The sequence below is a fragment of the Dendroctonus ponderosae genome, unplaced genomic scaffold (assembly GCF_020466585.1).
Source record: "Dendroctonus ponderosae isolate FM_Combo_2020 unplaced genomic scaffold, Dpon_F_20191213v2 Dpon_F_20191213_27, whole genome shotgun sequence".
NCBI classification, from domain to species: Eukaryota; Metazoa; Arthropoda; class Insecta; order Coleoptera; family Curculionidae; genus Dendroctonus; species Dendroctonus ponderosae.
Window position 1 is genome coordinate 7684 of NW_026018478.1, and position 69644 is coordinate 77327.

At 33.8% G+C, this 69644-nt stretch overlaps 9 protein-coding genes and 1 long non-coding RNA gene across 17 annotated transcripts; 3 read left to right on the forward strand and 7 right to left on the reverse strand.

Moving 5' to 3' along the window:
- Positions 1-4097: 4097 nt before the first annotated feature.
- Positions 4098-10214, reverse strand: LOC109544575 (1-acyl-sn-glycerol-3-phosphate acyltransferase alpha). Its single transcript, XM_019914857.2, has 5 exons — positions 9901-10214; positions 9004-9137; positions 8728-8915; positions 7227-7392; positions 4098-6167 (listed from the first exon to the last, which is right to left on the reverse strand). Exons 1-5 carry the CDS (start codon positions 10080-10082, stop codon positions 5983-5985), a joined length of 855 nt encoding a protein of 284 aa, XP_019770416.1. The 5' UTR covers positions 10083-10214; the 3' UTR covers positions 4098-5982.
- Positions 10215-10508: 294 nt separating this feature from the next.
- LOC109544577 lies at positions 10509-11483 on the forward strand. Its single transcript, XM_019914858.2, has 3 exons — positions 10509-10687; positions 10744-11182; positions 11274-11483. Exons 1-3 carry the CDS (start codon positions 10653-10655, stop codon positions 11427-11429), a joined length of 630 nt encoding a protein of 209 aa, XP_019770417.1. The 5' UTR covers positions 10509-10652; the 3' UTR covers positions 11430-11483.
- LOC109544574 (U3 small nucleolar RNA-associated protein 15 homolog) lies at positions 11456-14328 on the reverse strand. The gene is made up of 10 exons (XM_019914856.2): positions 13987-14328; positions 13369-13625; positions 13153-13308; positions 12913-13099; positions 12703-12855; positions 12408-12450; positions 12185-12353; positions 11897-12124; positions 11737-11837; positions 11456-11651 (listed from the first exon to the last, which is right to left on the reverse strand). The coding sequence occupies exons 1-10, from the start codon at positions 14074-14076 to the stop codon at positions 11470-11472; spliced, it is 1566 nt and encodes a 521-aa protein (XP_019770415.2). The 5' UTR covers positions 14077-14328; the 3' UTR covers positions 11456-11469.
- Positions 14329-14748: 420 nt separating this feature from the next.
- LOC109544669 (1-acyl-sn-glycerol-3-phosphate acyltransferase alpha) lies at positions 14749-17276 on the reverse strand. The gene is made up of 5 exons (XM_019914982.2): positions 16921-17276; positions 16660-16793; positions 16410-16597; positions 15114-15279; positions 14749-15052 (listed from the first exon to the last, which is right to left on the reverse strand). Exons 1-5 carry the CDS (start codon positions 17100-17102, stop codon positions 14889-14891), a joined length of 834 nt encoding a protein of 277 aa, XP_019770541.2. The 5' UTR covers positions 17103-17276; the 3' UTR covers positions 14749-14888.
- Positions 17277-17988: 712 nt separating this feature from the next.
- Positions 17989-20287, reverse strand: LOC109544668 (ATP-sensitive inward rectifier potassium channel 11). 3 transcript variants are annotated; one of them, XM_048664460.1, is made up of 9 exons: positions 20052-20216; positions 19892-19979; positions 19659-19831; positions 19501-19611; positions 19273-19449; positions 19004-19219; positions 18629-18802; positions 18393-18578; positions 17989-18335 (listed from the first exon to the last, which is right to left on the reverse strand). In XM_048664460.1, exons 2-9 carry the CDS (start codon positions 19942-19944, stop codon positions 18061-18063), a joined length of 1365 nt encoding a protein of 454 aa, XP_048520417.1. In that variant the 5' UTR covers positions 19945-19979; positions 20052-20216; the 3' UTR covers positions 17989-18060. The 3 variants fall into 3 exon arrangements, with proteins under 3 accessions (XP_048520417.1, XP_019770540.2, XP_048520416.1); XM_019914981.2 differs by having other exon boundaries at positions 17989-18578; positions 20052-20287; XM_048664459.1 differs by having other exon boundaries at positions 17989-18578; positions 19892-19990; positions 20052-20287.
- Positions 20288-21088: 801 nt separating this feature from the next.
- LOC109544542 (RNA-binding protein 33) lies at positions 21089-22153 on the reverse strand. Its single transcript, XM_019914802.2, has 3 exons — positions 22011-22153; positions 21659-21725; positions 21089-21605 (listed from the first exon to the last, which is right to left on the reverse strand). The coding sequence occupies exons 1-3, from the start codon at positions 22062-22064 to the stop codon at positions 21226-21228; spliced, it is 501 nt and encodes a 166-aa protein (XP_019770361.2). The 5' UTR covers positions 22065-22153; the 3' UTR covers positions 21089-21225.
- A 233-nt stretch (positions 22154-22386) lies between these two features.
- On the forward strand, positions 22387-34186 carry LOC109544541 (G protein-activated inward rectifier potassium channel 3). Of its 6 annotated transcripts, none has more exons than XM_019914795.2 (8): positions 22387-22658; positions 26244-26563; positions 31661-31845; positions 31906-32174; positions 32280-32477; positions 32529-32703; positions 32817-33035; positions 33863-34186. In XM_019914795.2, exons 2-8 carry the CDS (start codon positions 26289-26291, stop codon positions 34000-34002), a joined length of 1461 nt encoding a protein of 486 aa, XP_019770354.2. In that variant the 5' UTR covers positions 22387-22658; positions 26244-26288; the 3' UTR covers positions 34003-34186. The 6 variants fall into 6 exon arrangements, with proteins under 6 accessions (XP_019770354.2, XP_019770352.2, XP_019770358.2 ...); XM_019914793.2 differs by lacking the exon at positions 22387-22658 and adding an exon at positions 22996-23672; XM_019914799.2 differs by lacking the exon at positions 22387-22658 and adding an exon at positions 25219-25354.
- LOC125503723 lies at positions 24328-25122 on the reverse strand. Its single transcript, XR_007281029.1, has 2 exons — positions 25037-25122; positions 24328-24982 (listed from the first exon to the last, which is right to left on the reverse strand). It is a non-coding gene; the product is annotated as an uncharacterized LOC125503723 (long non-coding RNA).
- A 2187-nt stretch (positions 34187-36373) lies between the features above and the next one.
- On the reverse strand, positions 36374-45712 carry LOC109544501 (integrin alpha-PS1; the record flags this gene model as incomplete). Its single annotated transcript, XM_048664458.1, has 15 exons — positions 36374-37664; positions 37950-38168; positions 38264-38511; positions 38570-38802; positions 38857-39092; positions 39277-39437; positions 39498-39907; positions 39962-40197; positions 40283-40574; positions 40645-40858; positions 40913-41121; positions 41174-41348; positions 41407-41499; positions 44570-44590; positions 45487-45712. Coding segments are annotated over 15 exons (3195 nt in total), but the record flags the coding sequence as incomplete, so codon positions are not given.
- A 1713-nt stretch (positions 45713-47425) lies between these two features.
- LOC109544502 (protamine) lies at positions 47426-48625 on the forward strand. Its single transcript, XM_019914738.2, has 3 exons — positions 47426-47696; positions 48138-48314; positions 48372-48625. The coding sequence occupies exons 1-3, from the start codon at positions 47566-47568 to the stop codon at positions 48535-48537; spliced, it is 474 nt and encodes a 157-aa protein (XP_019770297.1). The 5' UTR covers positions 47426-47565; the 3' UTR covers positions 48538-48625.
- The last annotated feature ends 21019 nt before the right edge of the window (positions 48626-69644 follow it).

Sequence of the window (69644 nt, forward strand, 5' to 3'; positions counted from 1 at the left end):
GCTCACCTTAAATGTAATTCGTTTACTAACAACTTTTCTTAGTGGTGTTTTTTAGAAAAATGGGTTTTTCCATTAGCTTTCACTCATTGATTTTTTTGCGTTCGGGTTGAATCTGATTGATATTTTTCATGTTTTATTAGATTTGGATAATTCCAATTTTCAGTGTGTTCTTAAATATCGTGTTCAAACGAAAACCAAATTTTACAGCTTAAATAAAAATACCTACGTTTATAATTTGTGGAGCAATCAAATTTCAAAATACATTTGTTGCCGTTTGTCGGACATTTGGCTTACATTTAAAAAAAGGTGATGCAAATGATGAAAATTATCAATGAAAAATATTTTTTTAGTTAATGTTCGCTTCTCGATCACAGTCGCACACTGAAAATAACGCCAAGAGATGAAAAAGTTTGCAAAGAAACCGTAAAATTGACTTTGCATTTCAGAATCTACCGAGGCACGCTGTGTACAGTTCAGAGATTAACTTTAATGGAAATATATGGAAAACATATCAATGGACCTTCCTTCATATTACTTTTCCGTTGAGACATAAAAAATGCAATTAATTAATAATTAACATTCATCAGTTTTTTATCAGTTGCGGTATATTTTTAATATTTTCAAAATTGTTATTCTCATTTGCAAAATTTGTTGCATTACCTTCTTCTCCATAAGTGTGATTAACTTCGAATTATAAGCCTTCAGCTACGAATAAACTTATCCAAGAAATAATTACTTCGAAATTTGCAAACCTACGTAAAGGTGAAAACATCTTTGTAAATTAGTAGTTCACGCCATTAATCTGATATCCAACTAATAATTTCCGATTTTTGGCCACACATTTTAAGTACAGTAATATGACCTCTACTAGTAAATAAATCATGATAAAATATCATCAATTACATACTGAAACTGATTAATTTTACGTACCACTGGAAATATATCCAAAGTGTATCTATGTAAGTCTTACAAATTTCGAATGAGCAAAATGCCGATACACTCTAGATACTCATTCCATCTATCTTTCTAACTACTTTCTTATGATAAAGACAACAAAACGAGTTACTCAGCGCTTTTGCACTTTTAGGGAATAAGATTCAGTTGCTACAGGGGCTCGTCGAAAAGCATTAACGCAGTAATCCGCGAGTGATCAGTTTTACACATATCTTAGACTAGTTTCCAGACAAAAAGAGTAGCTGTGATCATATAATATGCTGCTTTTACTTCGGCTATTATTATATAATAGTCTGCTTTTTGACCGCGCCCCTATTGAGATATTGCTGATTTATGGTCAATGGAGAGGAGAAACCAGGCTCCAGTGATACAATGGAAAAAATTATTTTAGAGTCAAAAATGAAATTTGTAAAAAACCAAGTTGAAACTTGAGCCAGTTTTCCCGATTTATCGAATACTATATGTTTTAAATTGAGGACTGAGACACTTCTTAATTGTAACTGAATTGCTGAAGAATAAGGTGAAAGGAAAAGAGCGACTTCAGATGAAATCTTTGATCGCTCTTGTCTTTTTTGCGCTCGTTCTTCCATTTTACTGAAAAATTTGTAGAACAATCATTTACGGCGAATTTATATTTGCGATTCACAGCTTATTTACGAAAAACTAGAGAATTATATTAGAAATGTTTATATTTATTTAGGCAATTGTTATCCGGCAATTTAGGAAAACTACTCAAATTTAGATGGCTATAAAAATGTTAAATCGCACTGGAGTAACAGATAATTTATAACAAGTGGATTTAGTAGAAAACAAAGGAATCTTATTAGCATGTAATTATTCTTAGAGTGCATATTTAGGTAACATAGTAAAATAAGACAAGATATGAACTACAAATTGTAGCTGCAAAAAAATAAATTAATTGAACAAACAATAAAGTCAAAAATTGGTCAATTGCAAAGCAAAGAATATGCGAAACAGTTTAACTAAAAGTTACTAATACAGCTTTTTAAAAAATTACATAATCAGGTAAAAAAAGTACAGAACCTTCTTATCTGTTTCAATAAAATCAATCCTTTAAATTGCGCCATTAATAAAATCCTGCTTCCACTCGGTGATGAAGATTCGCTTGTGTTTCTGGCTCATAAAAGCGCAATGATAATACGGTAATCAAGAGATAAGATAACAAAGGTCCCCCACAAATTAATTGAATCCCTAAAGGGTCATAACTGTAAAGCGGCGGCCTTTTGAAACGGCCTGAACGCTTTTATTTCAACTGTTGTTGTTTGTTTAAGTAAATCCCTGTTTTGTAATCCACCAAACTGTACTCGGCTTAATTTGTGGTGAATTAAACAAATCGGCCAGAATATTTTTTTGAGTTTCAGTAAATAGAAAATTTGAGGTAAATTAAATATTTTATATATGTATACAGTATAGAACTAGACATATCGATATTGTGTAAAGCACCTAAAAGAACATGCTCACAAGTTTTGCTTTATGCAATTCATTGTAGGTACTGTTTAAGAATCGTTCGTGTAAAACGTAACGATTTTTCCTGTTATTTAACAGGGTTGCTGCAAAAACTGCAATAAATTAAAAATGTAGAACCAAACATATCCCAACAAGCAATAAAAATACTTTTGAAACTTATTGAAAAATTTACAGATATTTTTAATGAAAATTGTTACTCACACTAATGTTATACTAGCAAAGAAAGTAATATTTTGACCACAAAATAAATGTAAATAACTATGTAAACAAAATCAATCATCGAGAATCAATCGCTTTTTATAAATCGTGAATAAGCTGTGAATTGCCCTAGAACATCTTATTTTGAACCTGTATGTACGAAAAAAGTATATAAAGTAGATAAAAAAACTAAGTGAAAATATTATTCTATATTCGTATTTGTTACCATACTAGATTATTTGATAATATACATGTATATGTAAACTATTGTAAACTTTGTAATGGGAACCACCAAATCTACTCATAAGCGCAAACACAAAAATAAGTTGTCCACAAATTCATCAGATCAATTAGTTAATTTTTTTAGTACTAAACCACATTTTGTGGTTTCTATTATGATTGTTTATATATAGTTAAGTCTGCAGGCGAGATCGCCAAATATGTCTTCCTAAAGCTACTGTCTATTGTAATTTTTAAGGGAGCAAAATTGTCACTTCGAGCTTGGACTAAATAAAATTAAAACAGCAAAAGTTGTACGACACAACTGAAAAAAATTTGCTTGAGGAAACAACGATAAAACCCAGTAAACGCTGATAGCGTTGTGCAATTTTTGATGTTGGTTAATCATTATACACGGTAATTCAGAACAATCCCCAAAATAGAATTATTATTGTGAGCACCAAAATAGAAATAGCATCAAAATGAGTCAGTTTTCAATTATTTTGTATCAATTTAATAAGCTGCTTAAAAATCCGAATAAAACAAAAACTAAATGATGAAAGTTTACCAATGAAAAAAGCTCGTCGAAATGACAAAGATTTGCTTGAAAAATATTAATTCAGTAGATAATTATTCTAAAGAGTTTGCAGCTGCAATTTCAAGCGTTTAACCGCCAGTTTTTCGGTTGCCGTAATTGCAGCTTAAGATTCTACATTTTATGAGTCGGTTTTAAATTAATTTCGATGAATTCAGTTTAAAGCCAACTGGTATACACCATTTTATGTAAAGATATATCATATGTAAAGTTAACAACTTTATCCTCTATGTTTTGTAAAATGATGAAATACTAAATTAATAAAATAATTGTGTATTATTTTGTTTTTCTTTTAATTTACACCATTTTTATGCACTGTGTGCCCAAAAAAACTCAATAAGCTCACAAGACAAAAAGGGGAAAGTCTATTTTTCGGAATCTTCGGTTCTCTTAGTGGGTATGATTCTATTCGTGAAAGTTTTCAGTTCTCCTTTGTCAGTCGATTCTTTATGAAAAGTTTGCTGTTTTTCTTAAAGCAAACTCTAAAATCTGCTACTAGTCGTTGCTGATTACTAGCACAGTTTAGTTCCGGAAACGATTTAACGTTTTTTCCAGAGGATGAACTAATTAACTACAAATAATTAACTGACGGTACTTCGGAAATTTATATCTACGCTTAGCTTAAACAAAAATGAAAAGCTAGTTCGAACTTTGTATTTTTTATTGAGCAAATAATACAAAACTGATGACATTCAATAAAAAATCTTGCTGATACTTCCATGAATACTGCTTGCTTTGAGAGTTAAAACTGAAGAGATTTTAACAAATCATGTTTTCCTTAACAGTACTAATACAGCTCATACTGCTAAAATAAATATTCCATCTTGTGCTGCTGTATATTTGAGTAAATTGCTATAAAATATGTGCTATCGGCAAAACATACAAACATTCCCATTTTTTTGATAAAAATTAGGACAATCAATTTTGGCCAGATTGTTCGTCGATTTTTAACAATTTTTCCAAAAGCACAGGAAGTGAGTGAACGTTTGCACACAGACTTTTCAAAAATTGGTCACGGCAATATTGTAAGATTTTTAGTAAATTTTAAAGAGAATATTTGATCAGTAGGTAGTAAAAATTTCACTTTGATTGCAATTTTCTTGATTTCTTCGATAAAAATTAATATTGCAAAATGCTCCCAAAAATATACCTCGAGAAGCATAACATTTCGTTCACTCGAAAAACTTTTCCCAATTTCTCAAGGAGAAACCAAAACGTTTGTTGTCCCAATTTAACTTCAAAAAGGATATTCTGCACTCTCTGTAGTGAAATTTTGACTGTAACAGCAATTTTCTTCAGTTTCTATACAGAATACTCGACTTAAAATTCAATAGTAATCTGACCACGTTTCATTCTTCTTTAATATAAAACTGAACCGGTAAACATTGTTTCAATAACATAAATTCCGTAGAGTACAGGCGAAAACCCACTAGGTATGTTCTATAAAACTAAAACACTTACAACCTAAATAATAATTTTTGGCAAAAGATTTGATCACAACCAATACAGGAATGGCAATAAACGAGATTACTTAGTGTAGACTAAGACTAGAAATTCGATATTAAATAACAGAAAAATCAATTTGTGCCTGAAACGAATGCTCAAAGCGAAAGTACAAAAACTATAACCGTCTGTATGCAACAAGCGATACTGATAAACAATTAATTTAAACAGCTTGTAGGCATCGTAAAATGGATTATCGGTTATTTGCTTAGGACATCAAAATCACTACACATAAATACAACGTTAAACTAATAATACGTTTGAAGTTGAAAACTGTTATCAGGTAAAGAACGCAAGAAATATCAGTTTTAATAAGCACTTATACATGGCACGATTTTAAAAGCGTTTAACTAGAACAAACCAAAAATGTGCGAACAATGGCTTCCTATATGATGGAACATAAACTTAATGCGCTCTTATGAAAGCATAATCAAGGCAATGCCTTTTTGGTTTTGATCTATTAGTGAAAAAATCTACCTTATGTAAGAATGTCATTATCTTCCCAGAAACTATGGAGACTTATGTATCATTCTTAACTATTATGCCCCAAAACTGAAATGTTCATAATATAATTCAAAAAAACTTAGGCCTACTATAGAACAGTCTAAACATAAAACGAATATAAAATGTCTTTTCTTATGCCTAGAGAAACGTTTAGGAATGCTGTCAGCTAGTTTAAAATAACTTTGGTTTATCGTAGTTTAAAATTAAATGAAATAGAAACTCTATGTATGAGTCGCTCTAGCGATAGAGAAATACAGACATTATCAAAAAGATTGAAAGTCTAGCATCTAGGCCCTTCTTGTTCAGTCTTAACTTTCAACCAAACCTTTGATAATTTTGCCGTTCCGTTTCACTATTTTAACTTGAGACCATTCGTTGTCGCAAAAAATAATATGGCATACAGTCAAGAGAGGTAAAAACATAAACACAAAAACAAATACATACACAATAATTTCTCAGGTTAACGATATTCAGATTTAAACGACTGAAGCTTGAGTTTTTGTTTAACCAGCGCTGTAAAATCACTTCAGTAGAGTGAAATTGGAAGCGCTATGTTTGCTGGACTCTCGATGAATTAGAGCTTCTTTGTTGATCTGGTGAAAAGCTTGTGACATTTTTTCATACACCAGATCCGTGAACTTTTCCACATCATCTAGTGTGAGGCCTTTTGTACTTAAAGGTTCGAGGACTTTCACTATTACCACACCTAGACAAATGAGTTCAAGCTCTAAATTGATGCGCATGATGAAAAGAATAAAATCGTTTAAGATGTAGCGTGTAATTTTTTGAGCAAACGGTTTTGGAGATGTTATGAAACCAAAAGGTGTACTTTTTTGCCGCAAGTTATGCTGATGCAAAGCATAACTTGCCGCTCACGTAGTTGCTCGTTTCACTGGAAACACCCAGAAATCCTTTTGTAATTATCAGCACAAAATAAGAAATTGGAATAATCAGGGTCAATCTGAACAAGGCCAGATAAGTTTACTGGATACATAATTTGTTAGAACACGACTTTGACTCAAAATTCCAAGTATATGAGCAAATAATAGATATTAACATAGATGAAGAATCACCAATAATACTTATATAAACTTAAGTATCTTTTCGATCCGAATTTTTCAATTCATCGAACTTAATACTTAGACATAAAATGTCGGGATTCCGAAAATTTTTCAAAATTGAACAGGTAAGGATAGGCTAGCTTACCAACGGATTAATCGCTTACTTACCGGCCAATACTTTTAGAATACAGAATACTTACCAGAAAGCAAAACGCTAGCATTTGATTTAGCCTATATTTTCAATTTTGAACTGATTTCCGTTCTTTATTTGAAATTATTATAGCAAATACTTCAAGTTTTAGCAAAAACAATCGCAGTTACTTACCTAGGAGTTCTTTATAAATGAAAATAATATTTGCCATTATTCACATAACTTTGAGGATTTTAAATAAATCAAAGCCGAATACACACACAAACCATCAGGCAGAAAAAAATGTGCACTAAATAGTAGATTAAATATGTGAAACATATTTACGCCCTGCAAGAAGATGTGAAAACCCCCAATTCCTGTACATGACTGATTGAGACAATAGTTTTGTTGGTAAAATTGGCCAGAACGATTAATGAGAAATTTTCTTTTAATCTCCTTATAACTCCAGCTACCACATTCATATTGAAAGATGCATTCAATGTGTGGTCTCCATTCCGCAGGTCTCAAAGTTTGATATATTTACGACATTAGAGCATTCAGTTTAGATGTTTACCTTGATCGAATTTCTTGTTCGGTCTATCCAAAAAATAGTAGTTGCTAAAAACGACGGGAATCACTGGTAATTGAGCTGAGATTGCCGAATGAAACGCGCCCTTCTTGAATGGATGAATTTCGCCTGTGTTTCTCCTAGTTCCTTCGGGAAATATCCATAATTTTGTCTGTAATCAAAATAACAAAATTATCATCTGAGTACTAAGTATTGTGCATCTACGTAAGAACCTCTTTGTTCAGTTATTCTCGCTTGATGATCAAGCGAGACGATGTTTGATTAATAATGCTAAAAGGAAGGAAGTAATAAGGAAATTAAAGTAGTTTCCAATAGTTCTAGGAACATACCGAAGATACTCCAAGTAAATTACTCGTTTTAAATATAGATTTAAGGAAATTATACCTTTGAACCAAGGGGGAATTGTTACTTATGCAAAAGTCTATACTTAAGTTAATGCATAGATAGCAAAGTTGAGTATTTGAGTAAAAAAAGTTGATAAGACATATTTAACGTCCGTTATGATATGCCTAACGCACTTTTCCAATTTAGCTATTCAGTCAATCAAAACTGTCCTTGCTAGTTACAAGGTCTGACAAAGGTGGTCTCGATAATTATACATATCAATTTCGAATACCATAATCATTGAGTCACTTTAGCAGGTATGCGAATTTAATCGCCTGACCAAAACAATGAAAATCGATACTTATTTGTTACTAATATGGAACTAAAACCATTGGAACGAGTTTAAACAGCTTGCGACAATAACAAACAAACCTTTTTGTAACATTAATTTTAATATGATTGATATGCGGTAGGAAATCGATATTTTTATTAAATAATGTAGCTACTGGTGTTGACAAGAAAAAGCCTCGATTGTTCAAATAAAATAATCAATACAACTTTATAATTAATGAAAAGGAATTTTTGTTAAGTACAAGTGATTTATCAGTGCTTAAATGTTTAATCAAGCATTGACCCAATTCAATTGTTGGACACTAGTTATATGTTTTGTCGGATACTAAATCTTCTAAAAAAATGCCGTTAATGTTAGAAAGTTGCCCCATTATAAGATTCGAATGTTCAATTCGGGCATATAATGCCCTGTCTTGTTCATCAAATATAAATTGCTACATTTCCTGTTCTAGTTCCTCTTTAGCTTCACTCGAATTAAATAAACATCGCATTTTATTTCAAAGTTTTATTTCAGTTAAATATTGAATTAGAGAATGTAACTGAATATACACTGCGCGCCTAAGTTTCTTTGCTGCTTCGATTTCCTGTGGAGAACAATTACGTGTGGTCGCACCTAATTTCAATCGAATTATATTGATTATTTTTCCAGTACACCCCCTGATGCCTTCTGCAATTTTTTTAACTAGCTTTAATTTTGGGAGATTTAATTATCATCAACATTTGCCAAATACTACAAAGCGTCCACCTTGACTGGTCTTAAAGTTTTTCGGTAAAAATATTGAATATTTTCTAAAGAAGAAATGTAACTTGCCTTTTCTTGAGCCACTTTTTCCACAGCCTCATTAATGACGGCCTTAGCTTGTTCGGCTTTGGTTTTCACTCTGGGAATGAACACCAGACCCGCCAACCATGCAGCCATTCCAAACGGCCAAGCCCAAAAAAGCTCTTTTTTGGCTATCACTGTACATCTGCCCATTGTGGACCATATTTGAAACATCCCTGTAAAAAAAATAATTATTAAGTAATACAATAAGCCAGAGAACAAACAATTGAAAAAATATTCATGTTAAAGTCGAGCAAAACCTACCCAGGATATCTAAGGAACTTTGATGATTGGAGACAATTATACACGGTTCTTGGGGTTCCAGGATTTCACCGTTTCTAAGCTCCCATTTAACGCCTATCAGATGAGTGATCCAACGGCAAAAATATGAAGCAATCCTAAACCAATCGAAGTTAAATAAAAAATTGTTCACACATTTAAAAATGATGTCTCAATCTTGCTTTAAACATACATATACCAACTGTTGCTGAAATCTGTGGTGAAATTTTCGTAGCAAGTAAAAAAACCAAATTAGGACTCAAATGTGTATAAGTACAACTATTAAGCATAAAAACAGTAAATATGAATATGATTGCAATAAGAGCGTAAGAACAAACAAAAAATGATCATGGCAAAATCCGGAAGATTTTGATTTTCTCAAATAAACAGTCAACTAGTAGAAGTCAACAAAATAGAAGCTCAGAAATATTTGAGAAATTCGGCAAAGATCTCAAACCCTCACTGGTTTCGCCTCAGCTCTTTTAAAGGGGGCGATAAAATAGTCCTGCCGGAAATTGTCGAAACATTTTAAATTCTGCCACCAAAAGCACCTCTAAACAAGGAAATTAAAATGAAATCCTACTGGGTACATAACAGCTAAAAACTTTCAAGAAATAAACATTTTCTCGGCCAAAACTGGAGCTTACTTTCCACTTTTTAAACAATCCCTGTCACCTCAATTTGGAGTATATTGTAAAGTGGAAAGAAACATAGCCAACAGTCCTTTATTGAGCCCCTATAGGGGCTCAATAAATTCAGCGCAACATTCCAGAATGAACAATTGGCCGGCTCATACTGGGCAAAATAAAAACAGCCCTCAAACTCTAATTATTTGAGGCATTTGAACCTGACCTAACCTACATAAACAATAGCAGTACTTACACCAAGTTGAAGACACTCCAGGGCCTCAGAAGAAACACTGGTATCAATATAACTGAATTTAACATTACAACGGCGTAATACACTAAAAACTTTAGGCAATAGCAAAAGGCCGGTCTGGTTTCATATAAAAAAGGCAACCCCAGCAGAGCCCCAAACACTAGGACCTCAATGTAGAGCGTCATTTTTTTGCTACAGCTGCGGTGGTGCTCTTAAAAGGGGCCGCAGAACATCTCACTTAAAACCGACTACGGACTGCCCGCCCAAAGATAGGGATAGGGAATTTATAGCTGGCAAATGTATGCGGGTCTAATGATGGGAAAAGAAAATTGATTATTTTCTGTTTATTTTTTATTTACGTTCAAATGCTGACACATATGATGCGCAACCAACCATACACTATGGCACGCCCTATCAACATTAGTTTCGAAACGATTCAAAGTATTTTAGCTTAAAATTAAATTTTTGTGAAAAATGCTAAAAGAAGTTCAACGCTTTTAAAAAATTTCCGATTGTTTCATGGGCGTTTAATCTTATGAAAAAGTTCATTTTCATGATTTATCAGGCGCCTTTCTGGGCATTGCCAAGTCATCAATAACTTTTTTACATTGACTTCTTTGTCACTGTTTGGTATTTCACTAGCTGTCAATCTATCACAACAACAACAAACTTTAGAATTTTTACCCTCATATTCATCCCACAATTTGCAGATTCTTGAAAATATGATCATAATCACTAGGAAATAATTATAAAAAATGAGCGACTTACAATGGATCACTATAAACAACAGGTCTAAAGCACCTCCATCAGTCCAACTAGGAGACTCTATTATCAACATCATTTCAGGTTACAACAAGGAGCTTCTTTGATAAACAATTTGAACACGAAGAGATACGAACTCCTTCTATCCCATATAATCAATTCCAGTAGCGATGACTACTTTACTGAAACTGAGTTGCAGAAACTGCAGGACAATTTGAAGCTGGATGAAAACCAACTACAGCTTCTTGTGCAAAGCATCGCTTACATCTATAAGCAAAGTAGAAGAGTTATTCTAAAGCCCACCGAATTGGAAAGTCAGTTGGTAGAGAAAATTGGCCTCGATCAAGGAAAAGCGGAGATTTTCACCAAGCAGTGGCTAGCTGAAACTAAAAAAGAGTTGGGAGCCTTTGAAGACAGACATACACTGAATAGTCTAAAATGGGAACTCAACATGCAAGTCGCTTCAGATATGGGCAATAAGCAGGTGATTCCCAATGCGAAAATACAGCTAGACCTTACTAAGGTATAATCCTCATTTCGTTCATGATTTACGACAATAAACGAACTTTATGGAAGTTTTGCAATCGAAATCTTTAAATCAAATGCTTTTGTAGGTCACTGATGAGACGAAAAAGGAAGCGGCAATATTGGAAATGGGCGAAGAAGACCTGCAACAACTATACAGCACGTTGGAAGCAATCCAGTTAAGGTTAGACAATATATCAAAAAATAAAGCATCGCAACCCAATTCCGCTCATAAAAAGGAATAAAAAAAGGACTGACATCAAATAAAAAGTATGGTAATAAAATCTATTTAGCTGAAATTGCGTTATTTTCACCTGTTTTAACCAGTTTATAATTGATTTCATTGTCGGTTTCCGCTGTTACTTGAGCATATAGTAAGGTTTGCATCATCCCTTCAACCATAGCTAGCTCCATGGCGAGGTTGTTCTCTCGGTTTAAAACTTCGTACAATTGCACCAAGAGTAAACCTAAAGAACACACCACTGTTACCTACTTCCGAATTAAACTATCTCTTCTTAAACTTCTTCATTTATCGACATATTTTTTACTCACCAATGTCTGAAGGCAAAGCGTCTACCCGGTCTGCTATGATATCGATAAATTCGTCTGCTATGGACACTAGGAATCTAGTAAACCTCTGATCGGTAATGTGGCTAAAAGTTACAGACAAGTTTAATAAATTAGCTGAGTTGACAGCTTTAGACCGCTTTACCTAATAAAAAATCTAACCAATTGCTTAATCGTTGTTAACCAATTAGGGAGATTTGAGTCTTTATATTTTAACACCTTCGGAAGTCCTTTCCTTTTCTGCAGCTCCCGAAGAACGGCCACAGTCCTTTCCGGGTGTTTATTTACGACGTAGGGCATTAAGGCGGCTTTTAAAGCCTTGGCATATTCAAATTTTCTGAAGTAGTAATCATATTTGGCTTCTTTTTCATTTCTGCAAGCAAAAAACAATCAGTTGAAATATCTATAAATTATTCTAACTACAAATACTTACTGTAAATCGGGTACAATTTCATCTACATTGGAAAGAATGTCATGGAATTTGTAATTAAAGGCCACTTTTTTCGGTCGTTTTTCCGATGTGGTTTCTTCACTTCGCCTCTGCACAGCGATCACTCCATCACTTAAGCCTGCTACCACCGTGGAATCATCCGGTGCAATTCCTGAAAATTATCAACGTAAATGTTTTGCCTTTAAAAAATGTGAGTAAAACATACCCAAGCTTAGAATAGCGTTAGGAAAGTCCAGCGTGTGCACAACCTAAAAAGCAAAATACTATTATGTGCTGTATAAAAAAGTAATGTTTCTATGGAAATTGTTAAGTCTTGGTTATTGTATCACGAAAAAATTATATAAATATGGAACTTGTTAACAAACATTTGCAGATTTTCAGATATCTAAATTTTAATTTGAGTAAATGCGTTTGTTCTATTTTTTTTTTCGATAACGGTTGCATTCGAAAAAAATCGAATTAAGCTTACAAAGACAGCAAAAAAACCTGAATGTTCAAACCTTAAACGTGGAAACATCATATATCTTCACATGTCTATCTAAACTGCCAGAGAGCAATCGTTTGCCACCTGAACCCAACTTTAAGCAAGTTACAGTTTTATGGTGTTGAGCTAAAGCGCCTCTTAGTTTACCTCCGGCTAAAACATCCCAAATCTAAAATGTAACACATGATCAGTACACAGAAGGAAAAAGAACTCGAGATTCACTTACCTTGATGTCTGTGCCACCGGAGCTCAAAAACATCCCCCCATTGGGCATGAACAGTAGGGATTCTACAGGGCTTTTATGGTCCATTGTCATGACTTCTTTAGCCGTCCGCGTATCCCACATTTTGATAATACTATCATAGCTGCCGGACAGTACAATATTTGGAACATCTGGACTAACTTGGCCTGCCCTTAAAATAAAAAAACAACATCTCCTTGATTTAGAGAGGGTTTTGAAACTAACCGAATATAATCATTATGTCCCTCAAAAGTATGCAGAGTGTTTTCAGTGGGAATATCCCAGACCTTAACAGATTTATCATCGGAAAATGAGACTATCTGTGGTTCTCTATTTACAAAAGCTACTCTGTGCACTGGGGCGGAGTGACCCTTAAACAACCTACAAACAGAACATAAAAAGGAGCAAAACTTCGGCTTTTTAACACTGTAAACAGCAAACCTTAACATACTCTTTGTGGACACATCAAAGATTTTAATATTTTTTTCTTCGCCGCCGGCCACAATGAGGGTGCCATCGCTTCTGAATACAGCCCCATACGCATTTTCCCTAAACCGCGACAGATTTTTGGTCACAAGTTTAGTGATGGGGTTGTAAATTTGCACCCTAACTGAACATGTTACTGCGAAATGATGGGGCTCCTTTGGCGAAAAATCTATATGGTCGATTGGGCCGAATTCTTTGACCAAAACCGGTTGCTGTAATTGAAGAACGAGGTTAAATTACACTGTTTTTATGGTCTAAATATCCAGTTTGAAATTTGTTTAATTATTAATTTTCAGTCAACGTTATTATTCAAGAAAAGTAGTGAATTGTCTACAACCTAGAATACAACATAAAATAACAGTTCTTATTACATACATGATTTATCAGTTCTGCTCAAATTCATACAGAGAGAATACAGAGGAATAATGCAGTCGTAAAACTAAAGAAAAGGAGATAACAGAAATGAAAAAATACGTAAATCTAATACTGACTAAACCGGGTGAAGCTAAATCGAGATATATAGCGATAAGAGGAAAAACAGGCCTAAAGTTCCCAACATGTTAGTTAACTCACCGTCAGCTGCTTCCAGTAAATAAAATCTGGGGTCACATCAGGGCCTTTCGCCTCGTAGATTTTAGTGTTCAAACGCTTAAAATGAGCCATTCGGCTGGTATTGTGCTCTTTTACGCTCTAATTTAGYGGCTGCTTATAYCCCAAATTCCTGTTCAAAATATACAGGTTATGTTGGTTGTTGATGAGGACATTTGAGGTTGAGTTGACATTCCACGTGGAAAATCCAAAAAAAAAATGGTGATTGTTTGGTTGAATGAACCCGAGATGACAGTAGCGTCAACAGTTAGGTTTGGTCTCTGCGATTTGGCAACAGTCTGGCGTCCTTCCCGATTTAAATCGGTTTTATGGCGCGGTTATATTCAATCAAGTGTCGTACGACAGAAACAGAAAAAACGAGAGTTTTTTATTCAGAATTGAACCATAAATTAGAATGTATTTTTTAATCTTCAAAATACCAGTGGCGTTCACTACCCAAAAAGTTTCATTAAAGGTAATCGCAGTTTTCCAAAAATGTATAATTTTGCATCTTTTGAGTTTGAGCCCTGTATTGCAAAATCGAAGCTTTTGTGTACCCATTAATATTTGGATTTTTTTCATGGTTTTGCAAGTTCTATTTACCACTGAATTTACGGTACTTATTTCTGAGACACCCTATATGTGTAGTAATATGTTAGTTGTGTAAATTGGTGCGTTCGGAAACTGTTCATTACATGATTTAGGGATATATTGATTAAATGTGTCTCTCCAAAATCAAAATATAGATTGCAGGAAACTGCAGAGAAAAAAAAAACACTGAAAAATAAAAACACAGTTACCCGCAGTTAAGCAGGAATGAACTATGATTTTACCAATGTCTTTTAGCTGCAGCATTTATTGTTTTTTCAGTTGAAAATAGCACACTTTCACCTATCATGAGTATAATTTGAGTTTTTTAATAGATCGAAGTTGATGTCTTTGAAAGCTCTGTTCATTTCTGTGTGTACTAACGCTCTAGTCGCAACGAGATCTTYATCAACGGTTAATCCTATAGTACTTATTGGTTTCAAAGCATGAATGATAACGACACCTGAAAGCAAAAGTTATTKTTCTTCATTCAAATCTAATAAACATCTGAAGASSTCTCCTACCTGGGTCRAAACGTTTATTAACTGAATCTATAAAATAGTATCTGGTGAAAATMACAGGCTGTATTGGCARTTGCGCTAAAATAGCAGCGTGAAATGCCCCATTTTTAAATTCATGAATTATGCCGGTGTCCTTTCGGGTACCTTCAGGGAATACCCACAATTTGGYCTGTAAATTATATTTYACTAATATAAAATATKGACAGGAAAAATTTGGGTAATTTTAAAAATTTCCAGAAYAYTCTTTATACTAAATGATCTTTTTCAATATGTAAATGTTGTTTTTAATCTAAAAAATGTGYCTTTATGTGACTTTTTAAACGTATGGTTTTCTGATGATTCAATTTTCCAGTAACAGACTATGTGGAAATAATGATTTAACCTCGCAAATAGACTAGAATTTGATGGTGATTTTATAAATCCAGTATAATTCGTAGGTCGACTGTACAGGGTGTCCCAAGTATAGAATAAAGTAAGTTCACGTAACCGGTATTATTTGTATCAAAATGTTCATCGTCGTATTGGAAAGGTTGGATAAGGATAACATATTTTAAAATAATTCACAATTAACTACTTTTTTCTAATGGAACACCCAAATATATTTAATGTTATTTTGGAATTCTTATGTAAATTTCACTTACTTTCTGATATAAAAAATATGAATCGTTCATATTTTATATAAGAAAAAGTCCAGTAAGATTTTAAAAATAAAATAAAAAGTCGGGTGTTTCAATAGAAAAAAATATTTAAATGATGCCCGTTTAAGTAGTACCTTTACAATGTGACGATGATAATTTTTAAACAAATATTACGGGTTTTGCGTACTTTAGTCCATCGTTAGGGCGCCATGTACAATATTCACTGAATAAGTTTAGCAGCCAGTTCAAGTTAACTAGCAGAGCATTAACATACGCTTTCGATAAAAATATTGTATAAATTCGTTCAAAACATTTCAAACCGTTTCTGCTTTTAGTTTTATCAATTCATTCAATTTGCGTGCGTTTATAGCAATAGTATATATAAACTTTGTTTATCAAAAAGTATTTAATATCAGGTTTAAATGAAGGATATTGAGCCAAAAAGTGCTTAATCCTGAGTTCAGATGTTGCAAACCATGACAGGAATGATTACTATAAATATGATTGAACGCCGCAATCAATAAATGCCTGATATGACTATAAGCATGAAGTAGGGGCTAATGCCTTCTATTAAACTGATAAATTCCATTAAAGGTTCCACAATTTTATAGGAATTGGATTGCGCGATTAACTAAAAATATCGTTTTTTTAGCACGAATACCTGGGTGAGAGTTAATTGGTCCGCCACGTCGTTAATAATAGTTTTGGCTCGATCAGCTTTAGACTTCGCTCTTGGGATAAAAATCAAACCTGCCAACCATGCCGCAAATCCCATTGGCCATACCCAGAAAACTGCATTTCGGGCAATTACAGTGCATTTACCCATTTTAGGCCATATTTGAAATAATCCTGGTATTACAAAACATGTTTTTTCAATTTTAATACATCTACTTAGAGAGAGACTTGCATACCTAAAACATCTAAAGAACTTTGATGATTCGAAACAATAATGCATGGTTCATCTGATTCCAAGTAATCAGGATTTTGAATTATCCACTTTACTCCTATTAAATGGGTGATCCAACGGAAACAGTGTGATCCTATACTAGAAACAATAATACAACAATTGTTCAATAATTTTATATTTTATAAAAAAACGGCTTTTTTATAAACTCGCTTAGAAAATAATGAACTTTTTCTGAAATTAAGTGAATGCATGAATAAATACTTACACAAAGTTATGAACACTAAACGGATGGAAAATGAACACTGGTATTAAAAACAATGAGCCCACCATCACTATCCCGTAATAAGCAGAAAACTTTAGATAATATCTAACGACCGGACTGGCCTTAATCAACCAGACCAATCCGACAAAGGACGAAAAAAGAATTAACTGAAGATAAACAGTCATCTCGGAAGGTTTTTCTGCCAGATATGCGTTTACTTACTGTGTTCATGATAATGTTATTTTAAAAGGAGTTGAATTTGGGTCTAATATGCTTTATTGATATGATATCTACCCAACTGATTATTTTTATACTTGATTATCAGCAGGCAATTTAACGATTTTAGTATTTGACAACAATAAACACCCGCTCCTGCCTATGGTAAATTTAGGTATGGCTTGTTCCTGATTATGGAAAACGAAAGTCGATCGCACGCTTTTTTAAAAAAGGTTATCTAGTTCGTTATATGTCCAATACACAAAGTATTTTTTTACACTTTTATATATTTTTATTAATTGTGCTCTTTCTTGTATTTCATATATTTTCTTATATATATTATTCAAAACCAATGCAATAGACAATTGCAAATTATTCTAGACTCATTGATTTTAGTTCACTTGCTTATCAATTTTCAGCTGCTCCAGCGATGTTAACCAGAAAAAACAAAAAATACACTCAACTCAAAATCTAGAGATCGACAATAGTTTGCGGATGAAGATAAATGTTGCAAGTGTTTGGTTTTAGTGGCCGGTTTTAGTGCACCAAATTACTCGAAACTCAAATTCCAATGTCGCAAAATAAAAAGTTTATTTTCAAAAGTAGGAACGAAGCCGAATCTATGAACCGAGTAGAAGAAACTTTTCCATTTACAAAATTCCAACTTTGTCGACTAATTTGATTAGCTAGCGAGTAGCTAAGATAAACTAACTTTTCTTTATAATTATACTTTTCAATATAAAAAATATCTATAATTCGCAAACGTCTCCATTGTTAGTGAGAAGTGCTTCCTTCAAATATATTTCCTACACCCTTAACAACCCCAGACAATCCAATTCAAAGAATTAACGCCCGTTTTGATTTATCACCCTGTATTAAACTTTTATATTGTAAGAAATGTATTCAACAACACATGATAAATTGCGTTCAAACTAAAGTGACCTGTATTTCATGCATTTCTTCATAGTTTTCATCACTTTCTCTGATAGTTTCCGGGTATTTGGGCTTATTTGCGCGATGTTTGCCTTTGTCGGAACAATCGGGACCGGAAGGTTTCTCATAATCGGGAAAATACGTATTAGTATCGACTGATCTGCTCGTTTCGTGAACAGCTCCAAATCGCTCAGAAGTGGATCCAATCTGATCTGTTTGGCCATCAAGCTCAGCTTCGAACATATCAGGGCTCCCTAGCAGTTTCGTTTCTAAAACAGGACTTTGTAATAACCAAATTTCGTCCAATGTTCCTGAAGGAGTTGCACCTGGATTTTCTAAAACATATTCGTCTTCTTCCGCATGGTTCATCTTTAGAGCGTAGGTTTGATCGAATTTCTCCCAATCGGCATCGTAGCAATTCACGTATTTATTATACGATATGATTGGTGCAAACTTATGATCCCAGAGAATTTCGCTTGATAAATAGCTGGATTTTGCCTCAATGGAAACTCCTTCAAAGGCAATGTGAGAAAATTAGTTTTTGGGGTTTAGGAGCACTTACCAGTACTTTCCACCGTTCCGTTAAGGACTACAATTATTTCAACTTTCTGGCACTTCATTATTTCGGGCACTGTAAAGTCGTATAGTGGGGAGTTCTCGTCGATTTCGTGGTAGAGAATTAACGGCCATAACAAAATAATACTACTGGGTCCATCATCACACTTTAAAGATAATTCTGAAACGCAGAAATGCGCCTCGATTAAGAGACCCGAGTGGAGCAAGGAAAAAACATAAATGCGTGCAGCAGAAACAGACGACGCAGGTTCTAACACACTGATCCTCTTTTTCAGAAACTCATTTTGTCCCTTTCTACCACACACATTGGGCAAACTGCCTTGTTTCGCTCAAAGCGTTTACCACTGGTTATTTATGCTACCTGTTTGATAGTTTTGAAGAACTTCTCCTTCCTGCGAGCGCTCACACTTAACAACAATCGCTCTTACTGCTACCCCTGCCAGCCGACTCTTCTTGATATCGCCAACTCTGAACATAAAGCACAATTTTCCATTCCTGTGAGAAAGAACGGCATTTTTGGAAAACTGAACTGTGTGCGATGCGTGCTTGGCGCGGACCAATTTAGCAAAAACTATACCTAAAAAATTCTCATTTATCTAAGTGAATTATATAGAGTTTTGGATGACGCACTGATTGCAAATGAGTCCAAAGTTATGCCGATTAAGCACTGGCAAACCAGAACGAAAATTGCCTCCGGACATTCTTCTGTAATTACTCTTAGGCCATATCCTGTGGTGTGCTGAGTTTCTATTGAGTAGAGGAAGGCAGAATGGAATCCGTGGATATTGAGAACGCAAGGTGTCCAACCTGAATGGATTGTATATGAATATTATGCTGATAATTTAAGTGCTTTATTACCGATTTCGGCTTGGCGTAGCGGTAAATGATCATCATGTAAATCTCCATGCACAAAGGCGATTAACCACCAAACCAGCGCAAAGATCAGCCAGCACCCGAAAAATTCTAGAACTGAAAACGCGCGCATTATTGAGCAGATGGTCGAAGCTAGAGCTTACCTAGGAACTGGAGCGTCCACCTCCATTGGGCGTCCAACAGGGTTGTGAAGATATCTTGCAAATATCTCCACCATCGAATCTTGGAAATATTTTTCCTGTAGACGTTTTTGTGTCCATCTTTCAAAATCGCTCGCTTTGGACATTTTCGGGATTTCCACGGGATCCATGTTTTTCTAGTAAAATATTATATTTTATTTCTCCAGTTGATTTACCTGCGTAAATTCTCGCTTTACCTGCGTGCCTGCTCAGCTTTTTGAGAAAACCACTCAACATCCCAGATAGTCATGGTCTCATCACTATTTCAATGCGCACTGAATGTTTCTGATGTAAAACTTTTATATTATAAAATATTAATTGACTAACAACTACATCCTCCAATTTTGAGGAAATTACCTTTGCACTCATAAACTTGCACTCATTGTCGTGGGCAGTGAGTGTATATCGAGTAAATATTTGCGCTTGAAACGAGTTGCCGCCGTAAATCTTCAAAGCTTCAAACCATCTGAAAATTTCACCGCTTTGATAGAATAACTACGATAATCTGCCAATTTGAGGCTGAGTGGCCAACAAAAGATTTAAAAATAGCAAATAAAGAAATTGCTTCATTAAGGACAAAAGAATCACCATTTTTGTTAGTCTAAAAATAAGCAAATTGTATTTGTAATTTTATTGATATCCTTCCATTAAATTCAGTTCTATCTAAAACGACTTAAAATTTAGGCTCACTTTAGTCAGTTTTTCAATTTTGTTGGCTTTTTTACATTATAAGTAGTTCAAATGCATTAATACACCGTATTTTGCCGTTTATAACGTAAAAAATCTTCAATTTTTTAAGTGCAATGGTTGATAAATTCGATTTTGTAAAGATCGCCGATGAAACTGAACGAGCTAATGAAGTGTTAATCAATTGATATTCACCAGGGTTCAAGGAAAAATCGGAAATCTGTTGCCCTATGGATTACTTACATGGGCCTTTGATACCCATAAGTTTAAAATATTAATGCAACTGAAAGAAAATGTGAATATTTTGAAGAATACATTTGAAAAAGTAATTAGGCTTATCCAAGACAGCAACGAGAACTGAGGCCGACCTTGAAGCCTGGAAGAGCAATTTAATGTAGCAAATCTATTGTAAGTGTTGATTTATTATGAAAATTACTTTGATAAAGGCCTAAAAAAGGATTTTCTGAGATTGGCTAGCTGAACCAATTCAGCTCCAATTGTTTGAAAAGTTTGAGCGTTTTCCGTTCTTTCATTAACCATGAAAAACAGGCACACCTTTATAAATTTTTTCAATATCTGGATTTCTAGATTGATAATTTCGGCATTAAAAAACATACATATTTTAAAAATATCGAGACAAGTTTGCCTGTTCAGTACAAAATTACTGTAGTCATAGTGCAAGTAGGTGGTTGGATAAAATTGCAGGCTGACAATTTCAATCTGTTCTTAGGCTGTATTTCATACAAAAAAACACATGGATTCTGTTTACAAATTTTTGTATAAATTCATATAAAATCATCATTGTTTCTTGCTGTTAAAACATTGTTTCTTGCTGTTGATAACATCAAGCGTTTTGAAAACGCGCGACTTCTGGATCAGCAGGTTCGCCTTCCCTCAAGGGATAGAGCTCCGAACCCCATTCTGTTCCATTGTTACCAGATGTACCATTTACAGGAAGCTCTGTAAAAGTTCCATTAGTATTGGTGTTTCTGTCCTCATTTGCGCCTTCTTGTGCAGTAGTTCGATTGCAGTTGCAATGGTTTATTGGACGAGGAGGTGGAGGAGGAAAGGAACCAAAATGATGATGTGGGTGTCCGAAACCTGGAGGGCCGAATGGTGGAGGAGGAGGAGGCGGCGGATAAAAAGGCATAGGATAAAATCCATCGTATGGGTTAGGCAAATGTTGAAACTGATTTACTCTGCGTCCATCGTCTCCATCAGTGGCTGAAGGAAACATACCAGTTTAATTGCGATTTACTGTCTAAGTATCTGCTTACCGTTTTCAATTGAGTTTCCATTTCTAGCTATTCTGATGAGAAGGCTTTCTTGTGATGATGCTGGAATCTGATATTACACCCAAATTAAACTAGGTGGTGTTTTCTTTTTTGAAAAACGATTTTTGAAAAAAATATTACGACTTGGATTTATACATATGGAGTCATGGAATCAGTACAAAGGTGGTTTGATTTATCGTTGAATAACCAGAAAGTTATCCAGAAGAGAATAACGAAAAATTCTCAAGAAATAGCTTAAGCCAGAAGATAAGATAGACAACAAGTGAAACATATTTAATTTTTTTTGTAATGGACTTAATAAACGTTTAAGTTGTATTTGTTTTTCTTGCCTCACCTTTGAGTAAATCAGCAGCCCAATGAAAAATTGGGAAAATATTAAACTGCGCATTTTGAACGTTTTACACTGTATTCGAGCGCATCTAATCACTTTTTTATTATGTCCGAAATAAAGCAAATCTGACTTCTTATAGCATTGGTTGACCCTAGAGCTTATATAATATAAACAATGTCAACCCGATATGAATTCACAACGCAATAATTTATTATCCAGTACTGAATGGTTTAGGAATTTCCAAAATATCGTTTTATCGACTTGTGATAGTTTTGCCATTTCAAATTTTGCTGTTGAAATAAAAAAGTATATAAATAAAACAACTTGATACCGATAATCGAATCGAACATAATATTTTGAAAAAACAACTTACATTTAAACGCATTATTAATTTATTCAATAACATGCAAAGAGAGACACTAGTGTTCTTCAAATTTCAATATAAACATTTGCTAGCCAGAAATGGTCTCATTGCAGTTTGGGCAAAAATCGAATGGGGCTTTGCATCTTTGTATAGTTCTTTGATTACAAGTGTTATCGGTAGGTGCAAGTGGATGAGGATCAGGCGGAAAGTCATCATAATAACCTGGCGGTCCTTAACCAGGAGGGCCAAATGGTGGTGAAGGTGGTGCAGGAGCTGGAGGACGAGGTGTAGGAAAATATATCAAAATATAAGGAATGTGTATCCATCGTTAGGGCTGGTAGGAAATTGAAAATCCATTCCTCTGCGTCCATCATCTCCTTTAGCTACTGGAAGAAATATACATGTTTTAGTACGAGCTTGCTTACTATTACCAATTGAATTTACATTCCTACCTATCCAGACGACTTTGATGCTGGAATCTGATATTTTACAAAAATGTATCTAAATGGTGTTTTTTGCTTCAGAAACCTTGTTTCTATGAATGGCAAAAAAAATGTTGCGCTTCGGCTGCGTGAATGAGAAAACATCCAAGTTGCAGGAAACTATTATATTTGATGTAAATTTAATTTGTATTGATTTTTATACTAGTCTCACCTTTCAGAAAATCATTAAACAAAAGTATAACCAGGCAAATGCGAAACTGTGCATTTTAAAGCTTTTCAATCTATTCTATAGCATTTAATCACGTTGTGTCTGCAATGCAGCGAATTTCGGACTTTTAATAGTATTAGTTTACCCTAAGTTGTACAAAGAGTCGTTACATAGTATAATTTTACTGTAAAAATCGAGTTCTTCTGATCAATTAATACCGAAATGATGCAAAAATCGAATGTTAATTTTTTTCGATTAAACCTTGATTGAAACTATGGTGTTGAAACCTGAGCATTGAAAATATTACTTTTGTGGCAAATACTCATGATGACCGAAAAATGCAATGATTTTATGATATTCATTTAAGCAAGCAACAGATTTTAATATCGATGGGTAATTAATATATACAAATTCCTACCATCTCACATAAACCAAACGTAAAACCGCGAACAGACACCTGGTGGTTTCTAAGATATCATCGCGTGTATTTCATCTAATCCATATTTGCTCAGATAAGGATTTTAGAATATTTTTCACGATTCATATCAGTTAAAACACACATTTTTCTGTCTGTGGACACATTGCAGCCGTTTTTTATTGAGTTAAAAGAGTGTGCAAAGAAACATGTTACAATTTGTGAAAGACACGTGGTAAGTAGTCGCCAAACCTACCGATAGGTTGATAATATTTCAATTATTATTAATGAACAAAGGTTATTGCGCATAATAAATTAAATAATATGGTAGAACTAGACAGCAAACTTTTCAAAGAGAATGCCACATATTTTTCATTTAATTAATTTTAATTAAAGCTTGGTGAAAAAACAGAATTTACATTGTTCAGTTTTTTATCAGTGATCTAACTTCTAACAAATTTACACTTTATTGGCGGGATTTCAGCACCCCAGCAGAGTTCAAACTGTTATTAAATAAGAGCCATCACTTAAGTGGTTTTTTAGCTTTAAAAAAGCTTGAAAAATTATTTATTACAGTCTATTTTCAAATTTATGGTTTAAATTATTTAGCAGAACAAATTCTATATTCTGTTCTTATTCTCAACTTTTGCCTTAAGGCACTTTTTCTCGCCAAACGTTTTCCAGATACGCTTTTCTGCAGGTAAAATCCACTGACAATAAATTGTCTTCTTAAGAACTTATGGGTTATTTTAGTTGCGTTATTTTATCTTTTTCATAGTGAATGTTGCTCGGTTAAATTATTACAAAATTATTTAAAAAATCATCATCGTTTCTCAAACTATCCGTACAGTAACGTTTTCTGCAGTCATTATTTAAAAATTAAGTGACACTTTTATCGGAACAGCTATTTATATTTCTTTGAAAATCAATAGGTATGATGCGCGAGTTAATTTTACATCATACGTACAATTAAAATATGCCCTTTTCTTTAAAATAAAATTGAAAAAAATGGCTTTTGAAGGACTAGACATTTTTTAATTTTACTTCTGGCCGAAACATTTGTGCCATTTTTATCTGTTTTGTAAGACTGTTTGAACCTTTTTCGCAAATAATGAGAGATTTTTTGTATTTGTGTTTTTTCTTTCACAATTTTTTTTACGGCAAATTTTTTTCGAACCTGTTTTATTATGAGCTTTGGATCAGCCACAACCATGTTTAAAGATTTTAATGGCCAACATCTACTAGACTGTGCTTAAATTGCTTGTTATCTCAAATGCGTGCGTATGTTTAAAATAAAATCGCTGCCATGTGGGCAACTAAGAAATGATTTGCAGTTGAAAACCCAGCTGTAGACGAGTATTATTCTTCTGAAGGATTTGTACCCCAATATATACAATTAAACGCTCAAAAATTAACATCGGCCTGCCATTTGGTGCGGTATCTGGTCCGGTTCGAAGGACCAAAATGTTTAATTTGCTCGGTGGTCCAAATATAGTTGTACCCCTCAGAACAGCATAGTATCTGTTTATGACAAACTTCCTTAGCCTATGAAATGATATAATTTCAACAGATTGAGTGTGTAGTTTAACATATACCTACGAATTGCATATAGTTTTCTTAATTGTCTTCTTATGTTACTTTCAAGCATGCGATAAAGGAGGATATTAATAATTGATTCATATCCTACAATTTCCATTTCCAGATAAGCAATGTTAATGCTGCTACTTTAAAGCCAATCACTATTAATCTAAATTGAATAATCGTCCAATAAAAACTCGTTTGGCTATCAAATGAACATACGTTTGCATTGAGGTGCTGTTGTGTTTAGGTGCAGCGGATTAATGTTCATCAAAACTCAAAAATTGATGCTCAAGCTGTTGTGTTGAAACTATTTGAGGTCGTGATGTTACAACCCAGGTTGAGTACAAAATATAATAAATTACATTGCGACAGCAATTTTTTAGCACGCTAATGAATTTTGCGGTTTGTACAATCATAAAATGTTTTTTTTACCAAATTCTGATTAACCGATTAATTTTTGATTGACAATTCTGACAATCTAATTGAAAATTTCTTTGGGGTCAATTTGTAAGTTTCAAATTGCTGGTAATCTGACTAACCATTAAATTTTGAATATTATTTTTATTATTTCTTCGATTTGAGAGAAGACTATTATTAAACTCTAGTCAATAGCTTTAACGAATACCCAACTTAGCATATTTTTTGTAAGGAAACTACTTGGCATTAGACTGTATTATTTAATTAGACAATTGCTCCAAAAACATTCCAAGACGTTCAACGCTGTACGTTTCCGGGTTTAGCCACTTGTGGTTACGTAAAAAACCATCAAAGTGATAATAATTCAGCAATTATCAATTTGAGTCAATGCAAACACGTAGCGACAATTTGCCAAAATTTGCGAAAAACGTCCAGAAAATAGCTAATGTAAATGATGAAGGAAATGGACTTGATGCAGTTGTTAAGTCGTTAGGAAAAAGCTGGGTGAGGGTCAACACAATAGATTAATACGATGTTCAAATAAGTGTTAGCACAATTGGTTAGTGTCGCTTGTAGTGTCGATTTGAATATGGCCGGTGTGGGTTTTAAAATGATTGTAAGTGACGACGTAAGCAATTGGTGTTGAGATTTAATTTTATTGAGCCAATTCTGCTGTGAGACAGTGCGACTGCTTTAGTCGTTCTTTAATCCCATCAAGTATTATGAAGTAAAACTAATGTAACTGTAGTCAACATCAAAGTGAATGGTTGCAATGTTAGTGTTCTGCTAACTTGAAGATTCCTTTCAGCTAACATGATATTTACCATCACTGAAAGGAACCGAGTCTCAAGCCATGGCAAAGACAATCCATCGACAGGACAACATCCAAGAAGAGGGCACACCGATGGTGAACAATAATAATTCGAAATGGATTTCGTCCAGATTTCGGATCGGTTCCAGTACTCCAGATTTGCCAGCTTTCGGCGAAATCAATCCAAATGCTCCGGATGAAAACCCCTTTGAATTTGGTCAAAGATTAGCTAAGGTCGGAACTGAAGCAAGCCTGGCCAAAGCGTCAACCTGCGATGGCTCTTTGTATAACGGAATTCAGCGAACAGATGAATCAAGGTGAGGAAATTGATTTTTTGCTCTGTTGGATTATATTGATCGACTTCTTCTGCTTAAAAACAATGAGGCATTTGATTAGGTATAAAAAAAATTTGGTTGAGTAAAAGAATAGTTAAGCGAAGATTAAGGGGTGAATTCTGAAAAAGTGTGAGTGGAAACAGGAATATTTTTCTGCTCCCTCACATCCAACCGATTTCTCGAATCTAGGAATATGGACTCAATCTAATGGGAAAAATATTCAAATTTGGTTTGCAACGTTTTATGTAAGTATATTGATTAATTTTCCAGTATATAGTAAGCTCTTAGATGTCTACCTTGAACTTTGAACTTGAACGAAAGAAGGTTTTGGAAATTTTTTCGGGGTTTCCTTCCAAATCCTTCTACAATAATTATTGTTAGGTTTTCCCTAATCAAAAATAGAGCAGGCATGTCGATTTACAGGAAATACATTTAACGGGGTGAACGGGATTTATACATACACCGCTCTGGAAAAAAACAAAAAAAAATGGTCAGTCAGTATAAAAAATTAAATAGCAGTATCAAATACTTTCATTTAAAAACTTACGTTTCTTTTTGAATCAATTAGTCTTTCTACATTACCCTATAAGCTTCATCTTCAAAAAATATTTAAAAATAATTTAATCATCATCATCATCATGACGAATCATGATTTTTTTTATGAAACTCCGGAGTAAATATATTATTTAATGTATTTTATTTTCTTTTTTTCTTTACAAGTTATTCAACAGAGAAAAAACTGATTCAAAAAATCAAGTGGAATGCGCACACTTTTCAGCTTAATAGTCGATTAGAAGATTCAACAATTTTAAGACTGATTTAATAAATTAAACAGCACCAAAAATTCCATTAAATCAGCTCGCATCAGTTATGCATGTGACTCTCATCGCAAAAATCGAGCTTGTGATCTAACACTTAAATTTTATATGATATAATAGTGCTGAAAGATAATTTGAATTGAATTGAAATGATTGACTGAGAAAAAAAGTGAATTTTAAAGAGACAAAATAAGCAATTTGAACTGGATCAACGAATTTTAAGGAATATCATACGGAAGATTTAAGCAGGCGGCAATCTAGTGAGATGGATAATAATGATAAAAAGGCCGAGAAAATATTAACATACCCAAATAAAAAACACATGTGAAAAAATTTTCACTCAAAATTGATCAGCCTTTTTTGCCTAAACAAGTGTTCAATCATATTGTTATGTTGAGTAGTAAATGGGTAAATAAATACTTTGCATATATGAAGTTACAGTTGCTATTTGCATATCAGGGGCAGTTTTATCCAGTAATCACAGGTAACGGAGCGTCTGACGCTCGATCACATTATAATTACAAGTAAATAAATGGAAAATCTGATGATAAATCAAAGATAACCGTTGTCATGTTATATATAGCACTTGTAGAAGTTGAAAATTCCAAAAATCTTCAGTTTTCTTTCCGCCATCAAGCTACATGGATCGAATGAAAACATTCAAGTGCTAACTAATGATGACTGCTATTGACAAATTAATTGTCGTTAACATACGAGTGCAAATTTATGATGCCTTGACAAGTTTTATAAAGGCCAATATTTTCCAAAAAACCGTTCAGTTCGCGTAAGATTGTAACGTTTCGACCAGAGTGACAAATTAAAATGAATGTGGAGTGGAACCCAAAAAAATTTGCCGAAATGGAGCAGGCGTATGATAAGAGATTTTTGCTCGATACTGAAAGGAGTTCACCTAAATCTCCAAATGGGGAACTCACACCAGGAGTTTACTATTATGGCAAACCCACTTTTTCATATTCCAGTTCACCTAGCAGGTATTTTACAATTTTAAATGCCAATAATATTAAATAATAACACTTTAAATTACATTATTTTCGTGCTCTTTTTTTGCAAATTTCGCTTGAGGATTGTAAAATTAGCCAGCAAATTAAACCACGCAAACTCTTCCGAACTTGTACATGAACAAATGTAAAAGTGTACTTGAGTACAACGAAAAAGAAGCAACGGTTTGAGTTGGAAGCAAAAGCTTGAACAAACTTGGATTTCTTGAAAATTAATCTCTACAAATGGAAGAAATGAAGACAATTTGAGTGGTACATAGAAGGTTGAAACTTTGGAAATAGTTCAGCTGGTTACGAAACACCAAACTGTATTTCTTTGAAATGTTAAAGTAATCATTTACATACAATTAAAAAGTTCAAAATGTAATTAGTTTTTGACGAATTTAATATTCTTCCGTTTTCAAACCTTTGTCTTCAAAGAGAACCTTGAAAATAAACATTTATCACCAAAATCAGGCCATTGTCATTCTTACACCTAAACTGGTATACAACACAATGATAAGAACTACTTTCATCTTATCAGCATTTCAATAGTAGCTTACAACCTAGATAGTAGCTGTTTTGTTGAAATAACCGCAATTTTCCACTTGTATTCACTTCAACTCTGTGTGCAGTTTTCAACTTAATTAAACCTGGATACTTAAGCAATAAATAATACATTATATAAATTGAGTAACAAGTGAATTGTAATTATTTTCATTGAGTAGTGTGGATTGTTTCACAATATCTACGTACTGTCTACTTGTAATATTGCACTCAAAATTGATTGAAATATGTACCTACTATAGTACTTAGAGCATCTACTTATAGTCAGCAAATCTTAAAAATGCGTTCATTTTTGTTAAAATAAAACAAGAGAAATACCTTTTGATATAGAAAGTTGGTAAAAGTGCTTTGCTTGACTTATTTCATTTGTCTTCCCTTAGGATAAAACGGCCTAATTGTTAAAAAAACAAGCTGCTTTACTCTTCTGCTAGCGACAAGCTTAAGATAACACATGATCTTTACTGAACGTCAGATATTTGCTCAATAAAATGTGAAAATATCGAAATAAATTACAATTTTAAATGTTTACTTTTTTTAAGAAATTTTAAAAGCACACAAGGTAATAAATCGATCATAAAAGTGAGTGCAAACAACTGAAAGGCAATTGAATCTCGGCAGCATAATTTTAATTGTTTCCTGTATGTATAATTTTATGATATTTGTTGCAAATTTTAGTTGCAAAGTGCTTTTGCGCTTTCTTTGGGTAACAATGTTGCGTCGTTAGCCTCACAACTTCATTGAAAATTACCAATATTTCTGCCAGTATGTATTGGATTATGGATATCGTTAAAAAAATTAAAAGGTATAACTTCATATACTTATATTATTTAATTAAAATTAGATTTATGAGCTACATATTTTTGAATTTTCCTTAGACTTTTAAATATAACTTTTGTGATTGTGAGTGACTCGGTACTACCTGGATTTCCAAATCTCTTTAAATTTTGCTAATTTCACAGTTTCAGAAAGAGACTCGTAACAAGTAAAGAATTTTCTAAACTTGACTAAACCATTAAAAAATGAGTACTCACTTATTAGTACCACTTTTGCGGTTTTAGGTCATGAAACTCCCAGCTTCCTAATTAAATATTTACTAAACAATCAGAAATCTATTTAATTACATTTTTCTCATGTTCAGTTCACAGTCGATTACCTTATTATAATCCTATCAGAAAAGTAGATAAAACTGTGATTACATCAAAAACAATTTTAATCATCCCAATTAGCAGTTTTTCAGTTTTTATTCGAGGTAATTGAGAACGTTGTCGTTAATGCAGCTCCAATGTGAATAAATAGAACCAGTTAGACTACATGGGACTAGTGATTGTGCTATATTTTTGTGTTATAGTGAAACGGTATTAATTGGCTATTGATTTTAATATTTTTTAAACGAGACGAGGTAAATAGTGATTTGTGCAAATTTATGGTGCGATTTAGAGATTAAGTCGAGATCGTATAACGTTTCGCTGTTCAAGTAAAAAGTGGAAATTTTCAGCACAGCAAATACAGATTTTTGCATGTGTGTAACCATCAGGTCGCTATTTAGAGGCCTTCAAATGTTCAATGTTAATTTTATTTCAGAAAATAGGCAGCGTAGGCTTTAAGTCACTAAGGTAGATTTCAGTGATTATTTTATATAATTCAACATCGAAACTACTTAGATTTCCTTGGTTTTTTGAAATATATTTTATGCTTAAAATATTTGGTGCCCATTTAAGTTTGTATGAGGATTCAGTAAGATTTGGGTTTTGGGAGGTTGGGTGGGATTTCGCACCTATCACTTGAAACTTGGTGAGATTTTCGGGCTTTTAGGCCGCCGTTGAAAAAAATACTGCTTGACGTTTCGCAAGCACAAGTGGCATGCATCTTCAGAGGTGGTTTGCTCGAAAGTTAGCCGTCAGTACGGTGTAAGATTTCGAGCAAACCAGGTTGTTAGAACCAAAAATACATTTTCTACGAAGAATGTGTCAGCATAATTAAATAGTTGCATGGATATAACGGATTAAATTTTATTACATTTAATACTCGAGATTTATTGAACAAAAGTTGGATTCGATTCCATAAACCAGTGATATCCGAATCCAAGTTGAATTAGATAAGAGACATTATCACTTGGTCTGAACGAAAAACACTTTTATTTGAACAAAACGGAATTGCCAGACGTTCAACTAAGCAAAATTGTGCCTGAGACATTCTGTTAATGTAGGTAAAAAATTGGAAAAAAATAGCTGCAACTTTTGAATTTACACAGTAGGTGAGAGTAACGTGTGCAATATCACTAGAATCAAGTAAACTAATTAGGAAAAAAATTCAGAATAAAGCATTAATTTTCTTGAAATATAGCAACTGAAATTTCTAAAAACTTTCGCATCCCTATAATAATTAACTTGATCTTCGATCAATTATGATGAATAGGTTTAACAAAGCCATAAAAACTGTTCGTTTCAAAAACGGCAAATCATACAAAGAACAAAACTTTATGTCCTTAAAAGCTGCTCAATGCTTCAAACTATTTGAACCGTGATTTTAGAAAATGTTCAAACTATTTAACGCAATCATCGCGTAACTCAATTTTTTCATTCATTCAATTCAAATTCACGATAAAATCTTATTCCATCCAATTCTAAAGAATCCTTTTCTGAATGAAGCAAACCAGGGCCTTGTTGACGGTTTATGTTGACTGATATTTTTTGCAGGAAATCATTCAGACCCAATGCAATACGAAAAATGCGAAGACGGGCCGTGTTCAAGAACGGAGACTGCAACATCCTGCAGTCCAGAATCTCAAAGAGACGATTGCGCTATTTGCAGGATATTTTTACCACGTTAGTCGACTCGCAATGGAGATGGACTCTTACCATCTTCGCCATCGGTTTTGTAGGTACGCTGTGCCCACTCAGCAACAACCACTTATGGTGTGGATAAAACCATCGTTTTCCAGGCTCTTGGCTTTTGTTTGCCCTCATCTGGTGGCTGATCGCTTTCACCCATGGTGACTTGGAAGACGCTCATCTTCCAAATAGTCAAGCTGACTCAGAATGGACACCGTGTGTCTTGAACATTCATGGATTCACTTCCTGCTTCCTCTTCTCCATTGAGACCCAGCATACTATCGGTTATGGTGTTCGAACTACCACCGAAGAATGTCCGGAAGCCGTCTTTATTATGTGTTTGCAAAGTATTGCTGGCATGATTATACAAGCTTTTATGGTAAGTGTCGACAGTTTAAAAAAACCCAAAAAAGTTTTTTGATGAGAATGGAACTATGTAATACATGGCATGAGAAATGAATATTGATAAAAGATGTGATTTAAGGTGGGTATCGTTTTTGCAAAAATGACGCGTCCCAAACTCAGAACGCAAACATTGCAGTTCTCAAAGAACTCAGTAATTTGCCAAAGGGATGGGCAATTGTGCCTGATGTTCCGTGTGGGAGATATGCGAAAGAGTCACATTATTGGAGCTAGCATTCGAGCTCAGCTTATCCGGTCCAAGAAAACCAAGGAAGGAGAAGTGGGTGTGTTGAGTAATCAGTAATAATTTTCTAATAATGTTTCATGGTAGATTTTAAACAACTTTCAAACCGAATTGAGTGTGAACGCAGACGGGTGTGATGGAAATTTGTTTTTCATCTGGCCTATGACTATTGTCCATAAAATCGATGTACAGTCGCCGTTTTATCAGTTGTCTGCTGGTGATTTGTTGCAAGAACGTTTCGAGATTGTAGTCATTTTAGAAGGTATGAAGAATTTTTAATCTCCTAAATAATTCGATGTATTAATTCTAGCAGGATCTAAAACTTGCCCTTTTCTTAACCTATTTGTGTTAAATTCGTTTATTCTCTCTGTGTAGGTACAATAGAAAGCACAGGTCAAACCACTCAAGCCAGATCCAGTTATTTGGCCAGCGAGGTTCTCTGGGGGCATCGATTTGAGCCTGTGGTGTCTTATAATAAGGACAGGCAGGGATACGAGGTGAATTACTCCAAATTCGACAATACTTTATCGGTGGATACGCCTTTGTGTTCTGGATCGGATTTGGCGGAATTTTACAGAATTCGAGATATGCCAGGTACGAGTTTTTTATGCTAATACATGCAACTTTATTTTAACACATCTTTAATCCACAAGAACATTGCTTAAGACGAAATTTTCTATTGGCAAACTCAACAGTACTTATTAGCGGAAGTTATTTAAAAAAAAAGACCAGCAAAATTAGATAATGACGGTTTGCGTTGGTTCAAAGAAACCGCATAATGCAAAAAGCAAATTAAATTTTATTTAGAGATGCTTGAATTGATTAATTGACGCTTAATCAAATAATATGCAGGACATTTTCTTGCAAAGTCAGCGTGAAGTTGAGGTGAAATGTTTTATAAAATTGTGTTCAAAAAACGTTTCAAAAACAAAACAGTTTATATTTTTAATGGAATTTTTTCCATTTTTCTTTTCATCATTTATTATTCATCGTCCATAAGCTTACTGTTTTTTTGCCAGAGAAAATGAAACTAATTGTTCGATTAAACTCGATTTCGATTGACCTTAAAGCTTGAACTTTTCAATAAAAGACATAGTATTTAAAATACATTCTGCTAGTAACTTCGCTTTAACATTCAACCGCTTTTTAGTTTTATTTCGTTTTTAAGAATTAATTATATTTTTTTCCTCAATCCTTTTCCTTTATTGTGTAGTTCTTCAATTGTTAACCGCCCACCATACAAAATAGTAAACGTATTTGACTAACTACATTAAAATATGTAAATAAGTTTGGCTATCGTGCAGTTTAGGCTTCAACCTATTTATTATTAGGAAAACTCACAGTTTTTGGATTTTTTTTAAATAAAAAAGAACAATTTTGAAAAACATTTGCCGATCGTAATGTAAAAAATATTTTTTTAGAATCAGATAAACAGCCTGTATCAACAGACCAGCAAAGTTTTATATTAAAATCACCACCAAAGTTGATGAATCAAATGAGAATTGTTGATGTCGAAGAAGAACCGAATGAAACAAAGCCATTTCCTACCGATTATTTGTGAATATTTAACTATGTTTCTTATTTATATTCATTATTTTATTACTATTAGCGATTTCCACTCAATATGTTTAACTTTTTATTTATATTCGTTTTAGTCGTTTAAAATAAGTTAGGTATAGTCAATTGATTACTTATTGTTATCAAAAACTGGTTGTTCCGAATAAAAATACATATTTTTTATAGAAGCTTTCCATTGTTGAAATTAGTAATTCTCCACTAATCGATCAGAACAGAAACGGGATATAAATATTCTATATTTTTAACATACTTATTTTTGTTTTTATTTGTTATCATTATGGCAATTATTTCAGTTCAGAGCCGGAGAACGCGAAAAGGATTCACATTTTCAAACTAAACTTCTTATGCAACGGTTTTTTTTTGAGGAAAATACGCCGGTTGTGACTCACTTTATGTATTATTCAAAACACTGAAACAGGACAAACCATACTCAAATTAAATAAGCAAGCATTTATTATTATAATTTCCAAAATATATTTCTATACTTGTTAGGTACATAAATAATAAACAAAATAAAATTGCAAAACATCCAACTTGACAATTAATACTAATAAATACAATTAATAAGTAAATACCAATAAAACCTTAGCCATTGAGCTTCATTCACAGAGATCACCGTTAACATTTAATACTGAGTTTAGGCAAAAAATCTTCTATCACTTAAAAGATAATATTATTTACAGGAAACTATTTTGTTTGGAATTTTTGGCATCACGCACTCAATTTTGATTACTTTTAGCGAACAGTTGAGAGAGAAAATCGGTTTGTTTTCGGTTGACCATTCTGAATCCCAAATTTCTGATTCCAAGATCGGAATGCACCGACCCGTTTCGAATATGAAAACAAAGTTGTCCTGAATAGCATGCGGATGTGCGTATTGACTCCTTGGTAGAACAATCTTCGCCAAAAGCGTTCAAATGATAATTTAGGCAGAAGGTTTCGGCGAAAACCATTTGACAAACTGCAATAAATCGGACAAAAACATTTATGCTGAGAATGTACACAAAAAAATATGTTCTGGATAAGAAATCTTTGAATAATTGCGAATTTATTTTATAAAATTCTGTTAAAAACTGTTATATATTTTATTCGATTAATATTTAAATTGAATCTTTCGAGTAAATTCAAAGAACAACTTAAAATAATGGAAATAGTTTTGTTTGTTTACTGTAAAATTGATTAGATTACTTACCATTCATAAGAATCAGGAGGGCAACCAATTTCCAAACTCGCCCAAACATTTTTCAAAAACAAAAATTTTGGAGTCAACTAAATATCGAAGTACTTCAAACGCCAGCCAAACACTGTCTTGGACATTTTGAAAATGCGTCTGTGTTTTTATACTGTTTGTTTCTCAATAAGACGTTCGTAAGGATATGAATACCCATATCGAGTAACAATTTTCGTATTTTGATAAAAAGTACAGCAATAGATAAATTTTATGATCAGCATTAATCCGTTGGGATTTTAAACCGCAAATTGTGTGTTTTTGGCCAAAACGCATTTTTGTTGCCAAAATAGGAAAAAATCAATTATTTTTAGATATAAATGGTCTAAATTTGGGCTGATCCTTTAATATATCTGGGATTAATAAAACATGGAAATTTTTTAATAAAAACATTTCGGAATACTACTACCATTGCGCTAATGATTTATTATCACAGGGTGACAAAAATGCGCGTCTTTTATCTGGAGGCAATTGTTGGTCTTTATTTTCGATATTTCTTAACTTCTTACCGTACTTTTTGACTCATATTTTACAGTTAAAGTCGGAAAGTCTTACCATGATGAAAAAAGGCGATCAAAAATTGAGCAACAAATCGCCCAAGAAATGTAAACATGAATCATACAAACTAAAACCCATCGTTAATACGTGAAACGAAAATTGCATTTTTCTATTTTCGGACATTTTCGAATGAGTCAATTTGTTTTTTCTATTGGGTTTAATTTGCATTATCTATATCGTTGCTAAAAGTACCGAATTTGCTAATTACACCTCAATAAAACTTATAAAGATAAAGCAAATATACATTTGAGTAACAGATAGTATTCACTTCCTGGTCTTCCTCCACTTCATGACTTCCGAGTATTTCTTGTTATCCATGACCGAGGTACTTTTTTACATGAACTGTTTATGTATACTGTGACTCATTGGCGAATAAAACCCACATTTTCTTAATCTAATGGCTTGGATTAGGCTGGATCAAACGTAAGTTCAGTATCAATTTTTTTATATTTGATTTTTCATTTTAATGAATCACTTATTAATGACATCAAATTCAAAATATTGCCATTGGAAAAGTTATCCAAAATGCTTGAGCTTTTTGGGCTCATTTGAAATGAAACGGAACTGCTATAGTATGTACAAATTTATTTCATTATACTTACATTTAACTAACATTGAGAGGTTTTATCACTTCGACCATAATAGGAGCTATTTACAAGTAAATATATACAACAGTTACACATTTAGAAATCACCTGGATCCTTTAGTGAATTTTAATGGCAATTCAACAAAAAAATGTAAATTTGTATTTCGATTTTGATTAATAAACTGAACTTGCCAACATAATTAACCTCTTACTCTTAAAGGAACAAGTCTTTCATTGAACACAACTTTTTGTATAACTACTTGAAAAACAATCATTGTTTAGGCTTAAAATTAAGTACATTTATATATTCTAATTATTTAAATACATTAACATACAATATAACTTTTTACAATAAGTCTTAAGTACCTAAACGTAGCAATCAATACAGAATAATAATAGCAGCACCAGATACCTATATCTAAACAACAAATAAATACTTTAAATAATTGTATAGTTTCGAAGTCTATCACAATTTTAACAATGATTTCAATAGTGACTTGTTTGTATACAGTAAAGAAAAATTTACAACCATTTACTAGAGTTTTGTCAAGCAGTAGTTTATAAAAATATTAAGAAAAGTTTACACGCATATAAACGACTGAAAAATAATGTGGTAATTTTTCTTTACTCATACTGTAACAGAACGCGCATAACTTGCGACTGATAATTTAAAATAATTCAACTTCGAGTGTATTTTGAACGACAATTTATTAAAACTATTCTACTGTAATCGGACAATATAAAAATCACAATGGTTTTACCCTGGTGATTTGAAAAATCGTTTATTTTTCGAACCAACTGGGCAAATCTCTAATAACGCATATTTTTCGACGTTAATCGAGACAGAGTAAACCATCAAATCTAAAATCGCACTTGCTCTCAATTGTTTTTATCAGTTTCAATAAAACTGTAACTTTCTGTTCATTTAACTTCTTCGGTTCAAAATTTATCTCCAACTGCTTCGATTGGAAGATTTTAAATGGGACAAGTAACATCAATGGCAAAAAAGCCTCTCATAACGCCAATCACAAATCAACAGTCACAAATCGGTTCAGTTTGGTTTGATTAATGTGTGACTTTCTTCACTACTTTTTTGTAAATTACCCGAAAGCGTTTGATCTTTTGCTCGTTTTCGTTTGAAAAAGCCACATTTGTGCAGTATCGCCACTAGGAGAATAAGGAGTAAAACACCAGCTAGGACGGCTCCTCCAATTATCCACCAATTGATTTTTGAGTACGACGGGATGATTTCGGGATAAACTAACGTTTCCGCCTGAAAAATGCATAGAATTTTTGATATTTGGAAAATATTCATCGAGATAAAAGTTACTATTTGCTGTTATTGATTAGACAATGTTTATAAACAGTTCGATAAAGCAATGGTTAACTTAATGGCTGCAGCTTTCGTTTTGAAACGTAAAGAAGCGCGTTTTGGCAGAAGCAGATTAATTTAGAATTAAAACTTGTTTTTTTAATGTGTAAAGTTTCAATCAATATTGATGAAAATGTGTTAAATCCGATTCATTGCAAATTGAGGAATTCAATAAATTTCACTTACTGAAAACCCAAATATTTGCTCGGGCTTAGTGATGAATGTTTTATCCAATATTTCCACTTGAGCATGGGAATTGATTTGTACCCAATCGACATTACTGTAGTCTTCAACCAACGTTGCATTCCAGATTCGCGACTTTATTTCCACATACACTTGCATCTGCTTCTTAAGGCCCCCGATTAGACACTCAATGTCTACGCATCTGGCCGATCCTTTACAGTCCTGCAAAATGAACAAAATAATATTAATAACAAAAAAACATTATCACGAAATTCTTGAATATAGACCAAGTATGTTTACACGTGAATAGTAATTACCATAACAGTTATCCGTCTTTTGATTCCCCCTTTTTCCACTTCTTGAGACTCAATAACCGATTCCACTTCCCGTCTTTTCCTTCTTAACACGTTGTTGAGGGAATCATTTTCGTTTCGGAATTCTGGTGGGAGCAGCAAGTTTTCAGGTTCATCTACGCTGGGTGTTAGAAGGTCCAGCTTCAAAGGGTTCACTATTTCTTCTGTAGTGTTGGCAATGTAACAAAGCGTGCCCGCATCAGTTGTGGATCCTGTAAATTTTGACCTTCGTTGAAAAATTCTGCATTTGTGGCGTTTTAATTAGTTTACCTAAAACTTCGGGCATTGATTCCAGATAAAGTAGCCACTTTCCTTCATTCCCGTTTCTTCCAGGCCTCACTTGGTACGGCCACTGAATGTTCACTTTGACTCTGGGCAGGTCCCATTGTCCTCTATTATCCAGATAATATCGATGGATCACTCTTGATCCAATGTCTTCTAAATGGTTCATTGCCGACTCTCCAACGACTTTGCCACCAAAGAACAGATTCGTCGAACCCTTTCTGAAATGATTTGGCTTCTCTAGTTCAAGTAGACGATTTTACTGGAATTCTTACCCAGTAATACTGAAATCGGCAATTTTTTGAAGAATTGCGGTCAGTTTTACTTCGGTCCTCTTCGACTTTTCCGTCGATGTGGAGTTCACTTTCAACATGAGATCTAGGGTTTGGTCTTTGGTATTTTTCTTTATCTCAAACCTAAGTTTTAAATTAACACTAGCGTTTCCACGGAATGGATTTCCTAAGTCGCAGACTACAAGCGTTTGGTTCTTGAATGAGCACTTTACGTTGGTCTACAAATTCGGTGTTGAAAAAATTAAGCTTTCGCCACTTTTGCTTGAAACTGGTGAATCTTTCGGGCTTTAAGACCGTCAAGGGATTTTTTTAAATGTTAGTCTAGTTCTTCAGACATGCGTTGGCATCGCACGACCATCTAAATTTCGAAGGACTCGCCAGTTTCAACAAAAAAATACTTACATGTTGATTTTTTTCAGTCTTCAGGTTAATATAGCTAAGAGCTGTGGGATGCACTACAAAAAGTTTGGCTTCGTAAGCGGATTCTAGCTTGTTGGAGATGTTGGCTTCCAGAACAAACTCCTGATCGGTCATGTTCACTGCGTACTCTCCCTTGGAGTTTTCTATTTTTACAAACATTAGGCATGTAAAAACCTTGTTTAAAAGCATTTTCTGCTACTTACTCTTGAAGTTGGTTCCAGCTATCAACTCCAAGTAGCTTATACAAACATCATCATCTCCACAGTCCTTTTGGAATGTTGCCTCGAACTCTTTAATCGATGTAGTGTTTAGAATGGCAGTGTGCGGTTTGCTGTCTTCCTCCAAAGTGTATTTGACTTTGAACTTAATGGGCGAAAGAATATCGCTCACTCCCTCCTTGATATAAACCACTTCCCGCTGGCAATACGTCTTCGATAAATCCTCCACTTCGATAGTCTTCGTATTTACGTTGGTTCTTTTGTTTGGATACTGCGGGTTGCGGAACCAAATCCTGGGAATTATTTTTTGCAGCTCTGTTATGTGGTAGACGATGGAAAACGTTCTTAGGCTCTGATCTTTGCCCACGATTGTAAAGCAGGGCTTGACAACAAAACTGAAACAGACCATGTGGAATAATCGCTCTAAAGTACAATATTTCAAGCCATACCAGGTGTTATTCTGATTGCCAGGGTCGGCTGCGCAACCCTTTCTAGATACATTAATGTTGAACATGTCGCTGCTTTCAATTTTAATGTTGATGTCGATGATGGGTCTGGTCAAAAATAAAAGTGCCCTCTCCGATTCGTAAGCACCGACCAGCAAATCTGGGTATCCATTTTTGTCCATATCTAAACCACCACTGAGAGAGTAGCCGAATGTGCTTAGTTGTGGAAATCTCATTATCTGATAAGCAAAAAGAAATAAAGTGAAGAAATAAATAAAATAAATGAACAGGCGAATGTTTTTGACTGTGAAAAGCTGAACGCACCTGTGATGGTTCAGGTTTGAGCCCTTGACTGGAACCCAGATAAATATAAACCGCTCCATGATCCCTTTCATAGGGAGCACCAATGGCAACATCATTATAACCATCCTTGTTGATGTCACCAATGGAAGTCATGGAAAATCCGAACCGCGATTGCTCGGTTCCGAAGAAAACCGCATCCCAAGTGCCGTTCGGGTTCGTTAAGTTCCAATTCTTCAGATTATAGTAGACATAGACGGCCCCACCTTTATTATCTGCATAGTAGAATGGAGCACCAACGAGGAGATCATCAAATCTAGATCAAAGAATTAGCGGGATTTACAACAGTGTTCTAATCTCAAGCAAATTCAGCATCGGAAAATTACCCGTCGTTGTTGACGTCCTCAACTAAAACCTCGTATCCAAAACTGGACGCAAACTGTTGCCCCGTCAGTATCAGCGGTATACTCAGTTCTTCATTGGCAATGTTATCGCGTTTTTCGAAAAAGTACACTTGGCCTACCATTTGAGATCTAGGCGCTCCTGATACATAAGTGTAAACGGACTTGCTCAATATGTGGCCACCTCCGACACTCATACCTAGGAAACATCGTATTTAAGCCGCTAAAAATAATATTTCATTTGAGCCCTCACCTAGATAACTGTACTTGTCAATAGGCAGAGGATTATCATTTAAGGGCCCCCTATAGATTGTCTTATCCCTATCTATAAAAGACCCTTCCACCACTTGGGAGAACAGTGTTCCTCTCCAAGTGTATGGGCCGGGGGCTCCTACTAGAGCACTGTCTCCTACAAAGGAGATACTGGTGCCTATCTGACAGAACCCATACTGCTGATGCAGTCTGCAAAATTCCGTTTTGAATTTTCCGAATAAATATTAGAGGAGGCACTAACTTTTCTGTGGGCAATCCTTTGCAAAATTGCAGACTATCCGTTGTGTGCAGGGTGTTGTTCAATAGGTAACATAGACCTTGACCGTAACGGAATTTGGAAATGTCTGGACTTTGAATGTATCTATGGGCACAGACCAAAACTTGTCCTCCAGGTTTTTGGGATTTAACTGACACTCCTTAAAATATGCTGCATTATATCAATTACAGAACAAATACTGTAGGAAAATTAATTACCAAGCCATTGACCCTCTTTGATTTCATCTGTTTGTGGAGGAAGTAGTGACTGATCCAGACTGTCCAGATCATCATCATAATCAACTTCATTGACTACAAAAAAATTACGAAAGTTACAAGTGAAATGTTTTTGGGCAGATTTGGTGAAACTATGGCATCAACAAGACTCAAATTAAACTCGGGTATTTTACCCAACAAATTTCAATGAAAGGAAAACTTTTGCCTTGCTTGGTAGCCCATAGTTTCATCAATGATTGTGGTTAGTTCGTCACAAGAGAAAGGATATTGCTTACCACAAAAGTGAGAAGAAACACGTAACAAATAAAGGAAAACACGTATTCTAATTACAAAAAATACATACATAAAGATAGCAAAAAGAATTTAAGTATCAATTACCTGAGTGGAATATGAAAATAAAACATATGCTTAATTAGCTCTTTTTAATCAAAATCACGCAGCAGCTTTGTAAAAAAATAATGCATCAGCAAACAATATCCCTTGGTTATTAGAAATAACAGCAAAAATATTCTACAATTACAACTTGTGCTCGTAAAACCCTTTCAGAAAAACCCTTTTTGCTTTGATAAAAACACTAATTAATTTTCATAAAAAAATTAATATCAACTTTAGTTTCTAAAAGGTTTATTAATACTTCAGATTCTCTATGTACAACAAATGCGATTTATTTACAGAATGCCTGCCTAAAGTCGCTCAAACAAAACAAAGCCTAAAACTGTAACACTAAGTGAATAAATCAATGCAAATCGTGATAAAATGCAAAAAAACATCGCAGGCGGTGTATATTAATTATAAAGGAAAACCATTCGTTCAAACCAAGTAGTGAAAATCACATGGAGGAAAAAAAAATTAACACAAACTCGAAAAACCGAGATTCTGCTAAAATTATGTCAACACAAAACCCAAAAGCGGATTTCAATAATTCTGTCGTGGTCTCGTGAGTTAATCAACGTTAAGACAATAAAATTATCGTTGTTATTGGATTAAATCAGATTCAAAAAGCTGAACACCCCAAAATCTACAGCGTTATTTTGGCTGTTGTTAACCGGCTTGGATATGGCGGATTTTAGTAGTTAACACTTATTCTTAAACAACAGCAAATGTTATATAGTTTCTGTATGTGTTGAAAACGTCTGGGAATTTTAAATATTTTTAACACTTCAGGTTTCAAAAATAAATTAAGTTTGTAAATTATACAAGGTGTTCGGTTAATAAGTAAGTAAACTTAGAATGTATCAGTGTGAATAAATAACCATCGGTTTGATTAGTAAAGAATTTCCAGTTTTACATTTTTTCAGCTTTTCATATTTTCATTTCAAGTCTCTGAGGAAAAAATCCGCTGTTTTTTTTAGACGTGAGAATTAAGACGTCTAAACAGCTCAGAATAATGCCGAAGGCCGTTTTCCAAAAGTTGATTTTCCGAACACCTTGTAAATAAATTACTTTGAATCAATTCAAACAGCAAATAGAGCCATTAATTAATGATCGAAAAATAGCACTTTCTCATTTTTTCAAGACTCCAATTATTGAAGTGAATCGGATCTTTTGCTTTTTAACAGTAGAACATCTTCAAGTAAATTAAAATATTTAAAAAAAATGGAATTATCAATGAATAAATGCAAAGATAACAGCAAAATTTCAAAAAAGTGAGCAATTTGTGGTTTAAGTAAGTTCTGTTATTAACTCTTATTAGGTCAGATGTTGCTATTATTCTCAACATTAATTTAGGTTTAGTCACGTTAAAATAGTCCACTGTGTCAGTGTAACTATAAATTGTATAAAAATGTTTCAATGTCCAGATAAACTGCCCCAAGAACATTGTAAATTTGTTGTTAAAGTCGAAGACCTTAGTTAGTGTAATTATCCCCAACGTACCGTATTATCAAGTAATCATGCAAATTATTTTCGACTTGTTTATGTTTGTTTTATGTAATGTATAATCTGTTTTATATTATTTTTAATAAAGTGGGAACATTTTTTTCCAAACAGTCAAGAACGGGCGAACATCCTGGAAAATTAAATTAAACTTTAACAGAGTTTGACAAAGTACGTGTGTTGTTACCATATCTTATCGTTCAGCAAATATATGTAAGTTTCATCAGTTGCAGCTATGCAAAAATTTTCGACTTTTACGTAATAATTCCCGGTTAATTCCGAAAATAACTTAATGAATTTTGAGTGCAAAACACATAAAATAATAATTTTATAAGGATTTTCCGAGAAACATTTGATGTTTATTTACATGTGATAGTGTATCTACATTTTATTTAATTTACAGAAGCTCTATTTACAGACACTACAGCTACACGTTCATGGTTGGAAATTTGGGTACAGCAATGAAAATTACAAAATAAAAGCTTCAAAAATTTCAAGTTACAGCCACTAATTCGATATCGGAAACTCCGTTGGATCAGATGGATTATTTCTTAAAAACAGATGCAAAACAGCAACATTTTTTGACTGAGTTTTTTTGTGCACTTTATTAAACCGGTGACTAAGTGAATCACATGTAAGGACTATCTGTAAACTTCGACATGGCAAAAATATGGCCAATGAAAATCTAAAAGCCAGCCACAAATAAAGCTTGATTTTCTTATTTTTTTTTGGAAACAACCTTTATAAAAAATGAAATACAGTTGCTGCAAATTTGGCTAGAATTTCCTAATTGTAATCAAAATCGATCCTCATTATCAGGTTGTTCCGTTGAATGTCCTCGATTCGTGGAATTGACGATAAAATGGGCTTTTCGCAGGTAACTTTTATCATTTTGTTGTTCCAAAGGGGAAATTGCTGGAGTTTACCTAAAACAACTCCAAATAAAGTTTTCAGTTCGCTAGTTAAAGTAAATGTATGAACGTTTACCTCAAATCAGACGAACCAGATTTGATATAAGTATAACTTTCAACTGTGGAAGTTGAACGTTAGAAATGTAATGAGTGAATGTTGCAGTACCCAATTTTCCGAAGGCAAATCTACACTCTACATGTCACCTGTAATATCGGGCATCAAAACCACCGCGCGAGTCTACTCGTGCAAGTGAGGGCATGCGACTAATTAAAAAATCAGCAAAATACTCATGCTATTACCGAGGCGGCACCATAAAACTCAATTGGTACCTCTCGTTTGGTTCGAGACCACCACTTACATAAATACCTCCCTCCGGCCTCTGCAAGTGAATCCCGAAAACAAAAACACAAAAATTACTCGTAGAACTTCCGTCTCGTTGAATTTAGTTTTATGCAAAAGAACGCCACTCCCTTTTGGGCACAAAATAATTTTTAAATTAAAGTGAAAAGAAAATAAAAATATTTGTTTTAACATAACGTCTGAAAAATATTTAGGTCTCCGGGTAATTGATTCTAAAAAAATTGTACAGTGTTCAAGTGTGTGAGTCAGTATCGGTCTGAAACTTTCAGTGCGCTTCTTTTGCAAAAACTTCTATCTAGGACATAAATCTACACAAAAACTCCCAATTATCGGTGTTGAAATTTCAAAACTAAACACTCCCCGATAAAAAAGACGCAGACAAGTTTGTACACTTTCAATCACTAAACTCCAGTTTTATGAAAAATCACACCTAAAGCGTCTAAAAATGGAATAGTGTCTTGAAAAGTGTAATCACGCTACTAAAAAAACAGTTGCATAGGTCAGTTGAAATGGAAGAACTAAATACTTAAAGTGGAAAACATTAATTGAAGAAAAAAATGCGTTTGATTAGATCTTCCATTTGTTTCCGCCTTTATAATCCATAACCTTTACACAAAAAACTAATCGAGGCAAGTAAAAGCGATAATCCGAAGAAAAGCCCGTTAGGATTAATCTCGACATCATTAAACACTTCCTTGCCTCGAATAAAAAAACAACAGACAAATAGGCAAAAACTAACACGAAACATCTAACTGTGTGGGGTCTATAACCTCGCTCTATTCCTCTAGTGGGATGTAAACAACACTGATCGCTCCTAAATATGACTAAACATATAACTTCTATATCATTTTTTTTATCTAAGAAGGCTCAATCTAGAAGAATCTAAAAATGATGCTAGAAAGTATGAATACGTACGCCGCTGTCCATCAGTCTCAATTTGGATGCAATCCTGATCCAACTCAGAAATGGGGCATTTGAACACTGCTCCTGAGTAATTGGTATCTGGCTGCAAGTTCTGACCTAAGGGGGCACCGACTAATAACCTGAAACAAAACGCTATATTAATTTCATTAAAAAAATGTGGAATTAAATTGTGTTTTTTTATATTGCAACTTTTGTTGTATATGTTTTCTTTCGAAAGTTATATGTTTTCCACTGTCTTTATTTGCCTTAAATGCTGAGATTTAATGGGATTAAAAAATTTGACTATTCAATTTTTAGCAACTTTAACAATTTTTCCATCTCATACAGTGTTTCTACGCATGTTTAGATTAATAACGCCATAATACTACCTTTCCGATTGTTTTATGCTCTAAATTTTTCAGGGCATTTCTATGAAGTATGAAGTCAAGAAGAAGACGATCGCGTTCTGCTTGCAATAGCAACAAAATACATGTCATTCTTTGTTGGATGTTGTTTTCTGAGGCAATAAAGTAAATTTTGATTGCAATATGGACTTTTCAGTCTTTACTCTAGCACTTTTATATTAAATTGGGCTCAATTTATTAAAAGAACTTCAAAGAAAGTAAATGAAAATACAGTTAACTTTAGCGCTTAAAGCGAGAAAATGAAAAGATGGCCAATAAAAAGCGAATATAAAATCTTGAGAAATATACTATTTTGCGCCGTCACTGGATCAAATTTTAGAAGGTAACATGGTAAAGAAGTATCTAAAAGAATATAAAAATTCAGTTTTTCAGCTAAAAATCTTCTGTGTGTGTGATTTTAGAGCTCAATACATAGTTTTAGGCCTAACAAGCTTCCTTATTCATAATAAATGGGGTGTTTGAGACTATGGTAAGAAAAATGTCGTCGATTAAAGACCAAAATTACTCGAAAACCACTCAAAATAGGGCATAATTTTCGATTATTTGGGTCTCAAATTTCTATTGTGCTTTTTAATCAGATGGGTGCATTTATTTTGGGAAAAAATCGTATAAAATGTGAGGTATTTTGCGTTTTTTCAAAAAAATAGTAAACGTAATAGTGAATTTTGAGCTCGTTAGATTCTTCTCTTCCTGACGATAATCTTGGTCATTAGAGCGATTTGATTTTTCTACGAAAAATAGTTCTAAAGTTCTTTTACTGTTTTCATTTGTGTTTTTTAAGCTCGTCGCATAGTCTTCGACCTAACAAGCTCCTCTTGATGTATACAAAAAGTGTTTGAGTTAGGATTTGGAAAAATATTGAAACAGGAAATATAAAAATATATTAAAATCATAAAACAAGTATTCAGAAAATTTAGCTTGAGCGATAACTTTAGTTCCGTATTGAATATTTTTTTGGAACGAAGTGTGTATGTAATTATTAATTAAGGCCAAGCGCTTTCGACAATTAAGTCATCATCAGGGCCGTTGCCAAATCAGAATCAAACAACCCCCAGAGCACCTAACAAAACATGTCAAACAATGGTTAAAAATAGTCAAAACTAGTTAAAAACTAGTTAAAACGGTCTAAAATGGTTAAAACTGTATATGACAAACTTATAAGAAAACAAACAGAAATAAAAATAAAAATAAAAGAACTTGACTGGGGTCGGCCTTATCAGTACCGCGACCAGTCTGATAAAACTGTTCTGAAGAAGCAGTTCTTCTTGGCATACACCTTCTGATATTTTTTTAAACAAATTCCGCACCTATAAAGATGGCTTAATATGCAAAAAATATTAATAAATACATGGAAAAATCCAGATGAAAGGAGGATGTGCCTCAATCCATCAGCACCCTGAGAGAAGATGACGTTGAAATCCCACTGAGCTAAATTTCCAGATAGTATCCCTCCACCTTGTACCATAGGATAAGATAAACAATAGGCAAAATTATACTCTACCCATGAGAATAAAAAATGACACCGTGCCCGTGGAAACGTTTGTTTGAAAAAATTGTCAAATTTTGTCAAAACTCCAAAATGCGTAAATCAAATTTCAAGTTGTGCTTAATAATGTGATAATTTTTTTAATTCAAAATTTTACGTATTATTCGTTCCATTCTCGGCATGAGCCGATCTTGCTCAAGGTCCGGCTGTAGGCACATTCCGGTTAGCGTATACTGCGGGAAAAAAGGTAGGAGTAGAAGTCGTAGGAGAAGAAGCAGTCGGAAATGCAGATCCAGATTCAGAAGAAGGAGGTGAGTGTTGAGATTTTTCAGCTTAAACTGTTGATTTTGATCGGGTCTGCGTGCTCGATGCAGTTATTAAAAACCTTTGTTTTTTATGGATTTCGCGACAGAACTCTGCAAAATAGGGGAATTTTTTATTGTTCTACTCTATCCGAAATCATAATATTGAAAATGAATTTATTCAAATAAGTATAGATAATGTAGAAATCAGTATTTACTTTAAATCATGAAATTTAACAATTGGCTTACCTGAAGCTAATACATTTAGGTAATAAAACCCAATATTGTTGTTACCTTAAGAAGGGTGAACCGTCATGTTTCTACTCCAAAATCAGCAAAAATTTACATTAAATTAATTGATTCATACATTTCGCTCTTTATGCTGAAACTGTGATGTCACGTAGAATATGCTTCAAATGGTTTTTCTGATATTGCTTCGTTTTTTTAAAGATCCAGTCGTCGGTCATGTGGAAAACGATCTCGTAGGAGATCCAGGAGAAGGAGGGGGCGCAAATGTAGACCAGGAGTAAAAACAAAAAACCCTTTCCTTAACTACTTGCGAGTGTTCAGGAAGAAACACTGTCGATGGCCTCAAAGTAAAATTGCGGTGGAAGGCGCAAAATGCTGGTAAGGTTTAGAAATTAATTGCCAATTGTGCGGCCATTCACGGTTTATCTATGCTAGGTGTAAGATGAATGACCAAGAGAGGCACAAATTCTATAAACAAGCATGCAGTATGAGGAAGAAAGGTAAGGGGAAACGTAGACGACGGAAATCTCGATCGAGAGGTCGTTGTGGGAAACGTAGACGAAGAAGCAGAAGACGCAAGAAGAAGACCTGCCCCATGTAAACGCTGGACGTATCTGGATGTTGGTAACAGAAAAGTTTCAAAATATGTATTGCCGTAGTGTGTCATACCAGTAAATGTCTTTGGATAATTTTGCTGTTTGCTCCAGTGCCTCTTTTAAATCTATCTGCTTAATAACCGCGTGTTACATAACGCTTGCACTGTTCTTGAAAGGAATACTTGTTCAATGATATTCCGTCATTCAGTTGCAAAACATTAGTGTCACAGTTGTGTTTTCGAAAGTTTTCGAAATTTATCGTGCATTAATATAAAGGCCACGAATGGTCGCCTACGTGTGAAGTTTATTTTAGTGGACTGAAAAACATCCAATGGAAAACTATGCGACAACAATTAATTATTTTAGTTTTGCGTTTAGAAATTAGAACAACGAACGTTGCAGAGGCATTTCTTTCAGCATATGGTAACATCGACGTTTATTCGTACTAAACTGCTGAAAAAATCAACGTTATACTGGCAAATTTTGGAACTGAATAAATTCTGACTGCTGGGAGTGAATTGATTTTGTTTGAACCGGTATTTAATGGATCTTTTTCCATTCGGGGCTGCTACAGGGTGGCAAATGAAAATGCAAAATTACTGAAAGGGTATCTCGATTATTTGCAGATTGGTTTAAGAAAATAAACTTCTTGGTTTTGTATTTCCAAAATTTGGGGCTCATAATGAAGCTAAAACTTCACAATCGAATTGAAAGAAAAATTCAATATAGCGACTTGCATAAATGAACAAAATATTAACTAAACTTCACTTAGTTGAAAATCTTCCAAAGTCACAGACTTCGGGAGCAATTCTGATTTGGGTAATTTTTTATTCATTCTGAAAATCGAATTTTAGTCTTACATTGTTAAATTAATTAAATTTAAATTAAAACAAAATCGCTCAAAGCAATCAGTATCCAGTTCAAAAGTTAGGGCAAATTTGACTGTGTAACTTTCATTTTGTTGAGCAGTTTAATTCAGATTTGAAAATCGACATTTTATTGCCTGTTTCGTAACTATATTTCTCCAAGGGTATCAGCAAAGATATTCATCTCATTCTCTATAAATCACAAATACATTAGTTGTTTTCCGCCAAGTTGAGTAATAATAAATAGCCTGCAAAAGTGAACATCCGAGGGTTGATACAACAAAGGCAAACGGGGCTGAAAAGTGAATCTATTGAGGGTGGTTGTAAGCAGCGTGCCCAGAAGGCCATTTTCGTGACCCACTAATGATGAAAAGATATACAGGATGGCACAGGAATTTTATTTTATTTTATTTTATTTAATAAGGTATTTTAATTAAGAAGGCGTTCACTATTGGGATTTTGGGCCTTGATTTATGCCAACATTTCCAGTTTGTATCAATCCCCAGCCAATCGATCTGAATGCTCTTTGGAAACTTTGAAACTTTTTATACTTTAATTTTTCTTTACCGTCCGATTTTTTTCCAATCTCTTGATCAATTGAGTAAAATTGGAGTTTTACTTTTAATCTCTTACTGAACGCGTTCGTTTTATTTCAATCATGAATTTCATTATTCTTTTTTCACTTGATTAATGTAGAAATCCAATATTTTCAGTAGATTTATTTGACGTTTTCTGATTGAATGATTGAATTTCTTGATTGATTTCTGAATTTTCTACTTCGCTCTTTTTCAGTACCAAATAATCAATTAATCTACCCTAACTTTTTTTAAATCCAAACTTTTAGCCGAAAAACAAAATTGAATATACTGGTATTTACTTCTTGTGCAGATCTCTCTGTATATTCGACTGAATATGTTCAATAGTTAATGTAATTGGTCGAAATACAATGCGGGTGCACCCCAATGAAATCCGAAAAATATCTATATTATTCCCATCTGGGCTAATTGATCTCGAAAGGAAACTTTATTCGATCCTTGACAGCTTTGCTCTATTTAACAGGAACTGAAGATTGCAGGATAAGGATTAGGGGCAACTTTTAATGATATTTCCATGCAATAAATTGTCGTTGGCATTAATTCAGAAGCGCTAGAAGAAGGAATTTGTTAATAAACTTCTGTTAAAACCGATAAAATATTCCTTTCTGTGTTCTTTAGCAACCCGTAATTGTTTCTTGTTCTTAAAGTGTTCAAACAAACTTATCGACTGGTTTGATCAATGATGCGGAGTTCAAAATATATGCTGGCCATATAATCTATTGAGTATCAGATCTTAGCAATGTGCATCAGTTGACCCAGATAAACTAAAGGTATGTTTATCAGGATTTGAGGTATTTATAAAATTAGTACGCAAGCATTGTGTATAATTTGCCGGTATTTTTATCTCCGCAGCTTTAATGCGAGCACTCGAAACTATCAAATTCTTCCCAATTTTATTGAATTGAAGAGAAAAAATGTATGCAGTACGTTAAACAGTTAAAGGTGTTATTCAATTGGAGAAAACACTCCGTAAAACCATATCGGTTCCATTAACACATTGTGATTTTAATCATAATAAATTTCATAGATAAAAATATATTAATAATTAATACAAAAGTTATCGTTGAAATGTTTGTCAAATTTATCTTGGCACGAAGGTTCATGGACCTGGAAAATCTGGTAAATTTAAGTAAAAACCAGAGATATCACGTCCGACTGAAGGGCGCCGTTGAAGCGAATCATTGAATATTTATATCGAGAAGTGGTTTCTTTTAAGTCTATGCGAAGCAAAGAAAATCAAAATTAATCACTGTTGCGGAAAAACTTGCAAAAGGAATTGCTAAGAAAGTTACCCTTTTAACTGGAATGTTGGAAATGTCACGAAATAATGCGATTGTTCTAGAAATTGCGTAGTTGATAACTTTATAAAGTTGCCGAAAGGGCATTTATACATTCAATTAACATAAAAACCGCTATCTCGGCGATATATCGCGTTCAAGAACAATGGCTTGTAATTTCGCGATTATCCGTGCAATGTATGTTAGGTTTGTTATTTCAATTCGAGAGCACTTTGAATATGCAGACATAAATTACCGGGTCTCAGATGAATATCGTAACAAACACCGATGAAATGCGCAAAACGATGGATGGATTAATTATGAAACTATTAAAATATTGGATTTGTTTTTTCGTTCAGTCAAGACGTAAATTCTCACAAAATTTTTCAATCTAAACAGTTAATTACAGTGTTTTTCAGGCTGAAGCATTTAAAAACTGAATTCAAAATTAAGTAAATTGTGAAAGTAAACGCGTCAAAGAAACTAGAGCAACAACTGGAAAGAAAGCAGAAAAAAATTGGGAATATGCGACTCTTTCTGTTCTTAGTTAAATTGGACTAGCAAGAGCAAGCATTATTTGCATAAAAACACATTTTTCCATATTATATTCACGAGATTCCCTGTTTCCATTTCCGTTGAAGACAAAAAATAATAATTTACTCTGTTCCAGTAGCTTTGAACAAAATTCATCGAAACGGTTTCAGTTGCGCAAATTTATATCAGCAAATGAAAAAAGCACCAAACTATCATTTCGGTAGCAAAACTTAATATTTAAATAGAAATTTTCGGTGCTTTTTCCACAAATTACCGTTGACTATTATTTTGTATATATTGTAAAACTTTATACTTATCATGAAAATGCAAAAAAATTGTGAATTAAAAAAAAGCGAAATCTAAACTTGAACTAACGTTTAAAAACTCGTCAACAATTGATACAACAGTCTTGACTTTCCGACTACCTTAGTTTTACTTTGAGTAAAGAATGTTTGAAAGAAAACTTGTCGAGTGAAGAAAATTGAACCTTTCAACATTCCAAAGTGAAAAATCGTCAACAATTGACGAAAGATGTAGAAAAGTGACACTCACAGAAATAATGGACACAAATTTCCTCTGTAGAATGGCATAAAAAGAGACGCACCAACTGGTCTACTCTCCAAGTAAGAATTTAAAAATTGCAATTCGAGATAAATTAAGATTTCAACATTTAGTTTTAAAACTCGCCCACAACCAAGAAAATACAAATAAAAGTGGTTATTTCTAGAGATAATCGAACTTATTTGTGGCTATCGAACGGAGTAAAAACCATTTTTTTTTTTAGTTAGGAACTTTTGAAAAAAAACTGTCGATTGGGAACGGTGAAAATTGTAACTTTCAACATCCTATTTTGAAAAATCGCCAACAATTGAAGAATCGGGGTAGCAAAGTGATATTAGCCAATTATTTGCATTCGCCATTATAGGGGCATTAAACATAACTTTCTAGCTGCCATCAGTTTTGAGGGAGTGTTTTTTGAATAAAAATTTATTTCGTGAAAAACTGAGATTTTTACTTTGTTTTTTTTCAATCGCCTAGATTTACTTTGTTGGTTCCATTACAAAATATATAGAAATAGATGTAAATTTAATAAAGCAAATAAAAATTGATTAACAGTCCACTAAATTTAATCAAAAATAAAATATTGTAGTTATATATTTTCTTTTTTAAGTGGACATGTCCTGAAACTTTAGATAGTACACACACGCCCTTCTTGCTATTTTTTACGACCTCAACCTAATTATCCAATAAAATTGTATGTTGGCCACTCCCTGTAACTTTTCCTATTTTTACAGTGCAAAGTGCCATTTTCTGAGCAAATTTGCTCGAGTGCGTGTCGTATCAACATTTATTTAGCGTTTTTCCTTCGTGATTGCAGAAATGTTGCAACTCGACGCCTAAAGCCCATTTTTACCCAGATCGGACCAAATGGCAAGCTGTGGGCGAAAATCGTGTCGTTAGTTTCTCCCCAGTCGATTTTGCAGAGGTGTGAAGTGAAAGATTTATTTCGATTTATTATCCATGCACCGACCGAATACAATCTGTCCCGTATTTTAGTTCCTGGTATCGCCAGACAACACTTCCAAGTCGAACGAATCGTATTTTCATATTGTCGTGATCGACATTATCAGATTTTCGCATTCATTCTCTTCTAGAACTGGAAAATTCCTTGCTTCCATTCATTCTTCAATAATTAATTCTTAAAGAAATCTTCGTTCATCCTCTGCAAACTCCGCAGTAGCAAAAAAGAACCAAATACTTGAACGAAAAATTTACTACAAATACGTTTTGAAAACAGTCAACGTTCAAATACTAAGTTGAATTCAAATAAATACTAATCAATTTAAATGAACGGAAATTGAAACATGCTGATAAGTTTATGGGGGCCTTAAGTGGCTCTCAAAAGTGGCGTGCCACACGTCCAAATTTAAATTAATAATAATGAAAAAGGGGCACCGGGGCCGACTTTCCCAGCGACTGCTCATATTGGGAGTTGTTTGCTGCCTTTTGCGGCCTGAGTGCTGTTGGATTTGTTATCTCCTCAACAAAAGCTAATTAAGAATTTCGTTCGATTTCCATTTAAGACTCTCGCTGGAAAAAGCAAGTCAGTATCAGGAGCTTATGTATCAGATTATAGTAAAACCTTTACATATTTTCTATCTGGGATCAGGAATTTTATGTAAAATGTTGCATGTTAAAATGTATATAATTTTCAACTCTTCGAAAGGGAATTGTGATACAAATCTCCCATTAAGAACGCAATATTTTTCTGAATATGAAAAACTAACTTAGAGCAACAATATTTTAATTGAAAAAAATATTTAATAACAATTTTCATGGAAGATGTGTTCTTCTGATGATGAGACAAAACAAAAAAAACTACAGAATAATCAATATTGTTTTATTGAAAATGATACTTAAAATACCAAATACATTTCCACTTTAAAGTCATTCACTTTTGGCTTAAATAATTCCACTAAAACAGATTCTAATTTGCAAAACGTCTAACAGCAACGGTCAATTAAAATGAACACTTTCAGGCTTACAGACTACTATTAATTTCTTTCTCTGAACTATTGATCGATAAAATTTCTGTTTTTGCATTAAACTGCTGAAAGTAAGGCAGCTCTAAATACAACTATTTACATAAATTTGTCGTTTATTCTTACAAGAGATTTGTTCGCAACATTTGACCAAATAAGGAAACTGTTTAATATTTACGCAGGCTTTAAATTGATTTAGAATATTTTATACTGATTATTTACATCTTTTTGAAGTGTTGCATGTACCTACGTTAATATATTTTTATTAAAAGAACAGATAATGTGAACAAAACACACTCGGTTTGCTACATGTACTTACAACAATACAAAAAATTAATCAAATTGAAAATTTTCAAAAGTGGTTTGAATTAAATTAATTACCTGGCACTGAAAAGTGTAAGTGTTGAACAATGAATTTAAGTTTCCCACAGTATGAAGTCACAATAATACAATAAAATTAACCCAAATAAACTACAGTTTAAATTGAACAACGACTTTTTCGCGCTAAAATTATAATATTCCTTTCCTTGGATAAAACGCTATTAAACTACAGAAGTGCACTAGAAGACAATGAGAAAAGTATGCTGTGACAAATAAACTAAATAAATTAAGTGAATATTAATCTGTTACTTTTGTCGTAACTCTGCACATTTAAAGACTTTCTCGTCTTTCCTGATTTCAGTGAGCATGCCAAGAAAATAAAACAATCCATAAATATTTCATCGAGACTGAAGATTTTTATTCATAAGATTTGATAGCTTTACTTCCGAAGCCTTTTAGCTTGTTATCCCATTTGCAAACAAACTGAACTGGATTACTAACATATGCTTTAACTGAGCTTATTTTTATGAGTTCACTTCCACTTCCTTCCAGGTGCAATAAAGATGCCTAAAATATTGCAGAAAACCGATGAAAGTGCATTAAAAAAACTGTTATTCCAACAGGGAAGTTAATCAATTTTTCCTCACGCTATAGTAAAACGTGACAAATCTACTCATGAACTTATGTGGTCTAGATCGAACTGAAATTGGTTTAATGGCGACCCAAGTTGACCTAACCCATATATTTTCCAACACATAATTACAGCCGAACCGAATTGATTCTGTTACGATTTAGATAAATATACATCGCTAAATTGATACTAATTCGGTTGTTTAAACTAGTCTGGGATTGATCAAAGTTTCACTATTTCTGAGTCATGATATGAGTGGAAAACTTTCTAATGGACATTTGGAAGCTTTGATGAGCTTCCTGGAGTGACAACCTGTTAAGAATATTTTTCCAAATGAGCAATTTAAAAGATATTTGCTTGGAAAACTAAAATATCTAAATTTGTTCCCAGATTCGCCTCCCATCTGGATGTTGTATACTTTGATGTCTGTAGTTTTCTGTCTAGTTTATTAAATAAAGCAGACACTTTATCGTGTTGACTACTGACGGTTTATTATCTTTCTTATTAGAAGAAGCTGATTTCATTGAGGCCAACTCCATAATAAAATGTTTACTTACATTTATATTTGGACTTTTTACCAAACCGAGCGACAAGAACGCAATTGGAAAAATGTTTCGAATAATCTAGTTCATGTTGCTAAATTTAAAGTATGGTTTTATGAGAAGATCTTACTGAGTTATTGCTATTTGACCTCATTGAGTGCCTATGAAATGCGTGTATTAGATAATTTAATGTTTTTGAATTCGACATTTTGCTATCGGAAGTTTGTCTTAAGTAATTGGCTATTTATTACGAATACTTAAAGCTGGTGCAAACTGATGGATGTAAATATGTAACATCTGGACCATGTGAGAACATTTTCAGTTGGTGTTGGAACTCGAAAAATATATTGCATTTTGCACATTTTTATAAAAAAAATAATATATGCAATAGATAAGCGCGCGTAAATTTAGCTTATTGAAGCTTTTGATTTCACAGCGAATTAATCATAAACCACTAGCACTGACTGTTAAAGATACTGTAAATATGTCAGTAGCCCATGAGATTATTTATTTATTTTATTAAGTGTTGGAAACTTTATGATTCACATGCAAGTACTTCAAAACTGGGAAAATTTTATTTGAAAAGTTCTGATTCGGTTGGTTGAGAAAAAGGAGTCACCCCAGATTCATGATGACAAAGTGGTTAAATGTGAAATTGATTACTTAAAACTTCTGAGGAAAAAATATTAAATTTGGTGATGATATTTAAATAAAGACCAGTGAATCTGGGGAGTTTTATTTTAGGTCGTCGTGAAAAATAATTTCTTCTAGACGTTTTCTACTAATTATTTTCTACAACGGCCTAAAATCGCGGTTTCCGAATGGCAGAGAATGGCGAAGAAAACACGATCCAAATGACAAAAAATTAAGTAACAAGTTGAAATAGACGTTTATTTTCTTTTACTGTTAGAAAATTTCTAGAATTATTGTAACTGTATTTGCAGTTAAAAATCACAGAGATCCGTTTTTTAAAAATCTACGTCTCAAATGTACCGACTAAAAATGCAGACAAATTTAATCGAAATATTGGCAAATAAATAATCGGTTCCTGGACAAAGCAAAATTAAACCAGCATACATTATGCGGCCGAGAAGGTAGATCGAAAAGTTCAACAGTTGACGGGTAGTAGGTGTTATAGCATTTACGTAGCAATTTTGTGCATTCAACCCATCCGCTCATTACATAATAAAACAAAGAAATATTGGATGGTGGTGTACCTTCTTTGGTACTAAATAATACGTTTACCGGCAGACAAGAGCCATTATGAGCCTCGGAAACAACGAAGCCGTCATTAGCACACCTACGTGAAATTCGGTTAAAGGTGCTAATTTTTATTCTTTGTGCACGTTTCCGATTTAATGGGTTACAGCACAAGATAATCATGCCCTTTACCTTCCTCAGTACACACTAAAGTTGTTTCCTACCGTGAAAAAAATGTAAAAAAAAAACTCGTTAAGAAAAAGCTAATTTTTAGCCTCAATATCGATGAGTACATCGAATATATCCATATTACATCAAATTTTTCATTGTGGCTTTCGTAGAAAATACCTTTTTGGAGTTCCATTAGTGAACAGTTTCAAAGGAAAGGGCCACCAACAATGGAAGCAATTGAACTTGTTCAAAATTAAATACATTCTTTGACTTCACGCTATTTATTTCTAAAGGGGATTCATCCCAAGGAAGCCGTATTGTATGGGGGCTAAAAGCCATAACTGTAAAGATAAATTAATGCAAGCTTACCTAAATGCATTGGCAAAAGTTTGGACAAATGGTATCGAAGCAGCACAAGACAAGGGACAAACGAGATAATTTATAGGAAAGACGAATGAAAATTTTCAATTGAATTGATTACGCTCAATAACCTGGAAAATAGGACTTAAAACCAGATGAAAACAATAAAATAGAAATCTTGAAATCAAATCTTCAAACAAGGGAAGTCGAAGACATTTGTATGTCTTCTTGGAGATTGTCCGCACTCACCTCACATTCATGAACATTTATCACGGGATTTCAGATGCGGAATGATTAAATTCATTAGAATCATGCCATTTTGAAACACCAATCAAAACAATTATTATGGTGTAAAAAAGCCCCCGCTAAAAGTTATTTGACTTGAAATTGAAAAAAAGTTTAACATCCTGTTTATATTGCTCATAAAAATATTGGACCTAAAATTTCATTTAATTTCTTGTGGTTTTATTAATCTCGTTTACTTACTGGCTGCTGCGTCTGTTCTTTTAAAATCAATGAATTTTGTAGTAGAAAACCTCTGGAAGTATTGAAACTAGTGAGTTTTTCGAGTGCATCAATCACAGTGGCCGCGAACTTTCTTAAAGTAGTTTCAATTTCGCTTTTTCTGGAGATTCAGCTTCAGGCTCTTGCTTTGCTTTTAAAGCCGCGATAAAAATTGACTAATGTTGATAAAAACCAGCTAAAAATAGGAATCTTCTCCAATTCCAAGTCACCCAGTCGAATTTTCCAGATGTCAAGTAGAAAAAAACCCAAAACGGAAATTTCACGCTAGTGCAGTTTGTTTTCGGTGCGTCAAAGTGCGGATCGGGCTTGATTACTTGTCGGTACAACATGCCGGTTTTTGTTATTATAAATTTAGACAACAAGCCAACTACTTAAACACACCACTTAAGACAGTTACCGGAAGCGTTGGATTAGGAATGAAGATGAGTACGTCTTTATAATATCATCTGCTTTAATGTATGGAAGTCGAGAGCGGAATTTAATTACCATAAAGATCGCCGTTCGATTTTATTATCCGCTTGTATTAGATGTTGTTCAATGTGGTATTAATCAGCCAACAGGGCCTGAATTTGTCTGTAAGTTAATATCAGCCATTGAAAATTGTTTTATGAAATAATGCCTTCCTAATGAGGAAAAAGAAAAACGCCGAACCGCGTTTGCATACAGCAAACGTAGTCTTCAGATTCAAATAATTAACAGGCGGAAATTGATTCGTATGTTTTTCTATTTATCCACTCTTGAAAATGTGCGGCTTTGCTTGGCAGGCGATTATAAACAAACGAMGTGAGCATCAGTGGCAAAAATGGTTTATTTCAAGTAAATTAGRGGCAACTGAGGAAAGGTTCAGTCACTTTTCACATTTTCAACATTATTATTATTGATTAATTAATTAGTTAAGATTAGCAATTAGCAATATTMAATCTTATATTAGCAACCATTTGRGSGAAGCCCGTTTTCTACCACTAGATARAGGATTAAAAACCCGATTTGCCAGGCAAGTGAGGYRCCAGTTAGGAAAAATTTGCAKGTTTCATAGAAAAAGCTAAATTTGATCATTGCACATTTTCGCAATTTTTGCSAAACTGCAGAAAAATTTTTTTCYCAAACTTTTGCTTYGTACTTTCATTAAAAAATCTCTAACTGAAACTGCGACTTTTGCCAAAAAATAYACAATAAAGCTATCGTWTATCGTTTCGCGACGACRACACTTTTKGCTTTATATTTACTATAACTTTTTGCTCATATCTCAGAAATACGCATTTATTAATATTCACATCATTTTGGAAATATTGCMCAGTTTTCACACAAAAAGCGCGAAATTTCAACATCATTGTTACTTTGACGCCGTTTTGGCAAAATTGAAAAACACTTTCCAAACCTTAAACTAATTAGAAGAAAACATTTCAATATTGCCCTTGATTTCAAGGCATCATGATTATGAGTGGGACCTTAACAAGATAATTCTGTTAACTTTAACGTCCTTGCCGCAAAAATACCTGACCAAATTCGCACCGAAATATCATCGAAACCCGCTGCCTAATTGGCTCGTTCTCCAAACTGAAAAAATTAAAGGTCTTAAAAGATTCTCGTTAAAATAACTCAAAGACTTTTTTTTCAGTCCCGATCTTTTTCGGTAGTGAATAGCCAATCAAAATCTGTGGGCCCCAAAGTGCCGGTTTTTCTAGTCGCCCGCTTTTGTGCTCTTTGTGTGCGAAACGAAATAAAGAAGTTTTTAACCGATTTTGGGCAGGTAAAATTTGGAACCTCGAGGAAGTCGACCGTATATGTAAACTGAGACCAAGTTACGGATCAGGAATTCGCGCAATATAAATATTTGCTAAAATTACAAAGAGGGATCAAGCTGAACGCAAAACCCGAATTTTGTCGAAATAAATTTAGTTTTAATTCATGATGGTTTGATGAATAATTTACCGATTCAAAACGTGGAAACTTTATGCTGAAAAGCAAGCCACTTGGTAGAACTGGGGCATATATTATCGGAAAKAACGTAACATTCTTGGAAACGATCCAAAAACTCGAAGGGATTTGCCCTTTTATCTTTTTGATATTTTGCTGAACTTTGGAGGAAATCGACCCAATRAAAGGGGCGAAGACCTGAACAAAGAAWATCACATGCGGAAATCGCGATTTTTCGAATTGAAACCGAGCGTTCACCCTTGGAAAGACAATGTCTTGTTTAACAGCCAATTGTCTATGTAATYGCCTCATCACATTTTTATAAACTTYGCTATAAATTATAGCTCTTAATAACGTAATATCCGCAATTATGAAATGACTAGCTACCCACCAGTCCGGCCTTCTAAATGCAGGATTACTGTTATTTTTAATTCAGAAGGAAAATGATTGGCATTTGTGTGCGTTTTTATTATGCCGGGAACTATTTTAAATCCTCATTAGCTTAATGACTAATGTTAAACCCGGTTCAAGGTGGATTTGGTTATTAGAATTAATCAGATATGATAGTGGATAAACAGATGACTCTTTGTATGCTTCATCAAGTTTGTTGCAAACCTTCTAGAAATACTGTGATTTCTTGTTCAAATAATGTTTCAATTTATTTATGGAAACTGATTCAAGTACGAAAAATCCAGTAAATACGGCTCTGTAGGAAGTTCAGAAATGATAAAATGGCCTGTCCTGTCGGCACAGTGTAAATTTTCCTTGTAATCGTATAAAGTTGTAAAATCATGTCTCGCATTTTGCACATTTTGAATTACGTGGCGCCATTCAAGAGATATCAGACCAAAAAGGAAAACGAAAGAAAGACAACCTAGTACAAAGATAGCATATTAATTAAGACACGTCTAAATTCGCGACATGCGTTAATTAACGTAGTTTATGAGCAACTGTAATAGGAATTAAGCTTTAAGTTTGCTGGTTGTTGGAAGGTCGGGTTTCTAGAATGTTGTCATTTTTTTGGGCCAAAAATGGAACTTTCTCTTTGGATTTTTTAGGTTTTCAAGATTGGGAAGTATGAAGTGATGAGGTAAAACTGGAATTTGAGAAATTTTCACCAATTAAACTTGTTTTGGTACAAATTTTTTGTTAGTGTTTCAATTGAAAATAGTACGCAGCTACTTATGCGCCCAAAAATTAACTGATTCATATGTGTTTTTGACGTCAGTCAAAAAACCACGCAGGGGAAAAATCCGTTTTCAAACAAATGAAAGAGCTGTTTTTCAATTGTAAAAAAATTGTGTACCGGAAAAGGTAAAATCCTGAAAATGCCTCAAATTCTAAATAATTTTCTTCGCTGGTTAAGCTCAAAAACACACACGTTGGTAGTTGTTTTCAAGTGCAAAACCACGCCAAAATGTGTATACGTAAACGTGTATATACGAAACTAAAATAACTGAAAAAGCCGCAAATTCTCTATCAATTTCACCGCTATTTGAGCAAAAAAAACCACATGTAGAAAGTGAATTTCCTCTGGTTTTTCTATATTTTCATTCGTAAAACCACCCAAAAAGTGTGTATCAAAAAGAGTCAAATCGCCTCAAATTCTCTACCATTTTCAGGGCTGGTTGATCTCAGGAAACGCGCATGAAAAAGTGTCTTTTTGGGCCGATTTTGGCACGGCTGTGAAAAGCTATGCATTAAACTGCGTAACTCTAACCCCAAGATGATTCTCAACATGTATATGTAGTGTTTGTAAGGAAGATATAGCAGATTTTTTTCATATTTTAAAACGGGTTGTTTAAGCATGTTTTTCAATGATTCGCTTCCTTTCGATGAACGCGGTACAGAATTTGAAGCCTTTTGAGCAATTTTTGTTTTACCAAATCACGATACACAGGTGAAACGAGCTGACGATTTTTTCCGGAACAAACAGCATTTCTTCAACTCGAATTCAAAAGAGACGAGAAATAATAAAGAGAATTCAACATAGTGACTGTAATTCATGATTATTTCTCAACTGTTGCGCTATAGAAGTTTTTTTTTTCAAAGTAAGAACTTAAACAGAAAGGAATTCACGCCGGTGTAAAAGCAAAAACATACGGATACCAAAATAAATATTACTACTCGTAATTTTCAAAAATATGCTTTTGCTTTCAGATTGATCCAATCCTTTTATTTTCGAGTTCTTAGTTTGACGAAAAATATATTCAAATACCGTGAATTGCAAGAAAAATTATTTCAAAATTTCAAAGATTTTTTAAAATTGAGTCTTAATTTATCTCTAGTTTCAAGAAAAAGACAAACATTTTAAATTGTGCGACCAAAAGTTGAAAGCCATATTTTTCAAGTTAAATTCTAAATTGAAAAAAATGCATGCCTTCTTCGGGTTTAAACGCAAATGAACTAAAGATCCAGCAAAAGAATTTGAACGAAATTGGATATCTTCTTATTATACCACCCCAGGAAACTAATCATTAGTCAGGTGTCGAAAGCCTGTAAACAGTCCATATAATTTTAATTTATAGTGCAGCTCCTTCACGGGAACCATAAAACATGTTTTAGATGCTTTTTAGAAAATTTATTTTTGTAGCTGCATAAAACACATATTGAATTCTTTCGCTTCTCATTTCTTCTATTCTAGCGGTTTGCTTTTATTAAACTGGAATTTTTGGCAAAACTATTCACGTAATTTTCCTTTATTATCTAACAACTGAACGCTTTTGCGAGTATGTTTTATATGACTTCAAACCCCCATTCGCTCTAGGCATTGATTACATTATCATATCTAAAGTATTTACTTCAGTTTCCTATCACAAAACCACATAATATTTGATTGCATGCAGATTCGGATCGTTATCCAGAGTAATACATTATATTATGCAAATACATAAAATGTGCTTTTTTGTTAGTACAACTGTCCGAGCTCATTTGGAACTTACGGTGATGGACTGAGGGTGGAGCATGAATCAGCACCAAGGGAAGGAACTTTATTTCAGTGGCATGCAACCCCACAATTTCGGGTCGAATAGAATAATTTCACTGATAGTAATAGAAATATCAAAGCCAATTAATAGAGCAAGGAAAGTTCAAGTTGAATCCATTGTGTAACTCAATGAAAGGACATTCAAAGCCTTGTTATTTACGTAATTTTTCCCAAAGTGGAACACAACATTCATATATCGGACATCAAACACATATTGTGCTGGTCCGGATAACCTCTTTGCTGACCTAAATCGAAAATAGCGTCATGTTTTATGGCATTTTCTGGGGGACATAGACAGATTCCCCGAATATTATTATAATGATGTGGGTCGACAATGATGTGAAAATTTATCAAAATTACTAAAGTAATAAAATCGGAATAACAGGAATAAAAGGAAAGTAACTATCGATAAACCAAGTCTAATTCTGCAAGGTGCTGAAGAAATAGTGTTGACTTCCAGATTATCTGCAGAGAAAAGGAAGTTTTTTTCCTCAAAGACAAACTCCCACGATTAACACTTTAATCACTAAATATAAATATGATTATCGTGGTGGCTTCATCCACATTTTTTCTATCCAGGAATTATGTCTCGCGTGTTTTGTTACTGTATTTTTCCGCTTCATATTGTTTCTGCAGTGTCTGATTTTTGGACTCCAATTATTTTGCATTCGCATACATTAGCAAAAATGATACCAAGTCCTGTAGTAAAATTAATGAACTTTGGCCATCACATCGTTTCTCATCAATGCATTAATTGAACAATTCAGAAAAGTTACAAAACAAGTTAACTCGCTCTTAACTGGGAAAAGTCACTTTTGTCCATGATACTATCAACTCAATCAAATTATCTTTCAACAGCAAATACTTCTTATAAATCAATCGGCGCCTAAGATCAAAGGCAAAAAATAGTGATTATTACTGGATGCAATTACCATAAAGCCAATTAACAAAATAATTTCCGTCGTTCGGAAAAATGGAAGCCATTAGTCAAGTAACACGATTCTTCAGGTGGCAACACGAACTCTGAGCCGAGCTCAATTTTTTTGTTGGTCTGTAATGTCTTGCAGAAGAGGGTATATGATGAATGCGTCTAGTGCGTCAGCACGTCAGTGTAAGTCACGTCATTTAACACATAATATATTGAATTTCAGTGGCTTTTCGAACGGCCATATCTAATATCCTGATAAGAATCTTATAAAACGGGACGAGGAACGTGAACATGTGAGCTTGCTCATTGGAATACTATTTAATTAATTTGTTAGCCATTAGAACATGAAAACAATATATAGAACATATGTTAAGAGTAATGAGGCAAGTATTAAGCAAATAGATTATACAATTGATTGATTTGTCATGATATAACAAAAGGTCGAAAATGACGAGGAAAAATCAATCAAGAGGATCAACATAGTGTTGACCTACATTTTTTTGACTGTTTCGTTATGGAATTATATATATTTTTCTTCAAAGCAAGAACTTGAAAATAACGGGATCTGGATCGGTGTGAAAGTTGGCTTTTGCTTTTATCCATCCAAACCATCTGCATTTCAACTGCTTACTTTCAACAAAATAATGACAAAAACCGTAAAAAGCAGTATCGTTAAAGAGTAAGTTTTGATCTGAAGTTTTAATCTAATCGTAAAATCTATAATATCTATGTAGGTATTTGAATTTTTGTTGGGCTTATTTGATGCGCGTATTATTTAGAAACAAAATCTAGATGTGTGAGGTCTGAAAATCTTAACTAAAAAAATGGCGCGCTATTTGGAAAAAAGATCTGGAGGCTTCAGACAGTCGAAATCACTGCGCTCACTCTATTTATGTCTTCAGAATCTGAAGTACCTTTAGGTTCTAATTATTTCTTCCTCGCGTACAACTATTATATTTTTATGATCCTTCATATCAATCGCTCAAACCCATATGAAAATTACTTGCAAATTATCCATTACTGTTAGAATAGCCATAGTTTTCCAACATTTTATTATAGTTTAAAGTACTGTAAATGTATAAGCATATTCTAAAGTGGGTTAGCAAGCGATAGCTCCAAGATAGCAACCATAGATAAAGACAAGTAGCAACTCCATTAAATTGATTAGAAAAAGCCGAGTGACTGCCAGGCCATAACTTAATAATAAGTCGATTCTGCTTTCGCAATTTAATTCTTATCACTAGGGTTTCTCTATTTCGCTTGCTGAAATAGGAAAATTTTCACATAAATTTACCGCCCATTGTCAGGCTGGAGTGATAAAGATGAATGAATAAAAAAGCCGTTATTTGAGCAAATGTTGGGAATATGATAGAAGAACATGTGAATCTTCTTGCAAAATAAATAACATTGACACCTGAATATGCAAAATGAGCCGCCAAACCATCCTTTCGTGGATCCAGAAAAATACTGGAAAAAATTGAAACTAAGAAAGTAATTCGGATCTTGATGAAATTATCAGAACGTATAACAAGACGAAATAAAACTGTTGATTTCATCGATATCTTTATTAAAATCGACCCTCATCTGGCCACTGCATGCGATTTTCTAAACGTTGTTAAACGCTCTTACGTTCAATTAGTTTCGTCCCGTTAATTTCAATTAAATATTCATGAAGTTGCTTCAATTTACGGAGTTTTGCATCAAAACGAGCAGCGTGACGTAATTGAATGCTTTCTCACTCAGGAAAATAGGCATGACATCATTAACATGACGTCGTATTTTTAGGTCGTTGCCTTTTTAATGTCTCATTGCCCATATTCGTCCAGGTACATAAATTTGATGACTAAATTGCTCATCGATTCTAAGAGAATTAATATGAATAAGCTGCAGTTGGAAAAAATAACAAGTTAAGCAGTTACACCAACACAAAATTGTTGTTAGATCTTTTAACACATAGAATTAAATTAGAGTAACAAGAGCAAGCAGCGAAAATACCGCGAGTATAGTTTCTGGAATATTTTCTTGGGTTGTATGTTGAACGTTCAATACAGTTTGAGACGTTTTACCCAAATTTTTCAATTTTTTCTAAGCACAAGCTCTTTAGTCAGATGAAATAAACAATGCTTTACTAAATAGATCGTGTAGCTGCGTTTTTTTATAATTAAAATTTTAATTTAAAAATTGCTTGATTTAACTAAAAAACGACGATGTTCAAGATTAGTAAATTTTACTTAATTCTTCTGTAGTTTTATGTTCGTATTGTGAGAACACTTTGAGCTACAAACTCACTTTACCTCTATTCTACTCTAATGTACTTTATGTGCGCTTAAAAATGCCATAAATCAAAATGAGCCAGTCTTTCCGATCCGAAATCTACTGTATTTTTTCTTCGTATTTTAAACATGTTTTCAGCTACAAAATTGAATTTTTCTCTGCTGAATAGAGCGTGTAAATACACTTTTTCACGTAAAATTTTAATTTGAAAATTTCCCTGAATTTCATTCAACGACGAAGACAAGATTAGTCAATTTTTTGGAAGTCTACCGTGGATTTTTGTTCGTATTTTGAAAATCGTTTTACACAACTCCTGTGGCTCCAATGAATGCAACATTTAAATTCGCTTTTTTTTCATGTAAAATGTTAATTTGTAAATGTGCCTAATTGTCCCAAAAAAGAAACGTTCTAGATTAGTTAGTTTTTCCGAAGTCTGTCGTAGCTTTTTGCTGATCTTTTTAAAATCGTGTGAGTTACAAAACTCACTTTGCTTCTGATGAATAGAGCATTTAAATGTGCGTTTTTTTCATGTAAAATGTTAATTTGCCAACGTGCCTGACTTCTGAACAAAAACGAAAAGTTCAGATCAGTTTTTATGAAGTCGATCGTAGTTTACGCTTAGCGAAATGTTTTTAGTTTTACTGAGCATCAGCTTCTTCTATCAGATGAAATAAACAAACGATTTCTTTTCCAATGTTTGACCTACCAGAGAATGGTATTTTTTCCTTCTCTTCGTTTAATGTATGGCAAAAGAAAATCTTTTAGTTTAATTTTTAAATGTTTGTCTGAAAGGCGAATAATTCGCAGAACTGATCTAGAATAAGGACACTTAACTTATCGCAAGTAGCTGATCAGTCAATCCACAATCTTGACATGTTTTTCACTTCAAATTTAAAAGTTTGTTGATCGAATAAAATATTCCAGAATAATTGTGAAAATACATTATTATGCGCACATCTCCCGCATGTTAGCTTAAAGAAGAGTTAGACGTAAAAATCAGCGTTTGCAAACTCGAAAAATATGAATCTCAGTTGCAATATCCGATATAATTCCAGCAGATTAGATGTACATTTCAATAATATGCCTACTGCCTACTGCCTACTGAGCTTTCAAGCTGCAGTAATCTTTCAACCTTTTGGCATAGCTGAAATTACTGCTGCCCCAGCAGTAATCCGCTGCTACCTCTATTAATAATGCATTTAATTCCATTTGCCACAACAAATGATAAATTCTATTTTGCCCGTCTAGATAAGCTACCATATTAGGAGCACAAATCTCGTCAGACTGCCGCGGTCGCCCAAGTAGAACCCAATTTTTTTTAATTAAGCATTTTCTTCATTAAACTTCGATTTATGGGCTATCAGAACTGTCGAAGCGGCATGCGTAATAAATTTATTACAACAATGAGAGCCTATTAATTACGTTCGTGTACCGCCGATACTGCAAGAGATGCCGATGAGGATATAAGCTTTTGTGTGCTTTGTACAGTGGAATGTCTTAAAAGTGGCAAATTATTGCGTATACGGTACGTCTAGAATTTATGGAGCTAAACTGACCATCTGAAGAAACTGAAAATTAATAAAGTATGATTTATCATGTTATTTTTACGCTTGAGCATGACTTGAAAATCAGATGGGGAACCCACGTTGAGTCTTTTAGTGAAGGCGTTTCCAGATTTTTGCGTTTTTCCAATATCCTCATTAACCTAGTAAGTGCAAATGCTTAATTTAATATTTTATTAGTTGAAAATTTCTCCAATGCTAAAGTTGGCCGGCACGTTCCCCAGATTTCAGTCCATTCGTTATAGGCAACTATTTTCTTCGTATCTTCTTGGTTCTGACAATGTTTCTCCACACGTTAAGAATAGTTGAGGAGTAAAAAATACACTCGCGCACATAACAGGCCGGTAAATTCACATGTAAAGCTTAACTCAAGAGTATTATTTAGTTGAAAATACCATTTTTTAGACTGCGAACTATCAAGAACATGCAAACGTGTCGAAATGCATTCATTGACGATTCATTCTCACTCTGAAGTGACCACAGTCGTTTAATTTGAATTTTCCTGCTTGGGTTCCTCGAAATTTGATATTCCAAACGCGGAAATGTTGAGTTTGACATTAAAACATTGAAGATATGGCACGATGAATAACTGATTTGCTGATCAGCACTGCTTGTTCTAAGAAACTTAATCCTGGCCTTGTTGCCATCCATTCCTTGTTGCCAGCCTTTTTTTCTGTGCAACAATTTAAACTTGTAGACTGTAATGTCGAGTTGAATAGAAGACAGCTACGCTTTTTTCCAGAAGTATTCWAAGTTTGGAATTMAGATTTTCTGAAAAATCTGCTCTCATTTTCTGCARAAAGCGTTCATTTYGGAATTGACTGGATGGTTCTTCATTGATATAATGTGATTGCGTCCAGAATAGTTCAGGTGCATTCAGATGAAGATGGAAAATGCCCAAAAACCGCTCAAAATTGACCGACATTTTCCCTTGGTTCTAATTCCCATTTTAATTTTSTTGACAAACTAGGAAACCTTATAATTTGTATTTCTCAATTAATGTTAATCTAGACATCCCCACTTAAACTTCATTTCGGGAAAACATTGTCAGGTTTCACTCTTTGGATGTTCCAGATGGCTCTTGAAGTTCAGCGCGCTTGAAAAAAATGCAGATTTTATTAAAATTACTACATCTGAAGCCCAAATTTAATTGACAAAACCACCTTTTTGTCTTATCGCAGACTTTTCAATTGAGCCGACCTGATAAGGTTCGACCGCAAAACGGCCTCTCGTTTGGTACAGACCAGACTGGAGGATGCAAATTAATCTCGAGTACAGAAATATGTTAACTGCCCAAAATAATCCTTCTGTAACCTCGTCTTAAAATTCCAAGAGGTTTTAAGAATGTTGAAACAGCGACTGTAAGAGCTTTCGATCGCAACGTGGAATGCAAACACCAGGAGTTTGTTTTGACGGTACCACTAACCCGTTTAAGGTCAAATGCTCAATTATGCAAAAGTAAGCTAAACACGTTCATTATTTCCACTGTTTCCACTCTCATTGCGTCTGATGCCTTCAAGATTCTTTCGATTTCTGCGTCTAGGTATTCCAACCAGCAAAGTGTAAGTAGTTTTTTGAAAATAAGCTCGTTCACTTTGCTTATGTCGTTCCAAATCAATTTCCATTTCCTTAAATGAATAACAACGCGACATAATGGTTTTGCTTAATTTTATTTATGGTCACTGCACGAGCTGATTTCTGTATAATGTTGTTGTTGTTGTGCTGTCTTGATTGATCAGGTTTAATTACCAATGATTCCATTAAATTTCCACTGTTAGACTTGGCGTCTAATTAATCGGTCAGCTACCAGCTTCGCGTGTTTATTCTTCTCGCCCCTCGAACGTTAATTTTTAACTTCTGCCACACTACAACAAAAAAA

Bases quoted from the DNA above. Each gene is read 5' to 3' on its own strand.
- LOC109544575 (XM_019914857.2), bottom strand. From the start codon at position 10,082: ATGACGCTCTACATTGAGGTCCTAGTGTTTGGGGCTCTGCTGGGGTTG. The intron at 7,393-8,727 runs GCAAGTTACATT...TTTTGATTACAG, and splicing joins AAAAAGTGGCTCAAGAAAAG to ACAAAATTATGGATATTTCC. The intron at 6,168-7,226 runs GTAAACATCTAA...TCATTTGTCTAG, and splicing joins GAACAAGAAATTCGATCAAG to GTGTGGTAATAGTGAAAGTC.
- LOC109544577 (XM_019914858.2), top strand. From the start codon at position 10,653: ATGAGCGACTTACAATGGATCACTATAAACAACAG. The intron at 10,688-10,743 runs GTCTAAAGCACC...ACATCATTTCAG, and splicing joins TGGATCACTATAAACAACAG to GTTACAACAAGGAGCTTCTT. The intron at 11,183-11,273 runs GTATAATCCTCA...ATGCTTTTGTAG, and splicing joins TACAGCTAGACCTTACTAAG to GTCACTGATGAGACGAAAAA.
- LOC109544574 (XM_019914856.2), bottom strand. From the start codon at position 14,076: ATGGCTCATTTTAAGCGTTTGAACACTAAAATCTACGAGGCGAAAGGC. The intron at 13,100-13,152 runs GTTAGTTTCAAA...TTTTATTTTAAG, and splicing joins GGACATAATGATTATATTCG to GGCAGGCCAAGTTAGTCCAG. The intron at 12,125-12,184 runs GTAAGTATTTGT...TTTTGCTTGCAG, and splicing joins GAAATTGTACCCGATTTACA to AAATGAAAAAGAAGCCAAAT.
- LOC109544668 (XM_019914981.2), bottom strand. From the start codon at position 19,944: ATGACTATCTGGGATGTTGAGTGGTTTTCTCAAAAAGCTGAGCAGGCA. The intron at 19,450-19,500 runs GTAATAAAGCAC...CAATCCATTCAG, and splicing joins GCTACGCCAAGCCGAAATCG to GTTGGACACCTTGCGTTCTC. The intron at 18,579-18,628 runs GTAAGTGCTCCT...TTGCCTTTGAAG, and splicing joins CGGAACGGTGGAAAGTACTG to GAGTTTCCATTGAGGCAAAA.
- LOC109544542 (XM_019914802.2), bottom strand. From the start codon at position 22,064: ATGCGCAGTTTAATATTTTCCCAATTTTTCATTGGGCTGCTGATTTAC. The intron at 21,726-22,010 runs GTGAGGCAAGAA...GTGTAATATCAG, and splicing joins GGCTGCTGATTTACTCAAAG to ATTCCAGCATCATCACAAGA. The intron at 21,606-21,658 runs GTAAGCAGATAC...TGTTTCCTTCAG, and splicing joins TGGAAACTCAATTGAAAACG to CCACTGATGGAGACGATGGA.
- LOC109544541 (XM_019914795.2), top strand. From the start codon at position 26,289: ATGGCAAAGACAATCCATCGACAGGACAACATCCAAGAAGAGGGCACA. The intron at 31,846-31,905 runs GTACGCTGTGCC...ATCGTTTTCCAG, and splicing joins CTTCGCCATCGGTTTTGTAG to GCTCTTGGCTTTTGTTTGCC. The intron at 33,036-33,862 runs GTACGAGTTTTT...ATATTTTTTTAG, and splicing joins CAGAATTCGAGATATGCCAG to AATCAGATAAACAGCCTGTA.
- LOC109544502 (XM_019914738.2), top strand. From the start codon at position 47,566: ATGAGCCGATCTTGCTCAAGGTCCGGCTGTAGGCACATTCCGGTTAGC. The intron at 47,697-48,137 runs GTGAGTGTTGAG...GTTTTTTTAAAG, and splicing joins TCCAGATTCAGAAGAAGGAG to ATCCAGTCGTCGGTCATGTG. The intron at 48,315-48,371 runs GTAAGGTTTAGA...TATCTATGCTAG, and splicing joins GTGGAAGGCGCAAAATGCTG to GTGTAAGATGAATGACCAAG.